We start from the raw sequence: 72,089 nt of genomic DNA, 5'->3' as shown, positions 1-72,089 counted from the left end.
GTTGAAATTTTGTTTTTTGTAGGCATCATACGTGGTAACACCGTCATCCCACAGTACTTTTAATTCATCAATCAATGGCCTTAGATATACATCAAGATTTTGGCCAGGTGAGGTCGGACCAGGGATCAACAGAGACAAGAAAAGATTTGGACGTTTCATACGCAAGCTTGGTGGAAGGTTGTATGGAGTTACAAATACTGGCCAGCATGAGTATGGAGTTGATCTACCCCCAAATGGATTAAATCCATCTGTACATAGACCGAGTCTAACATTTCGCACTTCCATTGCGAAGTTCTGATGAGTACGATCAAAGTGCTTCCAAGCTTCAGCGTCAACAGGATGCGTGATCTTGTTTTCATCGTGTCGAACTTTATTTGCATGCCATCTCATGTGTTTAGCTGTCTTTGAAGACATATACAATCGCTGCAATCTAGGAGTGATAGGAAAGTAGCGGAGCGACTTGTATGAAACTTCCTTTGATCTCGTCCTACCATTGCCTCTTGTCTTTGGCTTGAACCGAGGATGCCCACATGACGAGCATGATATGTCGTTTTCCTGCTCCTTGAAATACATGCAGTGATTTGGACAAGCATCAATCTTTTTGTAACCCATACTTAGAGCGTTGACCATAACTTTCGCACGATAGAAATTTTGTGGCAATTTCTCATCTTTAGGCAATATACTCTTCACAATCATGCACAAACGGTCAAAACATGATTGACTCAAATTATACTCGGACTTCAAATTCATTAGTTGAAGAACTGCAGACAAGATAGTGTGACTCTCACAACCGTTCCAAAGTGGCTCATCAGCATCTTTAAGTAAATCATAAAATCTACTAGCTGCATCGTTTGGTGATTCTTCATCTACGACAGTTCTTACATCACTAGAACTCATAGCAGAACCCAGTTCTGTTCCTGCAGCATCAAATATCAAATTCGTATATGGATTATCGTGCACCACATTCACCCGTGCATCAAAATCGTTTCTAAATTCTTCTCCATGAAACGCCCAGTTCTGATAATCACTCACAAAACCCTTCTTGTATAGGTGATGTCTAACGCCATGAGGTTCTACAAATCGATTATTTTTACAAATCTTGCAGGGACACCTAATCCGACCTGTGGGATCTACCGTACTGACACTCGCCGTTGCAAATTCAATAAAACTATCAACATCATCCATATATTCATGCGATAACTCATTGTCCACTATCCTACGGTACATCCATTCACGGTTTGCAGTCATTCTGTCGTATGATGTTACGAATAGTATCCTAACGAATTAAGAAAAAAACAATCAGAATGCGACGATGAAGAAAATATCAAATTTATCATGCAATATACTATGTCAAACAATAACAAGAATTTTGATGCATGCATTGATAACTTAATATTTTCATGTGCAAACTATTAATGACATGATACAATCATTTGAAGCATGCTTTTATTATAAAATTTCACATGGAAGTCAAAATCAAATTGAAAGTAACTACATGTAAGCATGGATACAATTACATCAAACATTGCAATACATCATAATCATTCATATCAAATAAATGGCAAACATGTACCTGCAGCAAACACACTTCAATATCTCACTAACTACTACCATGCTTAGCATGGACTCCGTACTCCAAAAATAAGAACACTTCCATATTTCTACATTAAAATCATGCTCAGCATGATCTCCGAACTCCAACAAAGCAGTCCTAGATATCAACAACTAAGTGAGTGTGTGAACAATAAAGTGTTGCATTCAATAAATTAAATAACATGTGATACGTTTGCATCACTTACTCACCACGGGTATTTACCCGATTTGCATTGTTTTTGTCATTTACTTACCACAGGTGGCCGAGCACGAGTTGGTTCCGTTGAAAAATCTGCACAAAAACAAAACAAATTAAGTAACAAACTAACTAATCATGAAACAAGATGAAACACTAACTAAAAAAATTAAAACAAATTAAAACAACTCTAACTAATTGAAAGAAGAGAAAAGAAAAATAGTATATATGTTAAGCCAAATCTAACTAGAAGATGCTAATTTAACAAACCAGCTATAACATGTTGAACCAGTCGACTAACATAAAGTCATAGACAATTTCTAATCTGAACTACTTAGCAAAGGAATAGTAAATCAATCAATTAGTTTACTAGAAAAGATGTGAACTCCGTTTAACCACCACTATCATAAAGAATTCAAATAGCCCTAATCTAACTAACTGATTGTTAGAACATTAAATACCAATCTATCTAAGAAAAATATAATTATAAAAGACTAATAGATTGAAATACTCTAACTAACCAGATTTCAAGAAAACAAATTGAAGTAAAACTAACTACCAGTAGACATTAACAAACTAACAAATTGATAAAAATTTATGAACTACTCTAACTAGAACAAACTAACAAATTGATAAAAAATTATGAAATACTCTAACTAACCACAGTTGATTAAATCTCAACCTAGCCAGTTGATTTCGATTTGAATTTTTTTTATATAATTAAATTTTTTTTTGAATTTTAAATCTCAACCTAGCCAGTTAAACCACCTGCCTTTCCGGCAGGGAAGGAGGTTAAACCCCCTGCCGGAAAGGCAGTTCCGGCATGGGGGGTTGACCCCCTGCCGTGCCTTTACGGCAGGGGGGGTCGACCCCATGCCTTTCCGGCAGGGGGTCGACACCCCCTGCCGGAAACGCAGGGGGTCGACCCCCCTGCCGGAAAGCACGGGGAGCGGCGGCTGGCGAGGTCGCCGGTGGCCGGCGCAGTCGACAGCAGAGAGGGGGAGACCTGGAGCGAAGCTCGGGGGCCACTGGGTCGCCGGAACTCAGAGCGGAGGCGAAGAGGTGGCTGCAGGGAGGATCGTCGGTCGTCGGCGGCTGAGGACGCCGGTTGCGAGTCGCCGGCGAAGGGGAGACAACACCTCCCGGCAGCAGCCACAAAGGAACAGCAGGGAGGAGGAAGAGGTCGGCGGCGGGTCGCCGGTGCTCGGAGTCCCTGGCGCAGCCGCTAGCCAAGCAGGGAGGTCGGCAGCGAGGATCGTCGGCGAGGCGGCGGCGGCCGGACGGTGGCGAGAGCCGACGGGCGGCGGGAGGGAGAGGGCGGCGGGCGGGAGCAATACAGCGAAACAGGAAAAAGAGAAAGAGGGATGGGATTAGGGATTTACGCGATATTTAGCGACGGCTTAGCGACGGAAACATTCCGTCGCTAAGCCGTCGCTAAATCAAAATACAAAAACCGCGACGAAATATATACTGTCGCTAATCCGTCGCTAATTAGCGACGGATTAGCGACGACAGAGTTCCCTCTCTAAATCCATCGCTAAAATGGTGTTCTTGTAATAAAAAGTAGCGACAAAAAATTTAGTCGCTAATCCGTCGCTAAGTAGCGACAGATTAGCGATAAAATTTGTTTCTTCGCTAATCCGTCGCGAATTAGCGACAGATTCTATCTCTAGCTAATCTGTCGCTAATTAGCGATGGAAAAAATCCGTCGCTAATTTCCGTCGCTAATTAACAATTTTCTTGTAGTGTATGTAAAAGTATGATAATGCATAGAAATAGGTACACACCCAAATAGATGTGCACGTAATCATAAAATAAATATGACAGTGTATGAAAAATGCATGCATGCCCAAATAAATGCATAAATGTATGGCCTAGGTGTGGAACGGCGTGCCAAGCTAAATAAATTATGTAAGCACATGACCTAGGCACAGAACAACACACCAAACTAAATAAATTATAGAAAAAAATTATAGTATATGTATTATATACACGAGAACGTAGTCACAAAGATATGTGAGTGAACATTTGGCACAAGCGCACATGATAGCCTAGATGGTGTACACTGAGGAGTAAAACCCTATATCATACATGCGGAAACGTAGTCACAAGGATACACAAGTAGGCACCTAGCACAAGTGCACATGATGGCCTAAATGGTGTAAACCAAGGACTAAGATCGGATAATATAAATTTCAACATATTAATACTGATGTCATCAGCATACAAACTTACCTTATATTTGTAGACGAGGCTAAGTGTAAGGTCGCTCATAGGTCATGGACGGCATGTACTTTCGTTCGGTACAGTCATGACAAGACCAATTTGTGTGAGAACAAGGATATAAAGTTATAGATGTGACACCGACTCGCGATGTGCACCTTTACGTACTTGGCTCACAAAAAAGAGTAAGAAATGAGGGATATTAGCCAAGAACGGGTCTGACCTAGCTTAGGTCAAAGTAGGTTTGACCCACTAGGTTGAGCCTAGTACTGGTTAGGGAGACCCAGACCTAGGTTTAGTCTGGTCCAACTAGGTTAGAAAAAGAGAGAGAACTAACCTGCCAAGGTCAAGTGGTTTTGACCCAAGTAGGCTCGGTTTAGGTCAAGTAGGTTCGAGCTCACCCAAAGTGGTTTGGTTTAGGTCAAGTGGGTTTGACCTAAAAAAGTTCATCAAAAAAACCAAAGAAAAGAGATAACTAACCTAGCTAAGTCAATTGGGTTTGACTCAGGTAGGCTTGGTCTAGGTCAAGCAGGTTCAAGCTCACTTCAAGTGGGCTTGACCCAAGCAAGAACCAAAAGAAAAAAGAGATAGAGGAAATAACTCAAAAGCAAATGTGTTTTTTCATGGGAGTTCACCTCTATTTATAGGCAAAAATATGGGTCTTAGATTTAAATATGGGTCTCATCCGATCCAAATACAAATTCAAAAAGTGATTACTTAGAAAAGAAGTAATAAAATGACATATATGTTTTTGTGGAACCCACTAGTTGTTTTTATAAAATATTTTATGTGGGGCCCATAAATATTTTATGGACCCACATATTTCGGGAGCTCGCTAATTTTTTTTTGGAAAAACCAAAATTGATCAAAAGATTCATCTCGTCGAGACTAAGTGGTTTGGCTCGTTAAAAACCTTTTGTTTCACTTAACAAAACCTGTATGGCTCTTTAAACTTTTTTTGGTGAAAATCATCAAAGATATATATAGCTCATGCAAATTTCTTCATTTTGTATCCTCAGGTCAATGTGATGAATATACATAAAATATCTCACATATTTAACTCAAAAGACTACAAAATTTTTTGCAGATCTTAACGAGACGCTCTCCAAAATAACTGGTCTGATGAAACTTATACATTACTCTATATATAAAAATTTTGCACCGTCAATTTTCAAACCTCATAAAAACTTATGTGTCGAAACCAGATCTTGCAAGTGGCAATTTATATAAAATCAAGCTAGTAAATTGCATCTGTAATGTAAGATTTAAGAAAAACATGAAAAAACACCCCTTCAACTGCCGTAAACAAGGATCGGTGTAGATAAGTACCACCTCATTCATATATATATATATATATATATATATATATACCCTCCTACCATCCGTCACTGTGAATTTTTGAACTCTTCTCTTCCTCTCTCTTAATTATATATATTGTTGTTTTCACACCTCATCCAGAGTACCAAGGTATTCGGTGCAATCTAATAGGTAGTATCAAAATCATTAGTAAAGTATTTTTTGGCCGTATGTACATTAGGTGGACCTAAGGATGGTAACTTCTACAGTGGACTATAATTGTGGGCCCCATGGTTTGGGTATTAGTGTCACATCTATTGTCATGGCATGATGTTGATATGGACGGCATTCTTGTCGACTGAAGCTTCCAGAATTCACATCTAATAAAACCGTCAAAAGTTTAACAAGGCAGTATGTCAACCCGGCACACCATGAATAGCGTGCCTTAAGAACAATACATTTCATATAACATACAAACAGCATGCCACCGTGGGGTCGCCCGCGTGGCCAGCAGGATGGTTATGTGGGTGACCCGTGTCAACATGATTGATTTGCTAAAAATAGATACTGGGATCATACATTTTGGATAAAAATATACATCCATACTTAGATCATACATTTTGAATAAAAAAATAGTATTTGAAACCTTAAAAACATATCAATATATTAGCCCGTTGATTTTTGAAACCTTATAAAAATATATTCATGCTTGGAAATCAAATGCTCAAAAAACTGATTTCTGTAAAAATAAGGATATAGATCACATTTGTTTTATTTAGCATCGTGCTCATTTAACACAGATGTTATATATATATATATAGATAGATAGATAGATAACACTCAACCTTGAAATATGGCTTATAAATTTCTCATTTAATGAAAATTGGCATATTTAAGCTAGTTGCATGTATATTTAAGATGCATCATAGTCATTGGATGGCTATTGAAAGGAAGTAGGTATTATGAAAACATTGTATCGTTTTATATATACATATATATACACACGCACGCACACAAAGTGGCAACTGCCTACCGTCCAGCTGGTCTACTGCCAGCAGACAAGTATTAACCATCTATCACGCGCATGCACAAAAGTGTCGCTAAAGAAAAAGAGTCTTTAGCAATGCTTTTTGAGTGCCACTAAAGGCTTTTAGGTGATAAAAAGCATCGCTAAAAGCCTTGTGACCTTCGGGCAGCGCTTTCACGGACCTATATATATATATATATATATATATATATATATAGTTGATTGTAAGTATAATTTTTTATTATTTTAATAAAATTAACCTTATAGATGTGATCTGCACGTTTTTCTTAATAAAAATTAGCTCTTAAATTGTGTTGTTACACATGTAGGCAGGCTCTTATAAGGCTTTAAAAATCAAAGTATGCAATGTGTGAAATTTTTTTGGGTAATAAAATCATATTTTTCATTGAAAAAACACTATTCGCAAGTCAATGTCTACTATTTTGAATATGCTAAATCCATCTATGATGCTTGATCGGATCAAGACAACTTATCTCTCTCACTCAAGAGATACATTTCCCTCTGTTTTCTGCTCTCAAGTTTGTCAGGCACTTATACCAATCACCCAACTTTCTTTCCATGAAGGATGAGGAAACCACTCTCGGAATCGGAGACCTGGTCACGCTGGCTAAGCCTACTGTACTTATGGTCGCTGTCCCGACAACTAATAATATTGTAGGACTCAAGCAAGTTCAATACCCTATAAGACAACCTGTTGAATCTTTTTGCTTAAATCGGACATACTCAGCTGTTGTAAACTGTAAACTAAATGGTCAAAATGAATGCAAAATAAAATCACACTGACTTGTGAGATGTCAATTGACATTCAAACATTTTAGCGAACATGTGGGGCACACCCACTTAGGATTTCTTGTTTTCAAGTTTTTTTTTTTTCTGTTTCCATAAATCCAGGTATCCATTGCATTTACATATTTTTGGGTTTTTTTAAATAATCTGATTTTTATTTATCTATTTTTTTTTCAAAAAATAGTTTTTTTCAAAAGCCAGAATTTTATTTAGCTTATTTTGGTAGTCAAACACCAGAAAATAAAATATCTTAGTTTTTAATTATCCAATAACCAATTTTATCTTAGATAATTTTGATCTAACCAAATAGGCGCTTGCAGTGTTCGGGAACAAGGGCCAGAATTTGTACCCATGATATTCTCGTTCCCTAAAGTTCCTTGATCAAATATCAAAAATGGCATGCCCTGTTAAAACCAACTTCACATTGACCTACTTGTTTTTATCTTCCTTTTAACGGGGAACGTGGCTCACCAATATTTCTCATTACCATCGTCACATTGTAGAGATTCACAACTAACCGGCTCGGGCTCGACTCGGTTAAGCTCGGCTTGAATCTCATTCGGCTTTAAATGAGCCAAGCTTGAACATAGTTTTAAGGCTCGGACGAGCAAACGAGCCGAGCTTGATCAGCCTACCAAGCCTGATAAAGCTTGGTAAGCTCGGATACAAGTATATATATATAATATATTTGCAATTCTATTGAATGAGTTGTTGTTAGTGTAATGGGTAGGTCGTTGGGTTTTTATCAAAAGGCTCAGTTTGATTCCCGTTTTCTCACTTTTTTTTGTTGTTAATATAGAGTATTTTTATCATGTATGCATTCTTTTAGGTGTTAATGACTAAAATGTATGCTCTGGCTTAGTGGTGGGTCACTTGAAAAACTTGAGAGAGAGGTTTGGGTTTGAAACACCTTCAATAATATATATATTTAGAATGCCTTGAAGCTCGGCTCGAGCTCGGAACCGAGCCGAGTTCGAATATCCCAAGCTCGCCTCATGTTCATCCCTACATGATCAATGCTCCAAAGGGGTTTGGCTTAGTGGGATGGGACCTAGGTCACTAGGCAGGTGGTCTAGGTTCAATGCCATGTGTGTCGCTCCTTGCACAAGCCGAAGTGTTGGTAACTCTCTTGGGGCATGGGGTAAGCCCCAGAGTTTTATACTGCTAGGACAACGATCGTAAACTGATCCTGGAGGTAGTTTCTCCATGTAAATATCAAGAAAAAAATCATCACATAGAAAATCACTACGCTGTTACAATTTTCTGTATTTTGTGTTTTGCACAGAAAATCGTTGTTTTGCGATGACCTACAAACATCCTTTTTTTTATCTTTTTTTTGTTATTTTTCATAAAACCAACCTTACAGATGTGATCTACATGTTTCGTTTAGTGGGGATCGGATTTTGAATCATCCGATTAAGATGAGTAGGTAGGATTTTAGTGTTATACTTTCCAGGTCATAAAATCATGTTTTTTCATTGAAAAAATATGATCCAAAAACTGGTTCCCACTATTTTGAATATGCTGAATCCATCCATAGGGTCGGTTTGGATCAAAATAACTGAAACATAGAAGATCCCAACCCGTTTGTACGTAATGGCGCCATGACCCCTGCATATGTATTTATGCGTTGTACATTTTTTAGAAATCACACTTTTGACTGAGTGGTTTCAATGTAGGAGGTGTTTGACCACATAAGAGAGAGGCCTGGACATGGTGGTGGGTGGAAGGAAGATGAAGATGAAGTTATTCTTGTAGCAGTCGATGGGATGAGATGTGTTGTGGGTGAATGATTGCCCTAATAATAAAAAAAATTGATAGAAAAAAATAACTTCATCCCTTCTCCTAGGAAGTGAAATTTTTTCTATCAAAAATTACCCTTTTTTAACAAAAACTTTATTTTAAAAACATTCGCTTGTTTGAAACGGTTGAAAAAGTTGTCATTTTTTTCCTACTTGAATTTTTTCTACTATTTTCTTGCTTCCAAGCATGCCCAACTTTCCTTTTAAAAATTTTCTCTTGTTAGGAACGGTTGGAAAAGTTGTAATTTTTTCTTTACAACTTTTACTTTTTCTACTGTTTTCTCACTTTCAAACATGAGAGAAAAAACTCTAGTAGGAAAAGAAAGTTTTGCCTATGAGAGTGTTTTTATATAAGTATTTCAAAAGAAAGTTTTTCGCTTGTTTGTGTAGCGTGAGAAAATCAGAGTGAAAAAATATGAAAAAATGAGAGAGAAGAGGAAGAATGTGGTGGTGATGGTGGATAGTGGTGGTAATGGTGAGATGGTGGGTGGTGGTGGTGGTAAGATGTGGTGAGACGAGTGGTGGGAAGTGTAAAAATAAATTTTTTTTTGGTAGGAGACATGTCTCCACCTCTCCCACGAAGGAACGGAGGAATGTTTCTTATCAAAAAATGTACTTTTTAGAAAAACTCTCAATGAAAAAGTGTTTCTCATTTAGAAGGGTAAGAAAATCCATATGGATTTTCTATTTCGCGTTACTTTTCTTACATCTTTCTTGCTTTCAAATGTGCTCTAAGGGCACCTTTGGAAGAGAGAGAAATTAACTCATAGAAAAAGAAAGTTTTGCCCATGAGAGTTTTTGATATGAGAAGTTTTTCAAAAGAAAGTTTTTCACTCATTTGTGTAGCATGAGAAAAACAGATTGGGAAAATGTGAAAAAAATGAGAGAGAGGGGGAGGAGGTTGGTGGTGATGGTGAGATGGCGGGTGGTGGGGAGTGTAAAAATAAATTTTCTCTTGTTTGGAAACATTCTTCCACCTCTCCCATGGAGGAATGTTTCTTATCAAAAAAGTGTAATTTTTAAAAAAACTCTCAGCTAAAAAGTTTAGCTTGTTTGGAAAGGTTGCAAATTCCTTAAGAATTTTCCATTTTGCATCGCTTTTTATACATCTTTCTCTCTTCCAAACGTGCCCTGAGTATGACAATAAGACCGTGTTGAAGAAGGATCGCTTGAATAACATGTAGCCACTTTAAAAAAATGCATCAAGCATTTAAGAGAATCCTAACTGATTACTGTGAACGGTACTTCTCCCTTGATCCACTCTCAAATGAATGGTCTTTTGTAATTCCACGTGAACCAGACTACCATGGGTTCTTTTCTATCAAGTGTTCACATTTGCCAGCCACCCATCTTGGCATTTCTTGAGATGGGTGTGGTCTTCATCTCAAGAAATGTTGAGATGGGTGGCTCTCAGCAGCCGCAGAGGCGCTGCATCATGCAGTGTCGCAGCATGAAAACTGCCTTCTTCTATTAATTGTTAATATTTCACTTCTTTTTGTATGGTTGAACTGGCTGTCAATGAATCGGTTTGTATTAGCTACCTAAACCTGAATTTTTGGGTATGGACATAAAATTTGTTCAACCGCTTAGCCTATCATCACCAAATGACATATCTATTAGGACCCATCATTTAAGCAGTTCATCCATGGTGTAGACGAGGAGCAACAGGCCCGGTCACTCAAGTTGGGCATAGTTTTGGATAAAGTTTTAGTTTGAACCAATGTTGTGAGTATGTACCCATCGTATCGGCAGGGATCGATCCGCTGCAAGCCTGAATCGGTTATTTTTAATAAATGTAAAAAAAAATGCTAAAAAAAATTAAAATGATTTTAATGATTTTAACATGTGCTACGTTATGATTGACACATGTAATAAATTTATTTATTTTTGGGCTGATACAGCTAAATCAGTGGCCAAACGATTCAGAGCCGATACCGATACTGACAACATTGGTTTGAACCCATGTCACGCTGTTCAAGATCCCCCGTGTCTAGAGGACACGACACCTTTACGTGACATGCTATGACATGTTCCGCCATAATAATATTTTATAATCTTTGCGTAGCTTTTAATAATATTCTCAGCAATAAATAACTTTTTGCATCAAAATATCAGATATATTTTTATTTAATCAAATAATAAAGAATTTGTGTCCTCAGCTCCTTGTATCCTAGTTTTTTTTTTTAATTTGCATATGCATGTTCTCATATTTGTATTGTATCCGGTCCATGTGGCATACATATGAATTTTATCTGAATTTATTTTTTATTTGGATATTCTTAAATTTATTTTGGACCTTGATTATTTTAGGAAATGTGTATATTTAGAATTAGGGTTTACTTGGGAGGGCATTGAATTAATGAAATTTAATCTTTGCATATATATCAACTTTCTTTGGATTTGGATAGAATTTTAGTTTAATCTTTATATTAGCATACAATAATCATTCTTTATTTTTATATCAATTTTCTTTGGTTTTGGATAGAATTTTAGTTTAATCTTTGGATTAGCATACAGTAATTAGTGGTCTAGATTCATGGTCCATCCTTGATCTGCATCAATTCCACAAAAGGAACTGCCCATTCATTGTAGAGCATATGATTGAACTATTTAATTTGCAAAAAAAGGTTTACATATCACTAGTTCTGAAATAATATATTTTTTTCTAATCCTACTTCCTTCTACAAAACATTTTTTTTTTGTAAATGAGACAGCTCAAGCTCGGCTCATTTAACTAGGGCTCATTACGAGCTCCAATTCGGCTTGGCTCGCCACAAGGATGAGCAAAGGTTGAACACTTCAAGCCCGGCTCATTTACCAGCCCGATCAATATGTAAAGAAAACCAAGATTCAGTGGTTGTTTCCCAATAACTGTGGTATATATGACATCCAAATTCGGGTATTCGGGCTTAAAACCAACAAATTCAATGGTTTTGTCTTTCATTCTGTCATACAAACCAGAAAATCTAGCCTGTATAAAGAATCGGATCTGGCATATTCTACCACAAAAAATTAAATAAATCTCACTTATGGATTTTTTTGTTGATTTTTCGATGTGTTGTTAGACATCTTCTAGATACCGTAAAAAATAAGAAAGAAAATTGTAACTTTTGTCGTTAGTACCATAACTTCATCCAACTTGATGAAATTATGTTATTTACAAAAAATGAGGACCTGTGAAATTTTTTGGCCGGTAGAATATGTTTAAAAATAATGGCATAGAGTTTAACAACAAGAGTAGACTCTATTGAAAAGTAACATATAAGGCTTTTACCAACTATATATATATATATATATATATATATATATATATATATATATATATATATATATATATATATATATATATATATATATATATATATATATATATATATATATATATAAGCCTTCGAAAAAGATGTTGAATCATTGTTGTTTCATGGAACAAAGTTCTGCATCTGTAACTCTTGACAAAAAACCCAGTTTCAATCTGATAATTACTACCTTAAAAATATAAGTGGTTTTTTTGGATATGTAAATTGAAGATGTTAGGGACACATGTAGGTGTTACTCAAATTTTTTAATTGACTGTGGGTGCTCTGTATGAGCCGTGGCAGAGCCTATAATAGTAGCATAATTTCTGTAATTTATTGTAAGTATGTTTTGTGAACCTATGTGATTCAATGCCTATCATGCTCACATGCACATAGTCAATGTATGAATTCATGTATAGTCTATAAAATATATAAAATTGATATGTGAAAGCATTATAAGTATATGCATGATGATTATGATAAATGTTATGTTTCTTGATGTGATGAATCATAATAAGATAAGTCATGTATGATGATAAATTACATAAATGGTTTATGTTATAGACATGGGCATCATGCATTGTGTTAAAAGCAGTGTGACGAATATCGCGAGATTTATGAAAATCTTGCGATAATATTACAAGAAATTGCCTGAAAGTTTAAAACAGCAATTTCTCATGAGATTTACAAAATATCGCGAGATTTATGAAAAAACATAAATACCATGATTTAAACATGATATTTATGTTTTAAATGGCTATTTATCGCAAAAAAATCATGTAATTTTATTTTTAAATAAATTTTATTAATGTTTTCTTATAAAATTACTTTTTATATTTTTAAATTAATTTTTTTATTGCCAAGATTTTGCCAAAAAATGCAAGATTTCTGGATTTTTTTCGATTTCTCATGAGTTTTTGAAAAACGAGAAATGGGCGATAAAAATGTTTGTCACTATGGTTAAAAGATTGATGTCTTATGTCAAGGGTCTAACCCATTTTATATAAGATCCAATTACTCTGACCCATAATAGCCCCTTATACAAACATGAAATGTCGTGCACCTTATTTTTGCATCACATGCTTAATGTTTTTTCTTGCACCATTGATTCTTCCAAAATAGCAGTTGATGACTCTCTTTAATTAGCTCAACTTGTCAAAAGCTGCAGGGGTTGCTCTTGAAGATTAGAGGTGGATATTGGGCCAATGTCCGATAGGCTTATTGGTAACCGATGTAACCGACCTGAGACAGGTCCAGCTCAAGCTACTTTTGCAGCTTGGGAGAGTTCAAAGAATTCGGCTTGAGCTCGGCCAAAACCTGATTATAAGTGGGCCAAGCTTATGTTAGACCGATATTTGGGTTGGACTTCTATAGGACTCTATTCAAGCAAACTTAGGCCAGCCCACTGTCCACCCCCAACGAAGGTTTCTCAAGCCGTGCAGAAACACCATGTGTTCAGCTTGGCTTCCCATGCTTACCATAGTGTAAAGCAGTTCCTTGGGATGGGTGGTAAGTGGGCATGTCAACAAACCTGATTTTATCATATATGTGACCGAATTCAATTCTGTTTTACCATATCCAAATATAATCGGATGCAGATATGGTTTTGATTTTTTGCTATCAAGTCTGACAAATATTCGAATTCGACAGAATATGTTTACATGTAAAAAAGTGGATCTGGTATGAGATTTTCACTATCCGAATTTGAATTTGTTTAGCCAACATTTGATTAGTCGAATATGGTATTGGCCACATCCAATCCAAATCCAAATCGTTTACATCCCTAATGGTATAAGAAAAAGATCAGGCATTTAAATGCATATCATATTTTAGAAAAAGGAAGGTGATTTCTTCAAAGAAGAGAGCATGAACATACTTACCTTGCTTGATCATTAAAAGGTGAAGTTTGAGTTCTCTTTCAGCCATAACTAGCATAGATCAAATAGGTTAATCAGCTCATTTGTCTTATTTACCAGCTTTAATTTAGTTTATTCTTTAGTTTGCTCTGCAAGATCAAACAAATTCTATGGGTTTAGCAATAACTAATGAAGAAATTATTTGTCCACAAGCAGTGGATCTTGTTTGCTAATGTAACCTCTTTCTCAGAACATGTACTTGTTATTCCAAGAACCAATCTTCCACCTCTTCAGACTTAGACATCTCTTGGGTAAGTCCAATATCTAGTTTGGGTTGGAATCCGCCAAGGCTCTCTCTCCATTCAAAGGAAAGAGAGAGAGAGAGAGAGATGTCTAAAATGGTAGTTTACATCTTACCATCAAGTTAAAAACAATGGCTCACTCACAACATCAGCCTTATTACCAATGTGGGGGGTTTGGGGGCTCCGCTTGTCTGGTAGGAACAGCTAGTGCACGTCACCTTGTCTTAGAACATTGCAAGTTCAAAACCCAATGGTATAATTGTATAACTGGTAGGGGTCTGTCTAAAAGAAGCTTGCCTTTCAAAAAAAAAATTTGTGTCCTATTTTTTCGTTCCTTTCCATATAAAATTACTGCCTACTTTGGTCATCTTACAATCTTTTATAGCACATTACCTTCTTTTTCAAGTTTTTGATGGTCTTCTCTTTAAAAAAATGGCTTGCCCACAGGATCGTTCATGTAGTTATATGTAGTTATGTTGAACTAAGCTCCCCCCATTCGATTCTCGCTAGAATTAATGTGGTATGTTTTGGGGAGCCAATGGCCTCTCTCATGAACCCTCTTCACAATGTCTTTTTTATTAAAAATAATATCTAAAGAAAACATATAGGGTAGTTATGTACCATGATACCTTTGGGTGGTAGACACTCTTGTTTATAGTATCCAGTAAATCAAGGTTTTATCGTGTCTAATACTTTCATTTTTTAGATGATAAAAAATAATGGCTCATAATTCATGAACATGAGCGTGGTTTAGAAATGGTATAAAATATCATAATTAAGTAAACTTGAACACATTAAATTAGTAAATGGAACAAGAAAAACATTATCCAAAGGTTAGATTTTGCGTTTAGAGCTTAGATATGTAAATCAAGTGTGTATTACAACCACATGAGCACCAAGTCTAAAATAGTGGCTATAGGCAGAGAGAGGGAGAGAGAGATCCAAAAGGTAGTTTGAAGAGAGAGACTAAGGTTAAAATCAAAACCTGTGCGAGCATGGAGGCGGGGATGGACTTACGCTTTCTCTCACCCTGCCCCATTGCCGTCCTCAATCCCCGCCTTGTCCCGCCCCATCCCTGATCCTTCTTTAGAGATGGCAGAAGACCGAGGGAAAATGAAGCCCTGCCTCAAGTCGCCCCGTTTGGACCGGGATGGATGACATGAGACGGGGATGAAAGTTAAAATCAAAACCCATGTAGGGATGGAGAATAGGATTTTGAGACGGGCGAAGGGGGAGACCTTGTCTCCCTCGAGGTCCACTGTCATCCCTAAGAGAGATGTGACGTAAGTTTAAAAGGTAGTTTGCATCTTATAAATAAGTATAAAATAATGGTTATGGTTGTAACCTGCTAATAACTCCTTGATGTCACGCACTTCGCATTCTCCGCTTACTCTCCCTCATTGCCAACAGCATCTCCCCTGTGTTTTTTTTAGGCTTGAAGAACAACTTTGAGGGGACTCCTCCCTTTTGCTCCTTATGGATTCTAAGAAAGTCCAGAGTGTGAAGCCCAAAAAAACATAGAAAGAATACAGGGAGCAATGGCTGCCAACTCCATCAACTTCTCGACCATTTCTTTCTCGACAATTGTCTTCAACCGGGTATATCCCTGAGTGTCTGATGGACATTCCTTTTTTTCTTTTATTTCTCCTATTGGGATCAACATGCATGCTTTCATGTAGGTATATGCCTATGATTTCTTTTGATATTCATCAGCACATTTTCAAAAAACTAGCATTCATGGATTTGCTCATGCACCTGCATTGCATGCATTGGCCCTCATGGATCTCATGCATTATCAGATTCATTGGCTGATGGGATGCTTAATTATGTGCCCATTAGCATCCAATCATCTATGGGCATGAAAACATGCAGGCACTTAATAGTACATGAAACATCTTGCACGAACATAATTCAGTTACATGTGGAATGCAAAAAGTAATCCCAGTGTGCCTTTTATCTTGTAAAGCTGTCTAAATATTCTTGCATATATTTGCACAAGCATATAAGATGAAAGACCTATGACAATATTTTCTGGAGTTTAGTCAGTGCAAGATATGTGCCATGCATGGAAAGCGCAAGCAAAATGCATTTTTACTGTGAATGAGGTCATTCATAGGATTGGTTGTTCATGTCCAGCATACGAAAATTATGATTATTTTTTTTTATATTTACACCAAAAAACTACCCCTTGAATCAGACACCTAACTACACTCGTACGATCATGGCCGCGTAATATTCGGTGGAAGAATCAATGAAATCAGTTTCAACTTTTTATAGGTAATGATAATGCCGAAGAAAGTTTCATAGTGGGTGAGGAGATTGAAATGGAAGGATCTAAGTTATGTTGTGCATGGCAGGTTTGATCTAAGTTTTTTTTTTATATTTACACCAAAAACGCACCCCAGAGACCTAGCCAGCTTTGCCAGCAGTACTTACGATCACTGTCCTAGCAGCATAAAACTCCATGAAAGAATCAATGGAATCAGTTTCTACTTTTTAAAGGTAATGATGTCGATATGGGTCATAATGTTGAAGAATGATTTCTAGTGGGTGAGGAGATTAAAATGGAAGGATCTAAGTTATGGTATGCATAGCAGGTTTGATGAGAATGATGTTTCTCCTGCTCCCTTGCTTCAGGTGGTTGTAGAGTGCTAGAGTTAGAGGTGTCAATGGGTCCGGTTTGGTTGGGACTTATGTAGAACCAGACCTAAACCTGACTTGAGATGTGGTATCAGGTTCTTACTCGGGTCTAATCAGACTCACCATAAGAGAAACCATATCTGGATCCTATAAGGATTACATGAACCAAACCCGGTAAAATTAATATTTTTTAACATTTCTACATTGAAAAATTATGGATTTTAATCAAAACCATACTCAGCTCCATATATTAATCGGACCCCTTGGGGTCCAACCCGGATTCTAATTGGGCCTTCTTATTTATCATCAAACCTTGATCTTATAAGGTTTGGTACAGGTCGAGTCTGAGTCGAACCCAACCAATTGACACCCCTAGCTAGACCCATAAGGACGAAGACAAGGAAAACACAATAAGTTGGACATTCAGTGACCACAATGGCAAAGATAAGTGTATCTGTTGGAATTTGGGACTGGTGGTGTGCACAGTGTGTGGAGAGAATAGATAGAAGACGATGAAAGAATGCAAGATTGGGGAATAACGAGAAATGACCTGCGTCAAGGGGGGATATCCTTGCATTGGATTCCTAAGATGTCTTTCCTATGCACAGGTGTTGGGTCATAAAGCCTCTCTTAATGTTGTTGTTCTCAACTAGGGGTGGCAAAACCTGACCCGACCCGCCAACCCGCCTCTTAGGTGGGTTCGGGTTTGGCAAAAACGAACCCGTTTAATAAACGGGTCGACCCACCTAACCCGTTTATTAAACGGGTCGGGTTCGTGTTAGGGGTATGTCAACCCGCCAACCCGGCTGACCCGTTTAATAAACGGGTTAGTCGGGCGGGTCAACCCGTCAACCCGCAACCCATTTATAACTTTATATATATATATATATGATTCTAACCCTAAAGTTAGAATTTCCAGTCCTTGCTCCTTCTTACCTAGCCGCAGTCGATAGTGAGTTGCGAGACGCCGAGACCCCTTTCTCACTCGACAACATCCACCGCTCTCCCTCCTTCTGTTTTGGGTGTCTCTCTCTCTATTTCTTGCAGCATCCACCGCTCTCCCTCCTTCCGTTGTGGGTTGCTGAGTTGCGTTTACAGGTCCACAAGCAAGTGGAATACCAACAACAGGCTGCTACGAGTGCCTCTGCATCTTTTACTGTGGAGGATGCACTTCCATGGAGTTCCTCTCAAATTGGGTTGAGGCTTTTGTAGGGTTTTAGTTTTTCCTCCTAAAATTCCATTTTTTCTTTTGTTGGTGTTGTTTTGGCTGGAATTTGAGGGTTTCTTTTATGGTTTTTTAGTGTTTGCTGTGATCTTTTATAACTAGATTTTCATGAAAACTTTGGTGTCTTGTTGATTATCATTATGTTGGTCTGATCGTGCAGAAAATTTTGCTCATAACTATATTATTCTTTGCACAGACTGTGATGAAACCCTGTACACTTTTGGTGCTTGTGGGAATTAGTTCTACATTTGTATAATTTCTTTTCTAACTATACATTTGCATATATTTTTTTGTGTATTCTGTTTTCTTGTTCTCTTTAGATGTTGGCATTTAAGCGGATTTAGGTCGACATTATTCTTTTCCTGGAAAATTTGGGCTTGATCGTCGCATAGATTTGTGTGGTGTGTTTGTTGGCTTATACTATGGACTTGCATACCACAGTGTCACAGCTTGAAGAGGAGAATATGCAGCTGGTTAGAGGGCAGATGTGTGTGTTTATTCTTCTTTGGTTACGTAATTGCTTAATTTCAGTTTCCTGTCACCAGAATGGTTCTAATTGTAGTAGTTTGTAGGAATATCAGTGATCGCCAAGTTCAAATGACCATCTCTACAAATAGACCCTGTGTACAACGAGTTTTCTAGTGGACATGGTTGCAATATATTTCTTATGGTAAAGGAAAACTGTAAGTACATTAGTTGAAAGGTTGTCGCTCTCTTGCTAGTTATTTTTTTATGGGTCAGTTGAACATCAAATAAGTCAATGCATTAATCAATGTAATCATCAGTAAGGTGCTTGCAAATACAAAAACATTCACAACAGCAACTATTAAATGCAAAACTTAAGCTTTATGGTTTTGATCACACATTTATTATGTATGATCATATGTATGATACCTCTGACTCAACTATTAATTTTTTCCTATGTTCTTTTACTCTATTCAGGCAGTATTAAATATTACTTTCAATTAGTAATGGATAACGTTGTGGATACATCTGCTGAAGGTCCAGAAGAAATTAATTTTGAGGATGTTCATGTTACGCCATCTACAGTATTAGGTGGAGAGAGTTCTAGTACTAGACGGAAAAGAAAACTAACCTCTAATGTTTGGGAAGCATTTAAGCAACTTCCAATTGGAGAAGATGGGATAAAGAGAGTTGTATGTAAATTATGTAACAAACCTTACCTAGCAGATAGCAAGAATGGGACCAAAAATTTAAAGCGTCATATGCTTGCATGTCCAAAATTAAAAACTAAAGACATAGGTCAATTATTCCTTGCAAAATCAGAGGGAACTATGTCTTTACAAGTTTCTAAGTTTGATCAACAAAAGTATCGAGAATTGGTAACAACGATGATTCTTAAGCATGAATTGCCTTTCCAATTTGTTGATTATGATGGATTTCGTTCATTGATTACATATGTATGTGATGAGGCCAAACACATTAGCAGAAACATAGCTAAGGCAGATGTTTTAAAGATGTATAAAAAAAAGAAAGACAAACTCAAAGATTTGTTGAAATCTATTCCAGGAAGGATATGTTTAACATCTGATTTGTGGACATCTATAACTACTGATGGGTATATATGTCTCACTGCACACTTTGTTGATGAAAATTCAATATTGCAAAAGAAAATTCTAAATTTTTCTGCAATGCCAACTCCACACACTGGAATTGCTATATCTGAGAAAATTTATACATTGTTGACTGAATGGGGTATAGAGAAAAAAATATTTTCGATTACACTAGACAATGATTCTGCAAATGATGTATTTGTTGAGTTGTTGAAGAGTCAGCTTGCATTGAAGGATGTATTATTATGTGATGGTGAATTCTTCCATATTCGTTGTTGTGCTCATATCGTGAATTTGATAGTTCAAAAAGGACTGAAAGAGATGGATGATTCTGTTAAAAAAGTCTGAGAGAGCATAAAATATGTGAAAGGGTCACAAGGTAGAAAACAAAAGTTTTTGGAGTGTGTTAAGCAAGTTTCTTTGAATAATAGTAAAGGATTGAGACAAGATGTCCCTACAAGATGGAATTCAACTTATTTAATGCTTGAAGGTGCTATTATATATCGTCGTGCTTTTCTGCATTTACAATTGAGTGATTCAAATTACAAGCATTGTCCATCGTTAGAAGAATGGGACAAAGTTGAAAAGATTTGTGACTTCTTGAAGTTGTTTTATCGTGTGACATGCTTATTTTCTGGATCTACATATTCTACATCAAATTTATATTTTCAAGAAGTGTTTCTAATCCACTTAAGCATAGTCAAGGGTATGCAAAGCTCGGATAGTTTTATTAAATGCATGGCAACACAGATGAATCTCAAATTTGAGAAGTATTGGAAACATCACAGTCTGATCTTAGCTATGGCTACTGTTTTGGATCCACAATACAAGCTACAGTTTGTGGAGTTCTTATATGATAAAGCAGAAGGCTCTTGTGAGGTGATACAAGTCCGTGAGAAGATATTTGCTCTTTTTGATATTTATATGCAGAACAATCCTAAAGCTTCAAATGTCGAATCTTCAATTCCTCTGGCTAATGGTTTAGAACGTGGTTCAAATGATAACTCACTTTTTATGGTAATTACTTCTAATATATATTTCCATTACTATATTTGTCAATGTTTTTTTTTAATAAAATTTCTTTTTTTGTGTAGGAGTTTACTTTATTTGAGAACTCTAGGAGTGTGAATAAGGCACAAAAGTCACAATTAGAATTATATCTAGAAGAGCCTTGAATTGATTGGAATTCACAATTGAATGTTCTTAATTATTGGAGAACAAATAAATTTTGATATCCAGATCTTGCTCTCATGGTGTGTGACGTATTGAGTATTCCTATCTCCACAGTTGCTTCAGAATCTGCTTTTAGCATTGGTGGTAGAGTACTTGATCAATATAGAAGCTCTTTGAAACCTGATACAATAGAAGCGTTAATTTGCACTCGAGATTGGTTGTTTCATGATAATGGTAATCCATAATCTTGTGTTTTTTTTCTTATACAAAGTATCGAATAATTTGTGGAGTTTGATTAGTGAGTTCTATGTTACTAACTATTTTATGATATGTTACTAACTATTTTATGGTATAACAGAAAATTTAGTATTATTGGAAGAGTTGACGGAGGATATTATTGATTTGAACTCAACTGTGACCACAAGTGAAGTTGTAGAATCTGTTGAATGCTCAAATTAAAAACCAATATGTTGTAAGGTACTTGTAAAAATCTTGATACTTATGTTTTTTTTTTGTTTCATATGTTGTATCTTAATAATTTAACTTACTCTTTTAATTTTTTTGTGTAGGGTCATGATCTTTGAAGGATTGAAACAATTGATAAATTGATCTTAATGTTGATTGTTGACACAATGTATCTGATGATTAATGTTTAATTGTTATTGTGATGTAGAAGTTTAATTATTTATGTTTATCTTGATGACTGTAAGACAACTTGGTGGATATGTTAGTAGTATGGTTGTAACTTGTAAGACATTGTGTTTATGTTGAGTAAGGATGTGCCGTGCTTGGTCTAGTGGAATGCTGTTATTGCTGGTAGTGTGAGGCTTAAGGAGAATTGGATTGTTGTTGATCTCTTCAATAGTATGCTATATGATTCTCACTGTATGCCAAATTCCTTTAAGTTTTCAAGTGCCTTAACAGCTTGTGTTGGATTGGAAGAATTGGACTTGGGTCAGGAAATTCATGGTTGGGTAATCAAATGCAATCTGGAAGATGATGTGTTCATTGCAACTGCAAAATGTGAAAAGATTGAGGATGCACTCGTGGAGTTTCACAGAATGTCAGATAGGAATGTTGTGTCCTGAACAAATAATTTCGGTTCATGTTAGGCAGGAGGATGTTGTTTCTGCTATTGAGTTCTTCCGAAGCATGAGAACTTCTGGATGTTGTTTCTGCTTTTGAGTTCTTCCAAAAAAATATGCATAGACTGTTGATTATGTGGAAACAAATACATTTCGTTTCTGTTAAGGCTGCATTAACTATTGATGTTTCTGTTGCTAGATCAATTTTCACAATGTACTCCAAATGTGGAAGCCTCAATGAAGCTTTCTAATTGTTTAAACGAATGGTTGAAAGAGATGTTGTTTTCTGGACTTTCATGATTGCTGGATTTGCATAACATGGCCAGTTAGAGAAAGCATTTGAATTGTTCAGAAAGATGCAGCTTGAAGAGCTGAACCCTGACGCATTCACTCTATCACCTTATTGGCGAAAGGTGTGATTTTATGATTTATGTACCAGATGAAGTGATGATGCATATCGATGATATATATATGCTTGTGCCCATATTGGTGGCTACCGACCTTGAGAGCAGTCATTGGTAGTATCACTATTTTGGCACCTATTGAGGACCTTTTCAGTAAAGGATTATCTGTGAAGGTGTGTATGACCAAGATCAGGTAATCCAGCTAGAGCGGTAGATCTCCGTGAGGTAATACATTGTCCAAGAACAGGCAGTCGTAAAGACGGTAAATTCCTGTGAGGAAGTGTATTGTCCAAGACCGGGTATACCATCTAGGGCGGTAATTCTGTGTGAGGTGGTGCATTGTTAAAATATGATGTATATTTATATATATATATATATATATATCTATATATATCGATTACGACACATATACATATATATGATATATATATATGTCTACGTGTCTATCTATATATATAAATATATATATATATATATTGTAAAACCCCACAGGGGTATTTCTGTCATTTCACCTGTACACGCATATCCTTGATATGCTTTTTCCTTTCTTTCTTTTTCCTTTTTTCTTTTTCCTTTTTGTATTTTTTACTTTTTCCTTTTTTACATTAGAGAGGGGTCCACATAGAGTCGTTGGACCCCTCCAACGGTCATAAATATGACCGTTGGAGGGGCTCCAACGACTCTATGGGAGCCCCTCCTTGGGTCCCTTGCTGTGTATAAATAAGGGGCTCAGCCCCATGTATTCCTTAAGCTTCTTTTGAAGCATTCTATGAAGTGAGATATATTTTTTTATCTTCTTTTTGTGCTTGACCACTTTTGTGGTTTATTTTGCCCTTTAGTGGCATCTTGTGTATGTGTGTGCTTCCGTGCTTTCACTTGGAGACATTGCTCTTTTCATTTGGCACTTCATTACATGGTATTAGAGCCTTGGCTAAGAAGGCTTCATTGGATCCTCCATTGACAAGTAATACCTCTCCTCTCTCTTGTCTTATAAATTTTTCTTCTAATGGCCAACAAAGATGCAAAAATCGATCTCTCATTCAAATTGGATGGGACCAATTATCGTATGTGGGCGGCCGCTATGGAGAATAATCTCAAAGGTAAAAGGCTTTGGGGTTATGTATGTGGAACCATTCCGGAACCACAACTTAAGTTAACTAAATTTGAAGGAGGTGAAGAAAAGGCCTTAAATGAAGAAGAAAAAGAAAAGGCTATTCTTGATTACTCTTCTAAAATGGAAGATTGGGAAAGTGAACATGCTAAAATCTTAGCGTGGTTCATGAATAACGTCGAATTGAAGATTTGTGCAAATCTTGCTAAATTCAAGAAGGCTAATGAAGCATGGTTTTTCATGAAAGGTATGTACACTCAAAGAGACCTTGCTAGGCATTTTTTTCTTCAAGAAAAGGTAAGAGCTACCAAGCAAGGTGATATGAGCATTAGAGACTACTATAGTGCTCTATCCTCTTTATGGGATGAACTTGTCCTTCTCGAACCTCAATGGGAAGGAAGTGCTATTGCTATGAGACAAGAGCAAATGGAAAAAGAGAGGTTCTTTCAATTTATTCATGGGCTTCGTCCCGAATTTGAACAACTTAGAGGATCTCTACTTCATAGAGCCTCTACTCCTCTAAGTGATATTTTGGCCGATTTATGTCAAGAAGAAACCCGTTTGGCCTTAAAAAGGGATGTTGATGAAGTACATGCCGTGTCTAGACCCGGCAACAATGTAAGATCATATAAACCACCACATTTTTGGAAGAACAATGGTGGAGGAAGGAAAATCATTTGTCATAATTGTAATGAACCGGGCCATATTCGTCCCGATTGCCCTAAATTCAAGAAGAAGGTAGCTTCTGTGGGAGAAACTCCTTCAAACATCAATGAAGATTCAAAGAAGGATGGTGACATAAAGGATTCCATCGCTCATCTAACCGAAACTCTCCAACAATTTATGAAGATGAACGCCTCTACATCATCATCCTCACCTTCCACTTCCGGTGCCGCCATCTCTTCTTTCCCAGGTATGTCTTCTTGGATTCTTGATTCGGGTGCCTCTTTCCATATGACTCCAAATGCATCACTTTTGTCAAAACCAAGTCTCAATAAGTTTAAATCATATGTATCCACCGCCGATGGAACTTCTTTAAATGTTGAGGGTATTGGAAACCTTGAGAAAATTTATGACCAAAACAAAGAATTTTTTGTTCCCAAAATCCGAATCATCCCAAAACTTAATCTAAATCTTTTCTCCGTCTCTCAAATCACCGATTTTGAGTGTAATGTCTCTTTTTCACCAACCCATTGCTATGTGCAGGATCTCCGGTCCGGGAAGCGGATTGGGCAAGGCCATAGAAGAGGGGACCTTTACTATATGGATTTTTTGTCTTTGCCATCCAAATCATTTTGTAATCATGTTCAATCCAAAGATATTGAGACTTGGCATAAGAGACTTGGGCACCCTAGTATTTCCAAATTGTACCTTTTTCCATTTTTGGAAAAATTTTGTAATACAAATACATTTACATGCAATGATTGTATTCTTGGGAAAATTCACTCTCTTCCATATTCTCATAGCAATTTTGTGTCAAAAAGGCCTTTTGAACTTGTGCATTCCGATGTATGGGGACCGGCACCCATTATGTCCAAAGGAGGCTTCTCTTATTATGTTTCTTTTATTGATGATTTTACTAGATACACATGGGTTTATATTATCAAGAATAAATCTGATGTCTTCACTAATTTTAAAGAGTTTCACGCTCTTGTTCAAAATCAATTCCAACACAATATAGCCATTTTTAGATCCGACTCAGGAGGATAATACATGTCTAAAGACTTCCAAAATTATTTTAAAACAAATGGAATTTTGCACCAAAGATCTTGTCCTAAAACTCCGCAACAAAATGGTCTTGCGGAAAGGAAACATAGGCATTTAATTGAAACCACAAGAACTCTTCTTGTGTCTAAATGTGTTCCTAAAAACTTTTGGGCCGAAGCTCTTCTTACCGCAACATATCTTGTGAATCGTATGCCCTCTTCCTCTTTGAAAAATGTTTCGCCCTTTGAAAAATTATTTAAAATTACTCCCGATTTTAATAGATTAAGAATCTTTGGATGCAAATGTTTTGTACTTAGTTTAGGACAAGATAAGTTGTCACCTAAAGCTATTGAATGTGTATTCATTGGCTATGGTGAGAATCAAAAAGGCTATAGATGTTTTGATATTCGAAACAATAAATTATATGTGTCGAGAAATGTAAACTTTATTGAAGAACAAAATGGTTTCGATATCCACACATCTAAGGAAGACATCGATTATTCTTTTCTATTTGACTTAGCTCCTAGATTTGAGTCTCCTGAGGCTATTTCTTGTGATACTAGTTGTGATGGAATTTCACATTATAATATACAACAACATGACAATACCTCCCAAAATGAAAACCTTAATGATATAAATGTTTATACCCGACGGATAGGAAATGAACATCAACCTGCTATTGACAGATACTCTCAAGACTTCTCTTTAGAAGAATCTACTAACAACAATCTACCTAGGAGATCTTCTCGTACCAGTAGGCCACCACAAAAGTTTGTGTCCTATGAATCTTTTTCTCCAAATTATAGGGCCTGTCTTATGTTAATACATTCGTATCACGAACCTACATCTTTCAAGGAAGCTAAAGATCACCCACATTGGATTGAAGCCATGAAAATTGAATTAGAGGCTCTTAACAAGGCCCAAACCTGGAGCATTATTCCTCAACCTTTAGGGAAGAAGGCAATTGGGTGTAGATGGGTATATAAAGTCAAAACTAAAAGTGATGGGTCTCTTGAAAGATACAAAGCTCGTTTGGTAGCAAAAGGCTATGCCCAAGAATATGGGATTGATTATGAAGAAACTTTTGCTCCCGTGGCCAGAATGACTAGTGTACGAACCTTAATTGCTTTAGCATCCATCAAACAATGGCCTATATACCAACTTGATGTTAAAAATGCTTTCTTAAATGGAACTTTATGTGAAGAAGTTCTTATGGATCCTCCGCCGGGTCTTGAAATTGGGAAAGGCAATATTCTAAAATTAAACAAAGCTCTTTATGGGTTAAAACAAGCGCCAAAAGCGTGGTATGATCTCTTTAGCAAAGTAGTTCTTGATAATGGTTTTTCCTCATGTTACACTGATACTGCTTTGTTTGTTAAATCCTCTAATGAATACATAACCATTTTGTTATTATATGTTGATGATATGATTATCACAGGTAATGATAAGAAAGGTATTGATCTTATTAAAAATATTCTTAAGAAAAATTTTGATATGTCTGATCTGGGTTTTTTGAGGTATTTCTTAGGAATTGAAGTTGCATACTCACCCAAGGGGTATGTCCTATCTCAGATGAAGCTTGCCTCTGATATTATTGCTAGGTCTGGGCTAACAGATGACAAAAGGGTGGAGACTCCAGAAGTGATCAATGCCAAGATGAGAGCCAATGATGGCACTCCTTTAGCAGATCCCACGCCTTATCATCAATTGATTGGATCATTAACATATTTATCTATTACCAGGCCTGACATTTCCCATGCAGTTCATAGTGCAAGCCAATTTCAGACTGCTCCTACCACCACTCACATGGCAGCAGTGATGAGGATTATCAGATATCTAAAAGATTCCATAACTAAGGGAGTATTCTTATCCTCTTCTTCACCTCTTACTTTACTTGCGTATACTGACTCTGATTGGGGGGGTAACCCCGATGATCGTATTTCTACCACAGGTTATTGTGTGTTTCTTGGGGAGTCACTTATCTCCTGGAGGTGTAAAAAGCAGCGTAAAGTTTCTCTCTCATCTACTGAAGCTGAATATCGTGCGATGGCCACCACCACAACTGAGATTATATGGTTAAGAAGCTTACTTAAAGATATGGGTGTCTCATTCTCAACTCCCTCAAAGCTATGCTGTGACAACAAGAGCTCCATTTATATCGCTAGCAATCACACTTTTCACGAACGAACGAAGCATATTGAGATGGACTGTCATTATGTTCGAGATGAGTTCCTACGTGGCACCATTCAACTCCCATATGTTCCTACCGAATATCAGTTGGCGGACTTCTTCACCAAAGCCTTGCCTTCGCCTCGCTTCTATTTCCTCCTTAGCAAACTCTCGGTGATTTCACCGTGTGTTTGAGGGGGGGTGTTAAAATATGATGTATATTTATATATATATATCTATATATATCGATTACGACACATATACATATATATGATATATATATATGTCTACGTGTCTATCTATATATATAAATATATATATATATTGTAAAACCCCACAGGGGTATTTCTGTCATTTCACCTGTACACGCATATCCTTGATATGCTTTTTCCTTTCTTTCTTTTTCCTTTTTTCTTTTTCCTTTTTGTATTTTTTACTTTTTCCTTTTTTACATTAGAGAGGGGTCCACATAGAGTCGTTGGACCCCTCCAACGGTCATAAATATGACCGTTGGAGGGGCTCCAACGACTCTATGGGAGCCCCTCCTTGGGTCCCTTGCTGTGTATAAATAAGGGGCTCAGCCCCATGTATTCCTTAAGCTTCTTTTGAAGCATTCTATGAAGTGAGATATATTTTTTTATCTTCTTTTTGTGCTTGACCACTTTTGTGGTTTATTTTGCCCTTTAGTGGCATCTTGTGTATGTGTGTGCTTCCGTGCTTTCACTTGGAGACATTGCTCTTTTCATTTGGCACTTCATTACATGCATTTCCTAGACCAGATGATCCGACGTGGATCTTGTTAAACTTTAATTAATAAAGAGTCATGTCAAATTGGGAGAATTTGTTGAGATTGATTGATATAGCCAGTTAGAGATCAATAGATTTGGCTTTAGTCATAGTAGAATTTGATCTTTATTGATTTTAGATCTTGATACAATGTTATGATTATGTCTTTCGTGGATATATGAGCCATTCTGTGAGAGAATAACATCTTGAGCGAAGTTATGACATGTGACAACTAGCGACGCAAAACCTTGAGAATTAGGAATAAGTGGAGGATATTCAGGACAAAAAGTCTGTTAGAATTAGTGAGGACAACAAACAACGTCGCGATTATGATAAAGTAAAGAAAACTCCATCCAATAATCAAGAACAAGCTAAAGGAATAACACATCGTGTCTATCATTTGTGACTAAACAAGTATGAAGTACTGAACATACACTCTAATTGTCTTAGGTTAAGACTTTTCGTGATTTAGTACGGATTTTGCCATCAATGAAATCAGGTAGGAATTTTGTCGAGACCGACGTTTAGCTCCAAACTTCTCTTAGAAACTCATTGTGTGTTATCCTGATCCTTATATGTTGGGAGCTCGCACACATACGTGCAACCTTGTCGATACCAATCCCCTCAGACTACGATCTCTACGGGAATCTTGTAACGAAATTTCGAGGATGAAATCCTTTTAAGGGAGAAAGGATGTAATACCCGTGAATTTTATGAGATAAATAAACTTGAAATTTAGGTCGTTAGGCTGGTACAAGGTCATTTTATTGTTTCAATTGTTTATTCATAAATGGATCTCAGATATTCTATTTGGATCTTCAATGTTGGAACCTTAATACCCTGTTCAGAACTTCGATTTTTCCATTTGGATCTTAGTTCATAGATCTCAAACATTTTAATTTGGATAACCAATATGGGATTTTAAGCAAATGGATTGGATCTCTGATATTGGGTCCTCCATATCAGGGTCATATTGGATATTGGATCCAGGAGGAATGGAGTTGATCCATGATGTTGAAACCGGTTTTTTCATGAGGAAAATTTTTACATCGGATCTATAAAACTTTCATGGGATCCGTAGTAGCTTATGCGAAGTTTAGACCCACAATATTTCTTTTGGATCCGGGACATCGAAGAGGTAAAAAGGGTAGGGAACCAATTAAAATTTACTTGGATCTATTATAAGTCACGTGGAAACCACGATAGTGCAATTTGGATCCATAGTTCCAAATCATATGATCAAAACTTTGGATCCCTGGATCCAGATTTAGTAAGGGGACTTACAAAGCCGAATGGACTTTGGATCCATAATAAGTTAGTAGGGATCCATAATAATATAACTGAATCCACTGAATTTTTTTAGAGTTACATTTTAAAAACTTAAATATCTAATAAGTTAAACATTTTAAAATGGGTTTGGATCCTCTGGTGGACCCGGACATGCCCAAACCTGGACCTCGTTGTGATGGGTCGCCAGTCACGAGTTCGGTCAAACCAAACCCGCAACAGTGGTGCGTCAAAAAGGTAAACATGAAAAAAAAGGGGGCTTTAAGTTAAAAATGGTTGGGGTTGCTACAAGCCCTGCCCGATAAGAAGGGGCGTTAGGGTTCTCTCAGAACCCTAACGCAGGTTGTATCATGTAGAGGAGAGGGCTGAGATAGTGCGCAACCGCCGGTGTCGTGGGTAACAGCCCTTCCATTTCGCAGGCCACCCTCTTATAAATCCCTCTTCTCTTGCTCTCCCACCCACTCATATCTTCCTTCTCCTCCTGCACTCTCTACCTCCCTATTTCTTTCTTTTCTCTCTGTCTACCTGCGTGCAGCAACCTCGACCATCGCCGACGTCGGTCAATGCTACCGGCGACCTTGCACGATAGCCGAACCTGCCTCTCCTCTCGTCTCCCTGTTCCTCTCCATCGTGCTCAGTAGTGGAGCCGTAAACGCCGGCGAAACCTCCCTCTCGCAGCATCAACCACCATCACGCTGGAAAAAGGTAGGTCTTACTGATATTTTTACTTGTTTTGGGTATTGGGTGTGTTGGAGCAGTCGATGTGGGTTTGCCAAAAATCCCAGACCTTCAATTTGGGGATTTCAGACTTCGATTAGTAGGGTTTTTACAGTTTGCAGGGTACCTTGTGTGAAGCTTGCAGTATGCACTCTGTCCAACTTTTCCTTCTCCCTTTTTGATTGCTCTGGGATTCGTTCATTGCTTATGTTGTTTACTGGGATGTAGGGAGGACAAATCAGCTGAACTGGCCTATCTAGGACACAACCATATTCTTCAGGTTTAGCCTGGGTATCCAAAAATATAGATCCAATTAAGTTTTGCGTTGTTATTGGACGTAGCAGTTCTATTCCATTCCAAAAATCAATTGACCTTGTCGAGGGTTGTGGTAATGCAGCTACTTAATGTGTCAATTCTGAAAACTGAAAAAAAAAATATGTATGTTAGGGTTAACTTGTGAAATAGCTGGCGATAATGATGTTTGAAAAAAAAAAAGAAAAAAAAAAAAGAAAAGCTTACTAGACACCTATTGTGTCAGAAATGGCAAGGCAAAATACGAGGCACCTAGTAGGCATTTGTTAAATAGATTTTCTCATAGCTTTTGTGCCTAGATACACAGAGAACCATATTGCCTCCCATGTTGACATGGGTACAGATCTGGGTGGTACCATGGAGAATTTTTTTTAAGACAGCAACCAAATGGATACATGCACATAGGGTGCAGAGTGCAAATCAACTACTTATGTTATATTATTATCATAGGATTGTCAATCACTAGTTCATACTTTTCAGGTGGCAATACAAGATTATATTTATGAGCTTTGAGATATGAACTTTATTCATAAATATTTCTTTACACTGCTCTTTTACATGTACACGTTCAGTTATGTCAACATGCTCTAGTTGAACAAAGTTTCCATGCGTAACTCATACTGGTGTGTATCTCCATGTCCACATGCCAGATGTTTTCTCCAATAACCTGAAATTTTGTGTTGCTGACCAACTTTTTGACAAGATCTGTGGAGATTGTTTTCCAAGTATGTTTCATGAGTTGTGTCTGCAAAGATGCCCCACTTGCATTTACTGTCTATGGCATTTATTTAACGGATCTCTTGGATGTCATGAACTAATGATGGTATCTTATACAAAAAAGGGGGTTTGGGTGAGCTAATCCTACCTTGTAAAGCCTCTAGGGCTTCCGTTGCAACCAAATTTGAAAGACGATTAGTCTTAATGATATTGGTGTTAACATCGCTTGTAATACGGTGGTTAACTCTCATTTAATTTCCTTTAGAATTATAGCAGTCGTTCTGTTTTGTTAACCCTGGTGGTCATACACTGAAGTCAGGAATCTGTTTACTGCTTTCAAAATGTTTTGCTATTATTTGATGTGCACTAGAAACCGTTGTATTCTATTTATTAACCTGGTTAGCAATTGACATTGTATCCAATTGGATGGTAGAACGTTGATAACAATAGTTACTTGCTCTAGAATGCATCAAAATTTGTGTCCAATCTTCATTTGTATCCATATTGTATTGCTGTAGTACACTCTCAGTTGGTATGCATGTTGTTGCACACATTACTGTACACCCACAGAAATATGTATACATTTTCTGTTTTGACATTAGTAAAGAATGAACTCCGCCTTGGATATGTTCTGTTGCATACACATAGAAAATTTAATGTGTGATTCTCATTGCTGTCATGACTATACATGTGCCCATACCCTACACATGAGAGCCGAACCCTTTCTCAGGAAGTTGACCCTTAGTGCATCATGTCATACCTGGAAGACCAGAGAGTCGACCCTAACATAACATGAGTCAGTCCTTGGTTGCCGTGTTCGGGCATTATGCTTATAGCAAAAAAAAATCGAGTGATATTATACATCAGTGAAAAATTGTGTCTAGATCTTTACTGCCATTAAGAATTGTGATTCACTTTGAAAATGGCATATGAGCATTCTACTAGTAGTTGGAAATATATGATGCTACCTATTTGTGAAACACTATGTTTTATTTGTAACTTGATATACAACTGGGATGATGTGCAATTTGTTTATATATGAAATTCTGTCATGTAAACTGCTGACATTTAAATCTAGAAAATGTCTGAGTTTTGACTGCCTTCAGTCAAGTTATGTGAATTGCTTTCCTTTGTCCACTGTATAAATGATAGGGAGTTTGGGAATCTTGCCTAATTGGGCAATATGGTTTGGGTACCTGATGTTGAGTTTGCACTCAATGTCAATCACACTGGTGAGAAAATTAAAGGTTAAATTTTGTGAGCCTGACTGGTTTAAAGGTACCGGGGCATCGGTGCTTGACGGTTTAAAGGTACCGAAGCACTTTGAGTAATAACCATAACATTGATGAGAAACTTAAATTTAATTTCTATGGCCTGGCTGGTTTAAAGGTACCGAGGCTTGTGTGCTTGACTAGTTTAAAGGCACCGGAGCACTCTGAGTGGGTTTAAACAGTCAATATGGAAAAAGGATTTGGATGGTTTATACACCTTGGTAAAATGACTAAGGTTGGGAATTCTACTGCTATGATAGCAGAAGGAAGTTGGGGAAATGCCCCATACTTTGGGAAAATAACTAAATGAAAAGATTTACTCACTCAGATTCGGGCTTACCTTGGAGAGGGTAGGTGGTACAAAACTCCGGGGACATGTTTATTTGTTTCGAGCTAAAGTGACTTGTTGGTCCCCAGTCCTCGGAGTTGGGTGGGGACCCAGACTACCAATATGTCCTAGGTGGTAGCTCTTTGTTCTTCTGCAGAAGTTAGGGATACATCATGTTTTGGTTTTGACCTTTGGGAGGTTCTCTCGGTCACTAGCCACTCCCTTGGGATTTCAGTCTCAGTTAAAATGTTCGGGTTAATAAAACAACTTTGAATAATATACCCCCGAACGTTCTCTTTTGTGATGGTTGCCTCGGCCTGTGTGTACCCGCAGGATAAAAAAAGATAAACATCAATTAGAACATTTTAGGTATCACAGTGAGTGGTGTACTAGGGAGACATGTTTATATTCTTCCAGCATGTTCTGAGCTTGTGATGAAATGACATTCTGAAATGTGTAGATATGAGATAATTAAATTCATATTGGGATTGCTACATGAATGTTATGCATGACTGTTATTGTTGTTGCAGAATATGCTTTAATTGCTTAATGCCTTACTTGCTTAATTGTTGTCTTTGCATAAAATATTGTAATTGCTTAATTATAATTGCTGCATAATCTGTATGCTTGCTTAGATATATGTATGTTACTGTTGTTACATAGCCTTCTTTGTGTGAGTCTTAATAGGCTAAAAACTCACACACGACACCCACATCACATACTTGACACATGATATACCTGCAAGAAAAATTACAGTTTTTCCTACTTAGACGTGGTAGTCTAATTCCAATCAATTTACTATTTTTCAAGTAAAGAATAGGGTTTATGAGCGGCTGCGGGATGAGGCATCGGATCAAGATTTTTGGATTTATTGTTCCAGGGATAGTTTGAGTTCCTTTTATGATTTTAACTCTGATGATTTTCATTGATAAATGGAATAAAATAAATGTGTTGGGTTTTCTCTCCACCGTAATGTCTCGAAATACTTAACCCTATATTATTTCTTGTTTCTGCTGTTATAAAAAAAATCCTCTTAAATTTGGGTTAAAATTTTGGGGCATTACATTAGATATGTGAATTCAATTGTTTCTTGTGTCTAATATTCTGGAATATACTTAGACCCAAGGGGTTTGGCTTAGTGGGATGGCCTAGACCGTTTGGCGGGCAGACTAGGCCCAAATCCCATGGGTGTCACCCCCTGCGTAAGCCGAAGCTTGGCGACTCCCTGGGGTCGAAGGGTGAGCCCTTAGATTTTTTATGTCTACACAGACAACAACCATAAGTACGGCAGACTGAGCCAATGTGTCTAGGTCTCTGCGCCTGGGGTGGTTTCTCCAAGTTATATATATATATATATATATATATATATATATATATATATATATATATATATATATATATATATATATATATATATATATATATATATATATATATATATATATATATATATATATATATATATGTGTGTGTGTGTGTGTGTGTGTATTGGAAAACTTTTTACAGAATCTTTAGGTTCTTTTGGCTTGGTTACGAGTTTCTGGTAACATGGAGGTTGTGTGATGTAAAACCTCCCCCAACAAAATCGTCAGTGAGAGAGATTTAAAAAAAATGGGGGGAGACGGTTCCCCAAATCGCATAGAGAGGGGAGGGGGGCTCACCCCCCAAGGATCAACGAGAGCGAGGTGAATTTATCCTCACCCACCGTGAGGGCTATAAAAAGCCCTCTCGCAATCCCCTCCACCATCGCTCGAGCGAGAGAGAGAGAGAGAGAGATGAGAAAAAAAATAGAAGAAAAACAGGTTGTAAAGAGAGGACTTATCGGACGGCCGACAACGCAGGTAAGATGTTTTTTCTTCTCCTTCTTTCTTTGTCTGATCGAACCGAGGGTCGGCAGCCATGGTTGTCGACAGGTTACAGGTGAAGAAAAAAAAACTTGGCTCTACACTGAGAGAGAGAGAGAGGGGGTCAGTCGGCTGACGCCAATGGCCGGCCCCTTTGCCTCAGAGAGAAAAGAGAGAGAGGGTCGGCCCCTCTACACCTGAGAAGATGGAAGGGGTTCCGCCACTTTCATTTTTTTTCTTATTTATTGGGACTAGATCGATCGGTTTGGGTGCAGCTCAGACCGAACTAGGTATGTTTTAAAAAAAAAGAGGGTTCTTGGTCAAACCGGTTCAGATCGAATCGGCTCAGACCAAACCAGTCTGGATCAAACTAAATTTGGATCAGACTAAATCAGGATTCAGTCTGATCTAGTCAGTCTGGACCGATCCAAATAGAACTGGATCTGGTTCAGATCAGTGCTGAATCTAAATCAAAACTGAATCTAGATCCAACTAAATGGATCAGTTCTAGATCTAGATCAAAATTAGGTCGGGATCCACTCTGACAGTTCTGGGTCCATATTTGAGCTGAATTAGGATCCAACTCATAACTAGATAGACCAGTTCTGAATCCAGTTTGACTATTTTGGATCCAGATCATAAATGAATTTGGATTCAATTTATGATTAATTTTTAAATTTTGAGAATAATTATCAAAATGACCAAAGTACCCTTGTGTGTACCCAAGATTCATCTTGGTAAAATAGGCATAACTTTGCACTCTGAACTTAGAATTGAGTTAAGTTTGGGGCGTTGGACTCATATCTTAGAGAAGAATCCTTGTCCTACAGCTTTGATCAAATCAGGGGCACAAAATTGAGGTCTGACTAATCAACTTGGGAGGGGTAGTTTAGTAATTTTGTTAAAATATAAAAGATTATGTGTATTAATATGAATATGCTTGTGTAATGATCAGATCCTACTCTTAGATCATCTTGAAACTTAATTTCGATCAGAGACCAATATTCTCAAAATTTTTAGTTATGAATAAACCATATTGTGTTGCATGTTATTGTAATATTGTGAATTAGCATGATTAGAAAGATAAATCTTGAGTGTCAGTATGATATGCATAAAATAATCATGCATCAAAGTATTGCAATGAAATGATTACATACACATGTCAGTCGTGATATGTCATACATAACAGAAAGATATTATTTCTGTAATAGTATATATGTGTTATAACTTCTAAATAATATGCATCATGATGAGATTGTGATTAGACTTGAGTCTTTTTATTCTATTCATGTCATATAGATGTTTATATTGAGATTAGCATGCATAACCCCATAAATCTCGAAAGTAGCGACTAGTGAAAAGGGCTACCTAGTTCACGACCAAAGTACAACTACCATAAAGTGTGGGCTATCAGTGATTTAACGATGTAGAAACTTGATATTGCTATGTGCTTAGTATGAGATAAGTGTGAACCCTAATGTCATTCTAAGAATGAGAGTGAGATACATCGTGATCATTTCATGATATTACTCATAAGAGAACGAGTGAAATACGAGCTTAAGAATGTGGTTCAATGTGATGAACTTAATATATGACTTAGGGTTATACTCACATAGTGTTTGGGACTCTAGACAATCATGGATGGTTAAAAGCCATCATGGTTAGGATATAGCATGAACCATGTCGAGATTGAGATTAAGCCTGACCTCCCGGCTAGCTACCGGTGGGGTCTCCTTTTTGTTTTACTGCAGTGCCTGGTGGTCCGAGGATCACTGAGAGTGTATGATTCATAGTCTAGCCAACATGTAGAATTGAGATATTCTACACGGGTTGCTACGCCCATAGACGACTATGATCGATATAGTCGATCTAGTGTTAGTTTGGTTTGACAGAATAATAATTAAAATATACAAACTTGTGTGGTGTGTCAAAAACTAAACTCAGACTAGGAGCTCAGAGTCTACTACAGCTATAAGTTAAAGTTTTATTTGCTTATAATTATTCCTTACTAGGTTGTAGACTCACCTCCTATATAATTACAATTATAGGTTTCAGACATACTAGCACAGACAGGACGTGACCGGCTACTTCTACTTAAGCAAATCATTTGGTAGTTTTTAATTTTCTTGTCATTAAACATCTATGTACTTGTTATTTCTTATGTTATAAATGATCAACTATGTAAAAGAAAGTAAATTATTAGAAAAAGAATGAAAAAATATTTTAGACATGTTTTCTTTGTGTGAACTTTGTATGCTTAATATCTAGAAAGTAATACCAACCGGACTCGGACTCTCAAGGTCCCAGATCGGGGCATTACAAAATGGTATCAGAGCTAGTTTCTTCATTCATAACAAGTTCAATGACTAGAATATGATATAAGTATATGCCTGATAAGAACACGTTAGTGATTAGGTTATTTTGTAATTAGTAATGGCTAGCGAGCATGATAATCACAGAGACCCTATGACGCAAGACACTTTTAACATGGATGACGGGATAGCAACCATGTGCTTTTCTTTACTTTCATTTTTTTTTAGCTAAACAGCAGATGCTAACAACATTTCCCATTCAAATGAAGAGAGAAAGAGACTGGCTCAAAATAAGAGGGAGAGAGAGAAAGAGCGACAGAGAATTGCATTAGTCTTTATGCACAAAGTCAAGCAAGGTAGTTCACAATTAATGCTTTTAACACGGATGACTAGATAGCGCCAATGTGCTTTCCTTCTTCACTCTCATTTTTTTTTAGCTAAACAGGATATGCTAACAATGTTTCTCATTCAAATGAAGAGAGAAAGAGACAGACTCAAAATGAGAGGGAGAGAGAGATAGAGATAGAGACAGAGATAGAGACAGTAAATAGCATTAGTCTTTATGGGCAAAGTCAAGCGAGGCAGCTTGCAATTAATGCTTTTAACATAGATGATTGGATAACACCCATGTGCTTTCCTTCTTTACTTTTGTTTTTTCTTATCTAAACAGGAGATGCTAACAATGTTTTTCATTCAAATGAAGAGAGAAAGCGAGGCTCAAAAAGAGAGGGAGTGAGAGAGAGAGAGCGGCAAAGAATAGCATTAGTCTTTATGGATAAAGTCAAGCGGGGTGGCTCACAATTAATGCTTTTAACATGGATGACTGGATAGCACCCATGTGCTTTCCTTCTTCACTTTCATTTTTTTAAGCTAAATAGGAGATGCTAACAACATTTATCATCCAAATAAAGAGAAAGAGATTGGCGCAAAATGAGAGGGAGAGAGAGAGAGAGACAAAGAATAGCATTAGCCTTTATGAACATAGTCAAGTGAGGCGTATCACAATTAATGCTTTTAACACGGATGACTGAATAGCACCCATGTGCTTTCCTTCTTCACTTTCATTTTTTTTTAGCTAAACAGAAGATGCTAACAATGTTTCCCATTCAAATGATGAGACAAAGAGACTGGCTCAAAATGAGAGCTGAGAGAAAGAGCAACAAAGAATAGCATTAGTCTTTATGGACAAAGTCAAGCGGGGTGGCTCACAATTAATTCTTTTAACACGGATGACTTATTTCTTGTTCTGCTTTGTTTTCTTCTTGCTTGCCCAGTAATATTTCTTTTATGTGTACTAGAATGATTAATGAAATAAAAATATTTTTGACTAAATGAGTGTCATAATTGCACACAAGTGATGGAATTTTGTACAAATATAACCTAACTGATTCAAATAATGATAAATCAATTACGAGATAATTTTTAATGTAGGACATGTATTGTTTGACTCTAGCGCTACACATAGTTTCATTACCTCAACCTTTGAAAAATGGTTACCAGTTGCACATTCACGATTGGTTGTTTCTTACTTGATAAAAACACATATAAGTGAATTTAGCATAGTAGACACTGGGTATAATAATTGTATAGTAAAAATAGAGAACCGTGAGTTGCGTATAAATTTGTTGTAACTCAATTTCAAGGATATAAATGTTGTCCTAGGTATGGACTGTTTGTCAGACCACCATACCACTATTGATTGCAGAAAGATGTGTGTTAGTTTTCAAAAACCCCATACTTCAACTTTCACATATCAGGGCATTAGGAAACTACCTAGGCCAACGATCATATCACGCCTGAAGGCCAATAAATACATTCAAGAAGGATGCTTTGGATTTTTGGCCTATATAAAGATCGACGGGAGAGAAAACCTCACCACATCAGATGTGGACATAGTTCAAGAATATGCGAATGTTTTTCCGGAAGAACTACCAGGTCTCTCTCCTGATCGAGAGATTGAGTTTCAGATTGATCTTGTTTCGAGAATAACACTCATTTCAAAAGCTCCATATCGGATGGGACCTGCAAAACTTAAGAAACTGAAGGAGCAAATGCAAGAATTATTGGAGAAAGATTTTATACGACTGTCAGTATCTCCTTGGGGTGCTCCAATTTTGTTCGTCAAGAAGAAGGATGAATCACTGCGAATGTATATAGATTATCGGCAATTGAATGCAGTGACCATCAAGAATAAATATCCTTTGCCGCGGATTGATGACTTATTCGATCAACTTCAAGAAGCTGCATATTTTTCAAAGTTTGATCTAAGATCGGGTTATCATCAACTGAAAATTAAGAAAGACAATGTAACTAAGACGGCTTTCATATCAAGATACAGCTATTATGAATTTTTTGTTATGCCTTTTGGTCTGACTAATGCACTAGCAACCTTCATGGATATGATGAACAGAGTTTTCAGACCATATTTAGATAAGTTTGTGGTAGTATTTGTTGATAACATCCTTATTTATTCAACCACGAGAGAACAATATGAGGAACACCTGAGGATTGTTCTGTACACACTCAGAGAACATCAGCTCTACGACAAATTCTCTAATTATGTATTTTGATTGAAGCAGGTGCCCTTCCTTAGTCATATTGTATCCAAATAGAGAATTATGGTAGACCATGCGAAGATTGGAAGAGTCACAAATTGGGCTAGACCCAAGAATCCTACAGAGATATGTAGTTTTTTGGGATTGGCTGGGTACTACCAGCGATTCATAGAAGGATTTTCTACGTTAGCAGCTCCAATGACAAAACTCACTAAGAAAGATGTAAAGTTTGAGTAAATAGACAAGTATGAGCGGAGTTTTCAGAAGATAAAGAAGCATTTGACCACTGCTTCAGTTTTGGTCTTACCTTCTGGATCTAGAGGCTTCACTATTTATATTAATGATTCTCATATGAGATTAGGTTGTGTTTTGATGCAACAGAATAAGGTGATAGCTTATGCATCTTGCCAACTTGAAACACATGAAGTCAACTATTCGACGCATGACTTGAAGCTAGCAGCAGTGGTATTCACTCTTAAGATATGAAAACACAACCTATACGATGAACAGTTTTAAGTTTTTATTCGTTTTAGGACTTTCAAATACCAAGAATGGAATGGATTTAGTATGGGTGATTGTAGATAGGATAACTAAGTTAGTTCACTTCTTAGCCTGTAAGACGATTCATACTTGTGAACAGTTGGCCCAACTTTCCATCAGAGAGATAGTCAGACTTCATAGAGTACCTGATTCGATTGTTTTGGATAGAGACTTTAATTTTACGTCTTGATTTTAGTAGAGTTTCCAAGTGACAATAGGGACAGTTAAAAATGAGCATGATATTTCACCTTCAGACAGTCAGAGCGAACCATTCAGACCCTAGAAGACATGTTATGAGCATGTACTTTAGTGTATAGTAACTCGTGGTGACATCCTACCTCTGATGGAGTTTGACTACAATAATAGTTTTCAGCTGAGCAGAAGCATGGCTCTATTTGAGGCATTGTATAGTCGACGGTACTGAACACCTGTGTATTGGGATAAGGTCGGAGAAAGAAGATTGTTAGGGCTTGATTTGATGCAGCGTATGACAGATCAAATGTGATTTATTCGAGAACGTCTTCTAATAGCATAAAATCGACAGAAAAGTTATGCAGACCAAAGATATCGTGAGTTAGAATTTTAACAAGGTGATTATATATTTTTGAAGATATCTTTCTTTAAGAGAGTGATGAGTTTTGGTCAAAGAGAAAAATTGAATGCAAAAATAATTATCAAAATAACCAAAGTATCCTTGTATATACCCAAGATTCGTCTTGGTAAAATAGGCATAACTTTACACTCCAAACTTGAAATGGATTGAGGTTTGGTGCCTTCGACTTGTATCGTAGAGGAAAATCTCTATGTCCTCTAGTTTTGATCAAATCAAAGATACAAAAAATCAAGGTCTGATGAGTCAACTCAGGAGGGGTATTTTGGTAATTTTATTAAAATATAAGAGGTTATGTGTATTAATATGAATATTCTTATGTAATGATCATATCCTACTGTTAGAGTATCTTGAGACTAGATTTTGATCTGCGACCAGTGTTCGTATTCGAGGTAACAGATATTATAAGTAATTTTAGTTGTGAATAAATCATACTGTGTTGCATGTTATTATAATATTATGAATCAACATTATTAGAAAGATAGATCTTGAGTATGAGTATGATATGCATAAAATAACCATGCATGAAAGGATTGCAATGAATTGATTGCATACACATGTCAGTCGTGATATGTCATGCATAATAAAAAGAGATTAGTTTTGTGATAGCATATTTGTGTTATAACTTGCAAATAACATGCATCATGATGAGATTGTGATTAGACTTGAGTCCCTTTATTCTATTCATATCATGTGGATATTTATATTGAGATTAGCATGCATAACCCCTTAAATTTCAGAAGTGACGATCTATGGAAAGGGCTACCTGGTTTGCGGCTAGAATGTAACCATCATGGAGAGTGGGCCATCATAGATTTAATAATGTAAAAACTCTATATCGTTGTGTGCTTAGTAATGTCGTTATAAGATTAAGAGTAAGATCTGTCTTGATCATTTCACGATACCAGTCGTGAGAGAATGAGTGAAACACGAGCTTGAAAATGTGGTTCAATGTGATGAACTTAATATATGACTTAGGGTTGTACTCATATAGTGTTTAAGACTCTAGACAACTATGGATGGTTGAAAGTCATCTTTGTTAGGATGCAGCATGAACCATGCCGAGATTGGGATTGAGTCTGACCTTCCAGCTAGCTACCGGTGGGGTCTTTTTTTTTCACTGCAGTGCCTAGTAGTCCTGCGATCATTAGGAGTGTATGGTTTATAGTCTGACCAACATGTAGAATTGGGGTGTTCTAGGGGGTTGCTACGCTTATAGGCAGCTACAACTGGTATAGCCGACCTAGTGTTAGTTTCGTGTGATAGAGTGTTTGAAAGAGTTAAAAGGGTATAATTAAAGCATACAAACTTGTTTGGTGTGTCAAAAATTAAACTCAGTCTAAGGGCTTAGAGTTCACTACAGTTGTAGGCTAAAGTTTAATTTGCTTATAATTATTTGTTATTGGGTTGTACACTCACCTTCTGTATAATTACAGTTGTAGGTTTCAGGCGTACTAGCACAGGAAGGACGTGATCGACTACTTCTACTTCAGCAGAATACTTGGTAGTTTTTAATTTTCATGTCATTGAATATTTATGTACTTGTTATTTCTTTTGTTATGAATGATGAACTGTGTAAAAGAAAGTGAATTATTGAAAAAATAATGAAAAAAATTTTAGCCATGGTTTCTCTGTGTAAACTTTGTAGGACTCTCGAGGTCTTAGATCGGGGTGTTACATGTGATTAGTAGGTGACATTGGCAGGGAATCTGGGGTGTCCTTTTGAGCCATTCTTTCATCTTTGCTCAAACTCTTGCCCCGGAGGATTTATGCTAGTAGGTTGATGCAGTCTAGCATTGGAGAAAGTGTGTAGACTGTTTGACTGATATGCTTTGTGCTACTCTGGTATTGTTTTTTGGGTGGGTGGTTGGCAGAAGCTAATTATGTTTGTAGATCACTTGGAAAGAGCAAGTTCTTGGAAAATAATAGATGAACTATATCTGTAAGATGGACGGGAGCAGGAAAATGGACAACCATGGTAGGATGTCACCTTAATGTGCTACGGTATGTGTCCAGTTTCATTGTCCTCTGCAACATAGTTGGCAATTTTATAACATGAGTTGGGAGTACAAGATATGAAACAAGATGTATCACAAGGTATTTGGAGAGCCTTTTTTAACCTGACATTGATTTTTATCAATGTTGGATTATTCACTTATATGTTTCCCATAATCAATGATTCGAACATACCTAATGATCCGAGAGGCATTATTACATCATGAACTAAATAGCTCATGGAATGAATATTTGTTGAGAGATGTGAATAGAACTCCTAGGGTGGGATCAAATTACTATCCTTTAGATGGTAACTCTCATTAATGGAGGAATCCCAACTGCCATCTCATTCATCAGAGAAACTTTACTCGTTATACACTTTGACATCTGAACTGTGGAACTGTATATTATTGTCGAGAATGTGTAAGAAAGTATTGCATGTGAGATAGATCCTTATCCTTCATCCTAAAAACCTCGATCAAATTTGCACATATATTATATATTAGCTAGAAGGATAGAACCATTTTATTGGCAATATTGTCTACGTACAAACATATCTGTTGTTTGCTCATGAGCTGATAACACCATTTCTCAAAGGATCCTTCAAGCTAGGAACGAAACATCTAATAGAGTGAGTCACAGATATGTTATTTATGAAAGATGCCAACTCACCAGTACGAGCAAACAAAGCCTACTTAATAGATACCTATTCTCATTGAAAGTCTAATAGGCAGCATTCAGGCTAATAGTCAATCAGGCACGTGCACAGAACTAAAAGCAGGTGATTTGAAATAACTGAATGTTTTAAAGTAATAGGTATCAAGCATTTTTCATCAACAATTTGAACAACAGATTGGATAAATAAGGGAAACTAATTATTATTAATATATATTATTACGTGAGGTAAAATTTTGAAATTAGGAAGATAAGCAGTGGCGAGGTGTTTTTGTTGGTTTTAATGGTGCTGGTAATATAGATGCATTTACTGAGATCAGGATCTGAAGAGTCCAACTTAGCAGTTAATATTATTTGCTTAACTTTTCTGGTTTTTAATTCTGAAGTTAACTGGAGCCTGAAGTGATTTTATGCATTTTGGTAACTATAGGCAGCAAGCAAGCATTACGGAAGCAGATCTGTCTCTCTTTGCTGCCCAAAGAAGCAATTTCAATCCCTGCAGATAACACGGAGGCCTTTGCACTTTCAAGTTAACTGTGCTGCATGTCTTTTTCATAGATTCGTTATTGTTACTGCAGCTTCTCTTATGTTGCATCTAGTGACTATAGTAGTTGCTTTTTGTTATAAGCAATCCTTTAGATTGCCTAAAATTTCCTTAATGTTTGCATTGGGAATGGTTGCTGACTATAATTGGTAATTTAAAGCATACAGTAAAAGAAGATGATCCATTACTGAGGAGTTTTCCAAAGACTCCTTTTTCATTAATTCCCTACTAGATTTCTAGACATTATTTGCTGTCACCATAACATTACTATATAATGAACTACAACCAACAATTGGTTATCCAATTTTTGAAAATTATGGTGTACCCTGCACATCTATACTATCAATCCTTATCCCAACTACATGGGGTCAGCAATACGCAACAAAAATGATGCCGATTATTTTGGATTAAATCATAAATAGTTGGAGATCTCCACTCCAGTAGGCAAAAATTATCCCTCTGTGCAGGCAAAACCAGAGACAGTAGAAAAGGTCTGTCAACTAGTGCAAAAGCAGTTGGCACTACCGGACGCCTCTGTCATAACTCCTGAGTCAACGTTTTCTGCACTCGGTGCTGATTCTCTTGATACGGTGACATCTCAAAACCTTGATTACAATGTCTAAAATACTGAAATATGTTTACCAACCAAATATGTTTAGTGGCATGAATCAATATTTTCATAGGGTTTTTTTACTTTTTTTTCGAAAATTTCACCATAGGGATGTGATCTAGACGCTTGGTTTTATAGAAACAGATTCTTGGATCATCGAATTAGGATGTATAAGAAGAATCTTTTAAGGGTTGAAAATCAATGACTTAGAATTTTCATAAATATTCAAACATAAAAAAAATCACATTTCTTAATCCGATTACGATGTTCCAACAGTCGATTCCTAGCAAATGGACCACCCGAATTAGATTTGCAAAATAAACTATTCATATATTGGTTCATACCAGTAATCATATTTGGTTGGTAAACAATATTCCAGTCTCTCTCTCTCTCTCTCTCTATCTATATATATATATATATATATATATATATATATATATAGAGAGAGAGAGAGAGAGAGTAATGCTATGGTGATTTAGAGCACCTACAATCACGTACTAGGAATCATAGTTGTATGTTGTATCTTCCCAATCAGACCTTAGGGATGTACTCAACATAGTTTATTTTAAAGGAATCATGCTTTGGATCATGTTTTTTGGACATAAAAATAGGATTTTTCAAGTCATGAAATTTTGTTATATTGTGAGCCATTGATTTTTAAAGGTCTTAAAAAACATACATGTATGCTATAATCGCATTATCAAAACCTTGTTTTCTACCAAATGATGTTTATAGATCATGTCTATACGTTTGATCAACAAATAAAGTTCAAGAAATTTGAAAATCTAAAACTTCTATTAGGTAGGAATAGGTACTCTGGAGCACCCTATCATTACTAATATATATTTATATAATATACATAGAGAGAGAGAGAGAGGAGTTGGTAGCTGCCTACTCTAATCCATGCCTACCACCAGTCTACTAGACTTTTGAAGGGTTTTTTTGCATGTTTGTCTCAAATGGGACCGTACAGATGTGTTTTAAATGCTTGATTTTATAGGAATGGATTATTGAATAGCCTGATTCCGACATGAGAGTAGGCTTTTATAAGGTTTGAAATTTTAAGGTCTATAATTTTTATAAATATTCAAGCTAAAAAATCACGTTTTTCATAAAAAAAACAATATTCAAGTGTAATTTTCTAGCAAATAGACCATTCCGACGTGAATCTGCAGTGTCACGGTTCGCTCTCAGTAGGCTCCTAAATATAGGGTGTCAACGGGTTGGACCTTCAGCAGACTAAGTGGGTCTGAATCTAAATGCTAGTCTGAGGTCTGATTCTAGGTCTGGGCTTAGTTCCATTCAGACCTACCATAGGAAAAACTATGCCCAGATCATATAAGAATTATATAATCAAGACCCGGCCCATACTCAATAAAGTAATATTTTTCATTGCTTTTACGTTGAAAATTTTCAGATCCTGTTTGAAACTCGGGTCAGACTGGGGTCTGGTATGGAATTTTGTAAACCAAACCTGGCTCCATATACGAATTAAACCCAGATCCTATTGGACTCAATATAGTTAGCGATCTACAGTGCAAATCCGATACCTTGTTCCCAAAAACAAATCATTATAATAAAATCAGAAAGGCACTTTCAGATTGAATCGAATTTACTAATTTGGATCGATTTGTATTCCAGTGAGCTTCAAATCAATGTTTTATATCACATCTATGTTCGGATCAATCTGATCCAATCTGTTTGCAGGTGTTACATGCAAAAACCTTGATTGCAATCTTGCATAGGCTGATCTGATTCATATTTATACTCGGATTTGGATCAAGTGCACAAAATTTGATTTCAGATTTGAATCGGTATACAAACCATATTGCAAATGGGTGGGACCAGGGGCGTAGCTAGGATTCATGTGAGGAGGGGGCAAACAGGGGTGTAGAAAAGAAAAAATTATTTGTGTGATAGTCGGGGGTTCGGGGGCAGCGCCCCCGAAAATTTTTTTTTTTGAGATAAAATAAAAAATGGCTACAATTATTAATAAAAATTTATTTCATATGGACAAATCAAACTATTTGCTGCAGTCAGGGCTGGGCTAAACAATGGATAAAAATCTATTTCATATGGAATCAGGGCAGGGCTAGGACTGGGCTTTAAAAAAAAAAAAAAAAAAATTACTGTTTGGGGAGGCAGGACTGGGCTACAGCCCAGTCCTGCCCCCCCCTAGCTACGCCCCTGGGTGGGACCTCGCTTTCACATGGCTGTTAGTGCAGACTGGTGCTTTCATCAAAAGGACATTAAACTAACCATAGTCAGACATTGACCATTCATGGTTAGAAGACCATTATAATTTATACCTTCACTAAGTGCCTAACCTTAAGTCCCTAATCCGTGATCCAAATCCAACACTTTTATAACCCAATCCAAATAAAACTGACCAAATCTGTTTGAGCAATAACTCAATCCAAATAGATCAACTGGTTTTTAACCCTAATCAAATAAACCAAACCATCTCCATCAAAGCAACCTTAGGTTTGGCAAGTATAAGTCCAGTGCGGCTAAGCCTCTTACTCCGGGGGTGGTTTATCTGCCCTTCATAGAAAAAAATATTCATCAACACATATCCATTTTTTGCAAAACCATTCTTGCCTTTGCCTTGTTGATTTTTTTCAAAATGATCCTTCAATGAGGGTAGGATTATAATTTTGCTTGTCCTTAAGGACTATGATCAGCTAGGCTCATAGAATATTTTGAAAATTGTCATATTTTTATTGTGAAAGAATCGCTCATAAATGAAATATGAAGAATTGATCAAGATATATCTGATCCATGTGTAATATCATAAAAAAAAACATACAAATTTGTGATTGCTACTTAGTATCGACAATGGGTTTGAAAAAGTATCTAAAAATGATGAAATTTATATATTTGCACTATGCCGAAGTAAGTTAGAAATGGATTTCGTTTTGAAAGATTTGAAAAAGCACTATCTCATTGAAAGACTTTATACATCTGCCCAAATAAATAAGAAAAGGAGAGTAAGAAAGAAGAGTCAATGATTAAGGCTAAAAATAAAAAAATGACATTAAAAACAAAATATGTTTTCCTAATCAAACTAGAGGTTACCAAGGAACCATGCATAGCACTGAATAGAGAACCACCAAATACACTAACCATGACTAACATGTGAAATGGATACATAAGGATGTTGTGTTTGGCCTGAAATACAATCATGAAGTTCAAAGTACCTGAAACTTTGTCTTTGCCGTATGTCGATGACTCTAACCCTCCTCAATGTGTCTTGAACCATTCGATTGATTGGTCCAAGGTTATCGACATCAATGAATAGATCTATTTACTGGTAAGAATTAGATGTCTTGTATTTCTCAAAAAAGTGATTGGATTGATGGGATTTGGTATGATACTCATGAGACAGCTAGTTAATTAGCTTTTGTTTTCATATTATTAACAAAATTAATTAGGTAGTTTAAGCCCATTTGGTCAACAACCATTTGAGTGGCTCGCCGGGCCAAGCCAACCCACCATGGGCCAAGTATGGGTCAAGGTTTTTTAGGCTTTAACACGTTAAATACCAGGCCAAAATCCAACTTATTCTATAAATGGACCAGGCCTGGATCAGCTCACAAGCTACCGGGCTGACCAAATGGACTTAAACTACCTAATTAATTTTGTTAGTAATATGGAAACAAAAGCTAATTAACTAGCTGCACAGTAAGTTGGTAATTGTTACCATCTACCTAATTAGTTGCATTAATTTCAGGAAAGCTAATGTGAAATTGTTATATTTATGATTTTTCATTAATTCATTGCTATTGATTTTATAAGAGTTAATTTGTTAAACTTAATTTTTAAAATAACTTGCAAATGAGTTTGGGTCGGGTTAGACCTTTCCGCTGAACATTGGTCCATCAGGTCAATGAACCGAGCCATGAGTTACCTTTAAAACTAGAGCCCATTAAGAACTAGGCCAAAACTCAGCCTATTAATAAATGGGCCTGGCCATTTGGGTGCTAGATCATGCAAAAGACAAGTTAGATTGAGCTCCAAATGGGCTTGGTCCGGCCCGATGCCCACCCATATTTGAAAAACTTGAACAAAAAATAGACGTATGTACAGAAAACATATAAGACAAAGACCAAATTGCAAAATAGCCCATAAGTTCATAACATTGGGACTAGTTAAATTTTAAAAAAAACTAAAGAAAACATCTATCATGCCATTGGTTTGCATGAGCATGTCATATAAATTAGTTGAATAAATAAATATGACAAATTCAATTGAACTTGAACAAATAAGACAAATTTAATAAAACATCCACCATAATTGAAATGGAGAAAAACTTGAAAAAAATAAATAAAAAGAAAAGAAAAACATAAAAAAGATAAATGGAGAAAAACATCTCTCTCTGCCTTCTCCAGTGCTCTCCTCCGTCAAGCAATAAAAAAAATGGTGGCATTTCCGTTATTTAATTAAAGTACTAGGCCATAAAACCATGACAAAGACTAGTACGGTCAAAAATTCAAACTCCGAGCGTGGAATACCGACGTGTCAAGTTTCCGTTGTGTTTGGAGTGGCCCTCCGCACCAAAAAATATTTCAAAAAATGTCGAAACTACAAAACTATCCTCATCCTTCCCTCCAGAGACAACGGTAGACAAGAAAATCTCCGCCGTACGGATATAGGCATTATGGTCATAATGAGGGGCATACAGATCAATATTTGAAAAGGCAAGCCCATTTCTGACAAATCAACTCCAGCTCCGAGCAGAGCTTTGAACTTTTGTGAAAGTCCTTGGCTTGAGCAAACCATACGATTCTTACCGCGCTAAGGTCTCTACTCTCTTCAGGAGAAGCGCTCGGGGCGTTCTACCGCGAAGCCGCCAGGTACCCACCTTCTTTTTCTGACGACCAACCTCTTTTCTCGTCGGAATCTGGCTGCCTGACGCACTTTCCGGCGGTTCGGACGGTGCCCACAACCCCATTGTGGGTTCTCTTCCATTGGGGCCACTCTGTTTTGAGTTTTTCAGAGGACCTCATCTTATTTATGTTACGGTGATCGAGAGTCATGGCTTCAAGTTCCGGCGAGAACAGATTTTTGAATGGTGAAAATGCCCCTCTAGTTGGTAGTTCAGATCAGTTACGGAAGCTTCTTAGGTAGGTGAGACGCTTCTCACAAACTTATTTAGGAAACGCGATACTTTCGGCTTTAGAAACTTTATGGGAGTCTTGATTCTTCCACGCTTCTGGTATGTTTACTACACACATCATCTAAGCTTTCCATACGATTTTCTTCCATTTTTTTCGTGCCTTTCTCCTATGTTTTCTTTAAATTGGTAACCATTATTGTTGGATTTTAACAAACAAATAATTTTTATACTAAAAATCATGAAATATAAGAATAATCAGTATTTTTTTGAGTTTTAGTTCGCTTCTTGTTTCATTACTATTCAGTTCTTGTATTACTTCATTTTGTATTCATGCTTAGCTTTCAAATTGGTACGTAGCTTCTCTTTCAATAAATTTTAAAATGCTTTGCTTCTGACTTTGATTTCTCTTATGTTTCCCGCTTCCGCTACTTAGTTTGGCAACTTTTGGTTCAGATCTTGAAAGCTTCTTTGTTTTTTGGTTTTTTTTGGGGGGGTGGATGGTTTCTCGTCAAAACGTCCCGAATCTGACGGAGTTTTCGGCATTGGTGTTTTCCCTGTTCAGTGTGATTCGTTCCTCACCGTCACTGTGGCGTCAGATTCCGGCCCCCGGAAACTTGGTGAAGCCCTTCTGGTGTTTGGTCAAGGACGGATAACTAGCTGTACCTTGTAGAGACGAAATTGTCCCAAGGTGGCACTTTTTGCTGAGATGTCATGCTCTGTGATGGCCGTCTTGCTCGAACTTTCTGATGAATTATGATTTATGTCTTTTTTGAAAACAGATGGTTGGAAATGGTATTTCCTGAATTTTAGGCTCTTTTCCGTCTTTGACCAAGATTCCAGCATAGCATTCATGTGAACATGAATTCTGTGTATACAAAATTACCAAAATGCGCTTGTGATTATCATACCCAAATGACAGATTGTTCGCGTATCTGTAAAAAATGGGATTAGAATTAATACAAAGACGGTTGCTTGCGTGGTGATTGCGGAAAAAACTAACCGTTGGAGAGAAATGAAATCAAAGTGGCCTACCAAAATTGCCGACATACTCAATATAAAAGGGATGTCACTGCATTGTAACGTAAAAGCACCAGTAGTTTATTGTGGTTTTATGAATGAAGTTAATTATTTTGTATCCTTTTAGGAGGTTTGTTGAGTCCATGATGATTTGGCACTGAGAATGTTTCCCAGTTCTCTCTCTCTCTCTCTCTCTCTCTCTCTCTCTCTCTCTCTGTTTGAAACCATACGGTCCATACCCCCCTCAATTTTAGTAGGATCAACGGTCATGGTTAGCTGGAACCAAACTGATGGTTCAGTTGTCCTCTTTTAAATTGTTGGTCATGTCTGTAGTGTGGTATCTGAGTAGGGTCCCTATAGTTGGAAGGATTTTGGGCATTCTTTGATGTTGAGGCTGAAGACATTGTTTCATAAGTAGGATTTTTCTACTTACATTGCCTCTCTCTCTCTCTCTCTCTCTCTCTCTCTCTCTCTCTCTCTCTCTCTCTCTGAATTAGCTGAAGTTCAAAAAGTGTAATAATTTTGTTTTCTTTGTTGTTCCTGGTTCGTAATCAAAACTTGTGCAAGTCTTTTCCTTTTTTACTTTTTTGGTTTGCAGGTAAGTAAAGCGTTGAGGTAATGATGTTGCCGAAGAATCCCTCGTACTCTTGGTGGTGGGAGAGTCACAATAGTCCAAGGCAATCTGGATGGCTTCAATCTACACTTTCAGGTAAGCCACATGGTACAAGACCCTAAGGAATTCCTATTTATTCTTTATGGTGGAACCAATTTGCATTTAGTCTTTTGCTTTAACTATTGTCCATATATCTTTTCCACCGTGTTCCATATGTTTCTATAACGGGTTTACAAGTCTTACAAGTCCACCGTATTCCCTTCTATCAAGTCTTACACAGGAAACTACTCTTTCTGATGTACTTTTGTCCACAAAGGAATTCTTTTCTCTCCAAGTTTTGGAATAATTCGTGTCTTGATAGAAGGGAAATAAAGCATACCGCAATTACAATCCAGCTCCATTTTCTTTCCTTTAAATTATTGATGAACACGTTAAAAATGCAAATGTGACCGTATATGACAAGAAATGAATTAGTATTGTAGTAATTTGAATTACAAAACTTAAGATCACATACAGGGAATGCTAAAATCATAGCGGGTCTGTCCTGTTGTTTTGCATATGCAGAACTTATAGTGGCCATGTACCTCAAAGGCATCATTTCTACTGATGACTCAGAAAATTAAACTGTTTGGTAATGATATTGCATGGTGATCACAGACGAATGAGTTCAACATATGAGCTCGATCATGCTGTCCTAGAAATATCAGGCATCAAATTGTTTTTGGTATGTCTGATTTGGTTTTGGGATTCAAAGATTAGAGAGATAAACGTCTCTGATACGTGAATTTCAAACAAAAATGGGAATCTCCATCTTGAATTTCAATGGGATCTGAGATTCAGTGTTTGCTAACCTCCTTCCTTGACATGGGCCCCATGTCAGATTCAATATTCGAATCTGAGATCCAACGTAATCAAATGCACCCTTAAGCTCACAAACATTAAACTTCTTGATCAAATGACTCCTCTACAGAACTCGACGAGAAGACCAAAGCAATGCTGAAGCTCATAGAAGAGGATGCCGATTCATTTGCGCAACGCGCAGAGATGTACTACAGGAAAAGGCCGGAGCTTGTGAACATAGTCGAGGACTTCTACCGTTCCCACCGATCACTGGCCGAGCGCTACGATCAGCTTAAATCCGATATGGGAAACAGGGCATTGATACCTTCCGGATGGTTATTTTCTTCAAAGACCAACAGTACCGACAAATCCTCTGAACAATGTCATTCTTTTGATTTAGAAGACTCTGAGGTGGATGACCCAGAACCAGAAGAAACTCTGATTGATTGCTTCAGGGACAATGAAAATGGCCAAGAAGTTGAATGTCAAAGAACTCTAAAAATCTACAACTGTGATGGTGGAGTTGAGGATGACAGTGAACTGTTGAAGTTGAGAGAGGAAGTCGCAAAGCTCAGGGAGGAAAATAGGAACCAGAAGGCTGAGCTGTTGGAGATGAGTGAGAGGAAGAGGGAAGTGATCAGGCAATTGTCCATGTCAATTGAGATCATGAAGGAAGAGAATGCTGCAATCAGGAAATGCATGAAGGAATCAAGGAAGTGGGGTTTCTTGGAATTCTCAACATGGAAATGGGCTTTCCCTGGAAACTTCTTTAGTGGGCATTTTGCTTCTCAGCCTAACCTTGTAGCCCTATAATTGATGATTGGTTTTGAAGGCATTAGGAACTGCATTTAGATTATACATAACCGTTGGTCTTATACCGATAGAGTATATATTCAATTTGTGTGTGCAGTAGCTATTCTTTTGAATAATTATGGATCTCTTTGGTATATGTTTTAGCCGAAAAAAATGGCAAAAATTTTCTCATTATTGATTTCTTCAATGAAAGAACAAGCTGAGTTATTTCATCAGCAAACAACAAGGTTCAGGCGGGTATTTGAAATGCATTCAGATAAAGCAGGACTTTAAAATGTAAAATTGAAATTTGGTGCTGTAAATGTAATAATTAAAAAATTTGGTCCTCTTTTTTTAAATAGTTAAATACTTTCTTTTTTTTTATTTTGTCTTTGAGCCAAAGGCCACGTACTTGCTAATCCGGAATTTATCAGTAGGTTGCAAATGGGTGGGATACATGATCTGAATCAGAATCCAAAATGTAAACAATAGATCTGAATTTATATCTGAAAATAAATCAGATCCAAGGAGTTAAAGTTGAATTCGAATCCGAAATGCATGTGGTAATATTGGATCTGAAAAAAAAATAGAATATGCTGCAGAGTTTTGGCACTTTCGGGTGCGGATCCCACCTCTCAATTGGGGCAATCACTTGTAATGCTGTGGGACCCACACTCAGTTTCAGCATTCAAAGCACATGGAATTGTCAATGCGTCTGAACACGGGCCCGATTTGTTCCCCCCTCCACCCGAGTAGTACGTGCAATTAGGGGGGGGTGTCAACGGGTCAGGTTTGGTTTGGATCCAGGTGAAACCAGACCTAGCCCTAATTTTCAGGTATGGTACCCACTATAAGAGAAATCATACCCTGACCCGATAAGAACTACATAAACTTTCCCAGGCTCATACCCAGTAAAACAATATTTTTTATCATTTTTACATTAAAAATTGCGGGTCTTAATCGAAACTTGGGTCGGGCCCAAGTTTGGTATAAAATTTTACAAACTATACCTGAGTCCATGTATTAATCGGACCTTCAGGTCCAGACTCAGGTCTTAATCGGGTCTTATTATTTATCATCATGCCCAGAACCTATAGGGTTTGGTTAAGGTCGGGTCTGGGTAAACCCGACCCGTTGACACCACTACGTGCAATAAAAGAATGGTCTTATTGGATATGGATCCGGATCCATGTCTGAAAAGATCTATCTCACACAGCCCACAAATACATGTGGCCCTCCTGATACAAGATCCCATCTCTCAAGGAATCAATCGATTTGTGAAAGTGCAAGGACAAATTTGAAAATAAGAAAGAGAAATATAAGCGTAAATGAGAAAAGGGAAAAAGATAAAAAAAAAAAAAAAAAATTTAAGGCCCCATTTGGTAAGATTAGAACGGGTCCGAAACACTATTTAAACAAATTGTAGGATCCAAATTAAGAATTTGGGTCCGATCAGGTCCAAATAAATATTCAACCAAAATTGTGACACCCGAGTAAAGGTTTTGGGTCCAATCTGGGCCACATTAATACTCAACCAGAAATGGAATAGCAACTTAATATTTTTGGACCAAACTGGTTTCCCCAGATCCGATGCTATTCTAGGGATGCCAAAATGGGACACAAACCTAAGATCCTTCTGCTAAGTTATATCCCAAAATGCAAAAGTACCACCCCATACAGCATAAATTAAAGTTGTTAAGTCGGGTTTGTATATGGTACCCGACCCAACGTGAACCTGAATTATCGAGTATGGACATAAAAATGCTGACCTAAATATTATTCGGGTTGACCCGAACCCCACACGAGCAATATGTGGGTGGGGTTCGAATTATGATTTTTGCTGGATATTCGACCCAATCCGAGTGTTTTATTTGTATTTTTAGTAAAAGAAATAAACTTCTGAAAATTATATTGATTCATGTTTCGGATTTTATTTTGTTGACCTGGTAAAACCCAAACCCGAGCTCAAACCGGACAACTTGTTATTTGAACAGGTTCGAGTCACTTTGATGTGTCGAATACCCGATTTGTTGACATTTGGATTCGGAATCTGATGGTGAAAAGCTCATATCAGATCCACTTTTTTACATATAAACGGATTCGGATATCCATCAAATTCGGATATTTAAACAATGTACATATTACCCAAAAGAAGTACATGCAAATCAGACCCCACCTACACATTGGATACTCCACACACAAATTACCACACCAATCATATTGCCCAAAATAAAATAATAATCCAACCAAAAATTCAGAGGGAAGGAATAGAAGAAGAAGGAGAGCGACTTCTCACACTAACCGAACCGGGAACAGCAATGCAATGCAGCACAGGACCACCCAATGCATGTAAGTGGGACCCACCAGCTGCACTGCCCGGGACGACATCTTGGCCGGAGAAGACGCCGGATTTCCGGACTGGTTGAGCTCCGGCGCGCCCACTGCGTCTGGATTGGGAGGGCTCAGGGTGGAAGGAATCGTGGGTAGGTCGCTGGAGGAAGGAGCACCACCGCCACCACCGCCGCCGCCACCTCCGGGGGCGGGGGAAGGGAGTTGCGGGGTGATAGCTGGGGAGAGTCTCGGCGGCGGCCCGGCGACCGGGGAGATCTCCAGCGAAGTCGGAAGGGAAGAAGGCGCCGCCGAGATGGCGGAGATCGCCGTCGGTGCCGACAGCGAGAGACTAGCCGTTGAGATAACGGCTAGAAAGACGGCCACCGCCCCTCTCCTCCACGCCATTGCCCGAATCTTTTTCTTTTTTTTTCTTTTTTTAAAAAGGTGAGGATGATGATGAAGAGTGAAGAGTGAATGATGAGGTGATGATGGATTTAGATCGTGGATGGTGTTGCCGTATAAAACGGGAGGGAGTCTTGATCTTACTGGTGTGAATTTGCCACGTGGCGCTGTGGATGGGGAGAACGTGGGGCCTTACAGTTGGCATGTACAGCTAGAGGGACAAATTGGTCTTTTTGTTTTTTTCAGGTTTAGCCTTGGTCTGGTTGTCACTGATCAACATCCATGAGCCTTTTTATTTTGGAAGTTCCCAAACTGCCCTTTAACTCTGTTTAAATCGGATTTGGTGAAGATCCATATTCATATCCATGTATTTTTATTTATTTATTTTTAAAGGCAAGCTGAGGTTAGGGAGACCCCTAACAGAACAACAGCCACCCCCATGTGGCAGTGGGATTCGATCCTGGGCCTTCAGCTATGAGTTGGTTATTGCGATGTCCATGTGACCTACTGCTGTTTGTGCAGATTCATTAAAGTAGATCCAATTAACTAAACAAGTTGAATCCATTCTTAAGCCTGAATGGGGCACTTCAAGAGTGAAGCGTATCAATTTTCTGTTAAGAATTTTGAGACAGGATGGAAGTAGAGACCCTGGTCCACTGCCATCCCTAAGTTTTGATCACGGGTAGAACGGTCATTCAAATGAGAAAAAAAAAAAGGAGCAAATTGGTGCATGATTTAAGATGGATTATTGGGGAGGCCATACACATCCTTTTTCAACAACAGCACGTGAACTGTGCTTGACCAACGACAAGAGTTGGTAACAATAGGACCACCCTTTTAAACGACTAATTCAAATATCTTATTTTCACCTGTTTCAGAAACGAAAATAACGGCAGCTTCAAGGGAAATGGACAGGAGGCTTTTGCTCATAATATAACGTTATTATTGGACGAGGAAAATAACGGGTTAAAATCATTCTGGTCATATTGATTACCAGACTCGGGCTAGAAATGGCCGTACTTCGCGCCTAAAATGCTGGGAGTTTTTGAATTTTCTGCCGTTTGGTGAAGATAGAACCACCGGACTTGACCTGACAAGTGATCTTCATCAGAGAGTGGTGTGCAATGCCAATGTGGGGGGAGGACCTCTCCGAGTAAAAATCAAAAAAAAAAATGTGGGGGGAGGGCCCACCATCAGCATGGCTGGCAGAGGCGGCTATGTTTGGTGAGTGCACTCAAAACATGATTCTGAGACACCCAAACTCAAATAGGAAAATTGGGATTTCACAGATGGGGCACTGCATGGCCTGATTGGAACCACACTGAACAAAGTTTACAGTAACAATTTATTCACCGAGAAATTCTCAGGAGATTTTCAAGGTTTCCACTTTTCTCCAGCTTCTTTTGGGGAAAATCCGAGTAAAGATAAACAGCAAGCAAATTTTAAAGTTTTTAAAAAATAAAAATTGAAATAAAATAGAAGTTAGAAAATATGTAGTGTAACTTAACACAGGGCAGTGATTCCAAGGAAAACAACTTATATCTATGAAGCAGATTATTAAGTAGTAAAGAAACTTCAACAGACAATAATAATGTGAATACCACAAATTATGGTTTATGTATCTTGCTCATCAGATAATTCTATTAGTAATATGAGCACAAAAATTGATTTGTCAGGCTCCAAATGCTTGATAAGTTGCTACTTATCTGCAGGTGCATATCTGCATGTAATTTGCCTAAGAACATGCATGCATAAATGACTAAGCAACAACGAGTAAGGATTGAAATGTGAGTACCAGTCTCTAGGCACCCACAAGGGCTCTGCACACTTGGTTAGGTGGATCGGCTTAAGGCATTCAAGCTTAAGGATGTCAAGAGTTCCGTACCTGCAGTGTGCATCCCTTGCCACAAGACAGAGCAGCAGGCTCCCTAGTGGGCAGGAGGCAGCCTTGGGGTTCTAGGTCACCAAGCGTGTTGATCATCCCTTGACAGGATTTTCCAATGCAGCAGGTTTCTTGATCTGGTGTGGATCTCTCCATGCAATTTAAAAAATAAAAGGTAACACCCTCAGGGAACAAGCACATCAAGGAGCCATGTCTTGCACTCCTAACTCTCAAATTTAATCAGTACTTTTTTTGCCTTATGGATCAAAAGTGAGTTTGGTGAATATCTCACAAATTAGCTTAGCTTAGACAAACTGACACAACAGATTAAACATACATAGCTGTACTGAAGCATGTCTGAGATTGGCATGAGGGTATTAGTTGTCAATTTTTGCACCAGGAAAATACAAAAAGAGGGGGATCATGATTCAACAAATAATCCTGCTACTATGGTTTAAGCAACTGACTTTAAAATTTGTCTATCTGAATAGGAATTTAGGCAGCAGGAAACCAAGTAATGTTTTATGATGACATAGGTATCAGATGCAGAATCAACAAATGAATGCCTACCACATCAAGAAAAATCAGAATTCTCAACCCATGTTGACCTAAGTTCACACCAGCACGGGTTGATGAAATATATTTTTGAACATGTAATGGATGCCACAAACATGCGCACATCCACAACCCATGAATGAGAAAAGTAACTTGAACCTGAGTTTTTGCCTTCCACATACTGAAAATATCAGAAGTCTCAAGTCAGACTGAGACTCCTCCCAGCATGCAGCTGTCCATAGAATGTTGGCTCCAAATCTTATTCTATAAAGGGTGTCGACAGAAATAATGTCAACCAGGTGATATTGTCTTAACAAGTGTCTTTGACTTTAGACTGAGCAAATCAGCATAGGAAGAAGCTAAATCCATGCATAATCTCTATTAAGAATTGCTACAAATCAAGCATTTAAACTATGAAATGGACAAGTTGCAGCATAATGAAAGTTTAAACAAGCCATCTAATAATGAGCCATACATTTGGTTGATATGCAGATTTACTTCGCTAATTTGAAAGGAGAATTATCACGGATATAACTAGATAATGTTTTTATCTTTTGTGGTCCATATTGGCCTATGGATGACTAATGATCCTGCAAACATCCAGGATATGATTTGGATGACTAATGATCCTGCAAACATCCAGGATATGATGCTACTGATTCTTGCAGTATGGATTATGCAACAATATTACATTCTCAACTAGCAGAATATCAAAGTCCATCACCAAACTCTTTAAGTGCACAATTATTGCTATACATAACTGAATAGGCAGACCAATAACTATTCTGAATGATTACCCATGAACAACAATAATACATTGGATACCAGCATCTTACTGGAGTAGGCGGATTGCACTGGGTGAAACAGCTCTCACAATTTCGGTCATCAACCTGCATGCCAGAGTAACGCTCTCTGGAACTTATATGCACCCTATAGTCCTGTAACTAATACACCCAACAGCAACAGAGTTGTGCAAAAACAAATTGTATGAAATCATCGAATTGAAGTGAGGCACATTTAGCCAGTGGAACTAAATGCTGTCAAACAACAACATACAGAATTCATGCACAGCGAGGAAGGCGGTGTAGCTCTAAACAAGCACTTGAAGCAGCATCAGCAACACGCGGTATAGTTGAGCATTTAAGATTAGACGCTAGAGTTTCAATTCTCATAATCTCTGTTCCCGATATTGAGAGTATCATTGCTTGAGACAGGTATTCCTGGCATGCCAAACTGATTGCATGCAGTAGGCGCAGCAGTACAGAACCATATACATCCATGTCTGAGCCATGGCAACGGAGGCGGCAAGATTCAAGGACATTAATGACAGTTGATGTGTTGGTAAGCAGCCCAGTGGTGGCTTCCCGAACTGCCACCTTTAGCAGCAGGATTACGCATTCTGATGCCAAATCTGCAATACACGCTTCAGGGTTTCCACTCAGATCTAAAAAGGCACTCATATTGCAACCAAAGTCGGATATATCCCCGATGCACTGACATTGATCAGATGCACGACCAATAGCTGTAGTTGTATCACTTAAGAGAGAGAGTTCTTTTATTTGGCAAGTTATCCAGTCACCAAGCCCTCGCATAATGAAGGCTTTGCAGAGACCAAGTGTTGGTTCAAGGAAGTCTTCCATTTGCTTTGCATTAACAAACTCCAGCAAATTTCCTATTCTCCTGACAACTCTCAACTCGGAGAGAATCTTAGTTTCCATTTCAGGACCAGATGCCAGAGACAGACAGAGTTTTACGTTGTTCACATTTGCACAAGAAAGGTCACCAAGTAAAAATTCAAAGCACTGGGAGACCATCTTCAAATGTAATATATCTGAAACTTGTGCAAAATTAAATTCCAAAAGCATGACCAAGAGCTTCTGTGCATAAGCAGGAATTGGGTCTTCATCCTCAAACAAAATGGGGTAGAGGGGAAGAAAATGAATCTCACAAATTGACTTCAGGTCCTTCCATCTTTGGTCATTATGAGGTTCTGATAAACTTGGCATATCACTCAGAAAAACAACCATCAAATCAAATATGATTTTCAAACATAAGAACCTAGCATCGCCATCTTTGTTTCCTTTGTATAAAACAGCAAGGCTTGGAAAAATTTTGCTGATGAAAACATCAGAATGTTCAAGAACGGTGGGAGCCTCCATTGTTACTGACTCCAGAATTCTCAGCAATGTTATTTGGAAATCATCTTTTCCCTGTAATTTGACACGTAATATGTGAAATAAATCAACGGAAGATTTACTTATATAAAGGAAAAATTAAACAAAAAAAAAATTGAAATACACCATAGACACCAGCTGTACAGGCTGCCATAAATCAATCATTACTTCATTTGGTAGGTTGATTCAAATCAATCAAAGAGGCCAAGTTGCATAATTCTGTAACAGGCTGTTGGCAAGTTACAATAACATTTTCAAAGATTCAAATTGTCAAACTCCAATAGATTTGGAGAAAATACTGACATGATCTTTTCAGAGTTCTACTAAGGACTTTGAACACTAAGTTGGGTCATGCACTCTTCACAAGCTTGTTTGCAAAATAATCCAATAGAGATAAAAATTAAAAGGATAATGGTAGGAATTCTCTAACAAAAGAAATGCAAGAGCTTTTCCATGGTGATGTCATGATCTAGGGACAAGATTTGATTCACAAGGAGACAGTGGCTTTGACAATTAATTGGAATTAGCAACTTGTGCAGAGACACAGTTTGCCAAACAGACATTTTCTGCCTCAAGATGTTAGCTATCTCAATTCAACAAAAATAGTCATATTGAGGCTCAAGTTAAGCAACTTATTCTACGTATACCAGTGGCAATGTTACCAACAAAAGCAAAGACAAGGCTAGAAAAGAAAAGAGCAAACAGAAACACAATCTCTTTATACCTGGAAAGCAGATGATTCTAAGAGCTTCAAAAAGACAACCAGCTGCTCTAAAACCCGATTATTTGCAACTATGTTTTTAAAAGCAAAACTTCCAAGAAGATGGAGAATGACAGAGAATAAATGGATGTTGATTTTTGGATGAACACGACTGGCTACAGTACCAGCTTGTCCATGCCTTTTACCACCTTGCTGTTGCTGAATGTCACTAGCCACAGTTTCAAATATCCCAGGCACAGTACTGGCCACTACTTGCACAAAAGCCTCTATACATAGCTGCAGATAGCTACCCTTTTCTTTAGCTAATCTGTCCACAACTGACAGTAACTTTCCACTGCAGAAAACTGGCAGCCACCTACGGCCACTTCTGCACAGAAGAGCCACAAGGATGAATGCTTTACCACGTAAAACTTCACTACCTTGCTCAATAAGTGAAACAAGGAAAGGAACTAGAAATTTATCCTCTGAAAGAGATATGAGGTGTCTGCCCATATTAGAGAACATGTGGCTCCCAAGCATAGCCATGTTCAGAAGATTTATGCTGATTTGCCGCTCTCGAGGATTCTCCTTAGCAAGGCTTGCTGTAATATCTTTGAAGGATAGTTTGTCTACAACTGATTGAATACTTTGAGGACTGAAACGAACCAGACGTACCAGACAAGATCCAGCAGTTAAACGAATACTCTCCTGCTTTCCTGTTGCCTTAAAGATGTAACAGAGGTTGCCAATCACTTCCTGGCTGGTGAAACGAGCAGCCCAATCTGCACCTTGACTGCAAACATTTTCAATTGTTCTCAAAGCATAAAGCTGTGTAACATCATCTTCTCCTTTACGCAATATAGATGAAATCAATGCAATAACTGGACCAGGAACCTGTACAGGAGACCAAAAAGGAAATGATAAATAGAAAGTGAATAAACAATCACACATCTGGAACTAAAGATGATCACAAAGAGCTTTTGTTATCATACACAGGAATTATCGTAACAGTGGGGGGAAAAGAAAAAGAAAAGAAACATGAATCAAGGTTAAATTTCCAGATGTAATACCTGCCAACTAGGTGCAGAACGACAGTCCTTTGCTGGAGATGCAAGGACACCACAATCCCTTGAACAATTTTCGTTTTGTGTAGAGGTGTAAAACACCAGCTCACCTAAAGCAGCCATAGCATATCTCCTCACCTTTTCCTGCTTATCTCTAAGACCATCTGCTAGTGCTCCAATGATTCCAGAAGCTGCCAAATCAGTTTCTATTGAAGTCGAGTGGCGGATCAGCAAGCCAATTACAGAAACTAGCTGAGCACGAAGACCAGAAGCTTTTGAAAGTTTTAGCATCTTTACAAGCATCGACATTATTTGGCTATTAGTTAAGATGTTTGCAGCATCTGCATGTCCACTCAAAATTTCAAGGTACTTGATTGTGTTCTGTTTTTCTGCAGGAGAGGCATTTCCACTCAAGCAGGCTGAGATCCGACTCAAGAGTTCATCCAATTGCTCTGGAGATAGTTTCACAAACTCAGTTGCAGATAGAACAGCAAAAGGAATGACAGGCATTGCTTCTTGACCTTTATCACATTTCCTGCTAGGCATTATTGGCCTGACTGAAAGATCAGAAGGATGCCAAAGCACTTGGGAAAGATTATTAATTGACTTGGATGAATCTGAGCCAGCTGTGGTTCCTGAATCCATTTTAAGCATCTCTGTACCATTCCGAGCAGTTCTCTTTTGAAGATTTATGCCTGGTGTGGTAGTAGCAACTTCAGCAAGCAATGAACATGACTCTTCTTCAAAGACATCTACATTGTCTGATGGAAAATCTGCCTTGTGAGGACTTTTACCTATCTCTTCAGCTTTGTCACTATCTCTAGAATGCAAAGGAGGTTTAGCATCAAGAAGAGGAGAACCAGGTACAGATATATCATTTGCATTAGAGTCATCATGTGCATCCCCCTCATTGTGCTCACCAAAATCAAGCTCCATATCATTGTTTTCTATTTTTACCTCGTTGTCACATTCAGACCCTTTAGGTAAAGGGCGTCTGTAGTTCTCATTTTCATTCTCCCTTTGCAAATTTTTCTTTGCTATTCTTGAAAGCCTGAGAATATTTGCTCCCTTTGCTGCAGTTGAGGGCTTCTCACCAACTCTGTTGGAACTTTTTGTCTGCAACTTTTTGGAGCTCGGCGGAGTCTTAGAGGAAGTTTCAAAGGCCTTTGTAGCAGATACCGAGTTTTCATCATGTTTAAGAATTCCATTAGGATGCTTTGGCCCATGATTATGGGATGCCTTTTGAGAAGGAGATCTGTCAATATTCCTTTCAGAAAGACAGGATCTCCTGGACTGGTCAACCATATTGCTGAAAGCAGGCTGAGGAGGAAGAGTCAAAGGCTTAAATTCTGTTCTCCAGAAACCATGCCCACATAGTTCAGACCACTGAACTCTTTCAGCTGGATCCTTTACCAGCAGATGATTGAGTAAATTGAGAAAGGGTTTAGACGGGTCGTCTGGTAGAGGTGGCACTGGGTCAGATAAAATGGATTCCACCAACACAGTGAATCCATCTGCCACAAATGGTGGTCTTCCAGCATAGCATTCATACAGAACACAACCAAGTGCCCAAAGATCTGAAGCATAAGAATGCACCCCGCCTTCTTGAAATAATTCAGGTGCCATATAACAAGGAGTACCACGTTTGGCTTGGGGCAGCTAACAGGAGTACAAGATTGAAAATACTGTTAATGATTTTCAAGATGACTAACAATCAAAATCAAAGCAATTTCATTATAACAAGAAATGGAAAATAATATAAAAGGAGGTGTTTTGGGAGTACTAACTTGGGAAAGGGAACATTTTGATATATCACCGAGTCTTCTAGCCAGTCCAAAGTCACAAAGCTGAAAACAATGCCACACTTTTGGTATTAATCAAATCCAAATAATTCTTGGTCACACTCATGTACTGGTTTTGATGTCAATAAGCAGAGATTAAAGCAAGTGAATTGGGCATTTAACATAATATGGATTACCCTGACTCGCCCATTCTCGTCTAGTAGGATATTTGATGGTTTCAGGTCACAGTAAATGATACCTTCTGAGTGCAAGAACCTGAAAAGAAATCCATAAAGTAAAAAGCTATCAAGTACAAGAAGTTTTAGTGCCAGTGAACATTACTGCAGCGCATGGACAAGGTCACGACCAATGTCATGTATAGATTCTTCTGGAAGCCGGCAATCCTACATCCCAGACAGTAAATTGGATCAGATTTTTATCTGTTCGGCAGACAAGCAAAAGGAAAACCTAAGTCATCACTAGCTATGAAAATGTTAGAAAAGGATATATGAAAACAGCCAAGCAACTGAAAAAGATGCCCTTTGCACAAGACAAGGGCACTTGACCACATCTGCCAACAGAACTACAGCAGTTTCCCATTGCCATTAATGGAACTTATATGTGCCATCTATGTCACATGGATACTCCATTTTGGCTCCTGTTCCATATCCCCTTATATACTAATCATACTGAAAACTCCAGAAAAATGACCACATCCCAGTATCTGCAGCCCTATCCATGTGACATAGATTTTTCCACGTTTGAATTGGATGTAAGAAAATTGTATTTTTTCTTGCAAATTCTCAGGGCTTGATTTATAAACAATTGTAAATTAAAAATTTTTATTTTTAATTTTCAAAAAACTGAATTTCTCAAACTATCATGATAACATCACAATAATGACATGTTTTATTTTCACAAACTTCAAAAATATGAAACTTCAAACTATCACAAGATTTGGTGGCTAAGGTTTGGCACAAATCAGAAGTCTTAGTAAAGAAGGAGATGGAAGAGAAAATGGGATCTCTTTAAAGTGGTTATAATCAAATAATGATGAACATTGTGGAAGTTCATGATGAGTTGAAAAGTGGTTTTGATTAACCTTTCTGCTATTGATGCTTAGAAAATTCTAGAGGGATGAATGGAGAAGATGGGTTTTGGTAAACGTGGTTTAAAAAAAGACTTGGTCCCAAGTTTGAACTGTAGACAGCTTAACCAAGGCCCATTAACTTGTAACACTATTAAGTATGAATTACATAAATAGGTATTATCTTTGACATTCCCATCCCAACCATTCAAATTATGAAATCAAATTCTTGTTGACAGGCTTTTATTTTGAAAACCAAATAAGTTACCCCGTGGCATATGTTTGAAAATTGAAATAGCTCCTGTTTACACAAACTGCTGAGACAATGAGATTACATTTATCTCAATGTCACATGGATATGGTCATATATAGGGTAAATAAACATTTTATGCATTTAGTCAAAATTAATATTCACAATGCTGTACAATATTATAGTCTGGCTGCCACACCGAGTTTCACTTGGCCAAAATTGGAGTCAAGATTAACTATATAATTTCCATTACAAAATGTAAAACTACATTAAATATTCTTGTTATCAGTTACATGAAATAAAAAGGACAAGAGAGAAGGGGGAATCTTCTGAGAATGTTAGCAATAAAAATTAACTAAAATGGCATGATTTTCCTGTCCAAAATGAGGAGCAATATAAATCATGTCTGTGTGTCTTGTTACCTATTCCAACAAAAAAAATGACCATTAAAAGGTCATGAGCAAAATATGAAGCATGACATGGACCTAGGAAGTATAATAAAAAAAACTTTGCTGATGGAATATTTAATTATGTGGAATTCTGTGGTGATAATAGGAATAGGAGAAGAAAACTACCTGTCTTAACAGGGTCATAAGATCTCCACCAACACAATATTCTAATACCAGCCATAAATGTGCCGAAGTTTCATACCTGTTAAACAGACAACCACAGAACCATTTACACAAATAAAAGCATTTGAAGAAACAAAGATGACCAGATATGTGATGGTTCTGCAACTTTGTAATGATTGTACGGGAAAATTTTAACAGTATAGCTGAAACGGACCTGGAAGTCTCAGTTTTGAACATACCATTCATAAAATTTCAGAACATTTGCATGATCCAGTGAATGAAGAACCCTTACCTGCATTTTTAAAAGCATGAACAGTTTCACAAAAGGCTACTTATTACATAATGAACAAAATACAAAGTCACTTTCTAATCACAACAAACAATAGTTGATGGTGCATAATCTACTTGGCTTGGCATCACAACTATCAAGAGTTGTATGATGTGCAGATTTCAATCAAACTAGAAGTGAAACCATAACCATTTCAGGTGGATAACCAACCTATGACATCAAGGAGTTGTCCCATACTTTACAGTCAAACTATGCCATCATTAGGTAAAGTTAATGGCAAAATGATAACCATTAACACCTAGGATCTGCTATTGTTCTCAACAGCTTATTGTATTATCATAGGATTAAAAAGAGGATCTGAAATTTTAAAATATATATATATATAATCTCAAACTTGTATTAACAAGAAATTAAAATATAGAAAAACAAAAGAACATATTCAACAGTTCAATGCAAGGGAAATATTATAATTATTAAGAAATTTAATGTATATAAGCAAATATATATTTGTAAAAAATTGAAACTCAATCTTGGTTCCTATAACTTATAAGTTCATTATCCAGGATGATATAAAAGAGAATAAACAATAAAGGATAATATTATGTAACATTCAATACAAAATATATAAAGCATCTAATTTACCAAACATCCAATGGTTCAGGCAGTAATTTTAGATTGTCCTATCAGAAATTGATAGAATGTAAACAGTTGGATCAGTCAACCAATGGTTCAGGCACCAATTTTAGATTGTCGCAGAGGGAATGAATATAATGTAAAGCACACGTTTATTCAATTGGAATTTGAAGGGCATGATGTTGCATCTGTACTCGTTCCCGGTCTCTAAGCATCCCCGATTATCATCATCCATCGGAATAACTCCTTATCAACTTAATTTCTTTTTGGTCTTCCAAACCTTAAAATTCTAAGCTCCAAACATCCTAAACCCTGATAAGAAATATCAGGATATCAGTATATCTTAATCGCTTCCGTATCCCCAAAAAAGATGCTTGGGAAATCCTTAATGAAGCATCGCAGATACCCAACTTAAGCAACACCGAAGATCGTCATATGTGAATAAACAGAAAGGAATTTCTACATAAACACTCTTAGATAAGCGATTATTCCTCTTTCTCATTACCAATACTTCAAACGCATCCATTGATATCCACTTCGTCATTTTCTCAAAACCAGCTAAAACTCAAAAGGAAAAAATATATACAGGAAATTAACTATGTGATCTGAACAATAATCCAAACCAACGCAGATACAGAAGGGGGGGAGGGCTTACTTCCTGGAGAACCTTGGCTCTCTGGGACTTATCGACGCTCTTGATGGCGTAATACTCGATTGATTTCTTCTTCCGGCCTTTGTAGACGGTCTGATCAAACGAGATGATCTGGGTAAGAAAAAGAAGCAAATGGGGAGAGGATCGATTTCCGGCAGGTGAAAAGAGAGGGGGTTTTACCGAATGCTTGCTGCGGCCGATTTCCTCGTAGATGTGATACTGATTCATCTGCGGCGGTGGTGTTTTCCGGCGACGGGGGAAGAGATGAAGGGAGCAGCGGATGGGGTTTTAGAGAGAGGCGGGAAATTTGAGATGAGAAGGGATGGACTCTACCACGAGTCCGGATCGGGTGCAATATGAATGCACAAATATTTGTGCATTAAGCACCTGATTGCCCTTCATCAGGCCTTGGGCCCCAAAATTGAAACGTTCTTTTGTTCTTTTTGTGTTTTTTTTAGACAGGGAAAGCTGGGGTTAGGCAGACCCCCTAACACATAACCAACCAAGGCATCCGTAGGCTCGGCCCGCCTATGGACCGAGCTGACACCCTTGATCGGGTGGTCCTTAACAGGCTCTGGTTTAAAGAGAAGCTCATGGCCCGTCCCAATGGCCTAACGGGACAATGAGAAGCAGGCCAGGTCCAGCCTGGCCCGGGCCAATCTTAAAATGCGTGATTGAAATTATGGATCATCTAACTAGTTTTTAATTAGTATAACTAATTAGGTAAATAATAATAACTAACAAATTGCAAGTTCTCATACAACTAATTAGGTAAATAATAATAGTTATCCAAGTTATTATGTAATAGTTAATTTTTAAAAATTTTATATATTAAAAAATTAATAAATAACTCAGGCCCATCGGGCCGGCACGAGCCCGACTGATGTATACAACGGTCCCGGGTCTAAAATCATGGCCCAAACCCAGCACATGGTGGGTCAGGTCGGCTTGGCCCATCAGGCTGCCGAGCTGGTGGCCCACCCCTACGAGCCATATACCATTGGGATTCGAAGTTGCAACGTCCCAACACAAGTTGACGTGCAAAGCCTCTATTGGTACTTTTTTTTTTGGAACAAGTGCAGTCCCTTCTATATTGTGTATCTCAGCAGAGTCCCTAGTTGACCAATGCAAATGAATGGGATACGGTTCGGATCTTGTTAGATCCAAGTCTCAAATCTGATATGCATTGTAGATCCGATTGTGAACCAAAATCCAAGTGAGATTTGATGTTCTAGGGTTGAATCCATATCTGAGTATATATAATGAGAATTGAACATATTAGGCTTCATGCTCCATTATGCCTCATAGGTTTTAAGTATTATGACAGGTCTGAACCGTTAGATGCGTTTAGCATGCTTGATTTAGTAAAAATAGACTCTTGGATCATGTTTTTTCAATGAAAAAATATTTTTTTATGAGCCAGAAAAAACTGGTACCTTTCACCATTGATTTTGGATCACCGAAAAAACCTGAATACAAGTCAGATTCAGGGGATCCAAAAACTGGTTTCCACTAAACAAAACCTATAGATCACGATAAAAAAAATACTTAAAATTTTTTATTTTTTAAGGAACCTAACAAGACCTAACAAAAATAAGGCCTAAGGAGGGCATAACTCTCTCTCTCTCTCTCTCTCTCTCTCTCTCTATATATATATATATATATATATATATATATATATATATATATGTGTGTGTGTGTGTGTGTGGTTATACAAAATAGATCTCTACATGTGAAAAAATGAAAATTGGACCAGATTTTGATCAGGATCTGAATTAGATCCTAAAATAATGATCCAAAGAAATTTGATTTAAGAAAACCAAACAGACCCTGATACACATTTGCATCTTATTGTAAGGATCTGAACCTGAAAAAAAACTGTCTGATTCATATGGATATCTTATTTGTTTTCAACCCTAGCTTGACAACCAACACATCTGCAGTCTTGAATTGAATAATATTGCATAGAATGTTGTCCTGTTTTCGGGGACCAGTGAGTACACCCAACTTAGACATTGCATCGAGGAACTATCCCGAGAGTATGTTTGATGGTGCATCACCCGAGACGAAAAGACTCAAAATCACATGTGTTTTAACAAATGTAGGGCACGCAACGCGAAATGCCATTCGCTGCGTCGTGATATTTTCGTTCAACCCACTCCCCCGTTACAAAAAGAATGAGAACAGGAGGAACGAAGTAAAAAAAGAACAATGCTTCGATGGGTGTGCCCCTCTCCCTCTCCCAATTACCTCTCTTTTTCTTTCTCACTTGTTTCCTTGTTTCTTTCACGCCCCGTTTGATTGGGTAGAGGGAAACGTTTCCTTGTTTCTTTCACGCCCCGTTTGATTGGGTAGAGGGAAACGTGAGAGGATTAAAGCGGAGGTATAGCATGTTCAAACTAGGGGTGGCAATCGGGTCGGGTTGGCGTGTCAGCATACCTCAACCCGAACCCGACCCGTTTATTAAATGGGTCAGCTGTGGCAAACACGAACCCGACCCGTTTAATAAACGGGTAACCCGACACGACCCGCCAACCCATTTAATAAATGGGTTGGGTCGGGTAAACGGGTTTTCAGGTTCGCGGGTCAGGTTGGCGGGTCGGGTTGGCGGGTTGACGGATCGGGTTGGCAGGTAGTCAGGTTGGCGGGTCGGGTTGACGGGTCGGTTGGCGGGTTGATGGGTTGGCGGGTCGGGTTGGCGGGTTGGCAGACGGGTTGGCGGGTCGGGTTGGCGGGTTGACCCACCCGGCTAACCCGTTTATTAAACGGGTCAGCCGGGTTGGCATACCCCCAACCCGAACCCGACCTGTTTAATAAACGGGTTACGCGGGTCGACCCGTTTATTAAACGGGTTGGCTTAAGCCCAACCCGAACCCGCCTAAGAGGCGGGTTGGCGGGTCGGGTTGGCGGGTCGTGTCAGAAATTGCCACCCCTAGTTCAAACCCATTATGGGTCTGGATCTCCATAAGGGATTCACTAGGATCAAAAACCTCATGTAACCCAGTTTCAACTATACGTTAGAAATACGGAGCATCCACCGAGTATCTTCTAAGTTAGACAGATTTTGATCCAATGTAGGATATGAAATATAAGAAATCTCATAACAAGGACTCGGATCCATTCGGTGGATCCGATTCAGGTTCAAAATAATTCAGATCCAGATCTCTAAAGAGATCCAAAACATGCAAAAACCTTAATGACATGAGATTGGATCCGTTAAAGATAAGATTCAATCCTAAAAATGATTTGGATCCAAATAAAGATCCATATCAATAAAGGTAACAAATCAAGAATTTGATTCAGAAAGATGGATCGATTCTCAAAACATACGAAACTTAGTTATATATATATCAAACTACGTACATGAATGCTTATGTTCGGATCCAAGATCCAAACAAGACAAATATGGGTCTCAAATAAAATAGTTGGGATTTGGGTCCATTCAGACCCAAACCAACTAAGATCATGAGCATTGATACATGAGTTGGAATCGGAATTTGAACTAGATTTGATTCAACTGCAATCCATTACTTAAGTCCTTGTTTTAAGGTCGTTTTTGGATTTGGACCTTTATAAGATTCAAATTGAAAACAACTCTTATATATATAATAGAATAAAGGATTGAGTTGGGTCCAAATGGACCAAACCCAATACAATCCAAATTTACAACTCCCGTTTTCTTTGGATGTTGGGTTTGGGATTGGATCCAAACGGATCCAACCCCAAAACCCAAGCCCTTGTTTTGGGTTGGATCCAATCAGATCTAACCAACCCACGAACCCTCTCCCGATTTCTTATAAACTGCCCCTTCACTCGACACTCCCTCATGCACCTCCTCTCTTCGTCTTTGTTCTCTCACCCTCCCTCACTGCTCTCCCTCTTTCGTGCGCCACCACCACTCCACACACCCCTATCTTCTTCCTCATCTTCTTCTTTTTCTTCCCGTGCTAAACCGTCGAAAACAAGAGCCACCAACAGGGGTAGCTCTGGCCCGCCGGACAGGGGCGTAGCTAGGATTCATGTGAGGGGGGGGGGGGGGAGCAAACAGGGGGTGTAAAAAAAATTTTTATTTGTGCGATAGTTGGTGGTTCGGGGGCAGCGCCCCCGAAAAAAAAAATTTAGATAAAATAAAAAATGGCTACAATTATTAATAAAAATCTATTTCATATGGACAAATCAAACTATTTGCTGGAGTCAAGGCTGGACTAGGACTGGACTGGGCTACAAAAATGGATAAAAAACTATTTCATATGGAATCAGGGCTGGGCTAGGAATGGGCTTTTAAAAAAAAAACAAAAAAAATTAACTGTTTCGGGAGGCAGGACTGGGCTACAGCCCAGTCCTGGCCCCCCCTTAGCTACGCCCTTGCCGCCGGACGAGAGGGTGCTTGGCACCCTCTTCGTTGTGTTTTAGCTAGGCGGAGGTGAGCACACCACTCACCTCTACCCCTCTCTTGTTCCTCTCCACCTTTGTTCCCATTGAAAAACAACAACTTTAAGTTGTTGTTGCTTTTGGTAGGTTGGTCAAGCAGGGTGATTGACGTCATTTCATCCTTGGTTGCAGCGGTGGTAGCGGCAAGGTTGCCGTCGTGCCGGCTTGGGCTCAAAGTGCCCTGGTGGGCTGGTTTGAGTTGAGCCCACTAGTCCAACCCCGTGGAGGTCTCGGGTGGGCTGGGTCGGGCTCAACTTAGTCGAGCCCACCATCCCATTTTGGGCCGCCAGCTCAGGTGAGCTGGGTCGGGTTCCAC

At 37.8% G+C, this 72,089-nt stretch overlaps 2 protein-coding genes and 1 long non-coding RNA gene across 3 annotated transcripts; 2 read left to right on the top strand and 1 right to left on the bottom strand.

Annotated features, from left to right (window-relative positions):
- Window positions 1-17,975: 17,975 nt before the first annotated feature.
- Window positions 17,976-44,163, top strand: LOC149839259 (uncharacterized). Its single transcript, XR_016431317.1, has 3 exons — window positions 17,976-18,246; window positions 42,202-42,269; window positions 43,866-44,163. It is a non-coding gene; the product is annotated as an uncharacterized LOC149839259 (long non-coding RNA).
- A 7,227-nt stretch (window positions 44,164-51,390) lies between these two features.
- LOC149839258 (protein NETWORKED 3A-like) lies at window positions 51,391-53,317 on the top strand. The gene is made up of 2 exons (XM_090004057.1): window positions 51,391-51,434; window positions 52,309-53,317. Exon 2 carries the CDS (start codon window positions 52,332-52,334, stop codon window positions 52,989-52,991), a length of 660 nt encoding a protein of 219 aa, XP_089860183.1. The 5' UTR covers window positions 51,391-51,434; window positions 52,309-52,331; the 3' UTR covers window positions 52,992-53,317.
- A 5,884-nt stretch (window positions 53,318-59,201) lies between these two features.
- Window positions 59,202-67,570, bottom strand: LOC149839257 (serine/threonine-protein kinase RUNKEL-like). The gene is made up of 10 exons (XM_090003958.1): window positions 67,523-67,570; window positions 67,346-67,435; window positions 66,008-66,060; window positions 65,772-65,847; window positions 64,202-64,263; window positions 64,057-64,135; window positions 63,866-63,925; window positions 62,085-63,737; window positions 61,039-61,908; window positions 59,202-60,350 (listed from the first exon to the last, which is right to left on the bottom strand). The coding sequence occupies exons 1-10, from the start codon at window positions 67,568-67,570 to the stop codon at window positions 59,202-59,204; spliced, it is 4,140 nt and encodes a 1,379-aa protein (XP_089860084.1).
- Window positions 67,571-72,089: the final 4,519 nt, after the last annotated feature.

Source organism: Nuphar pumila, chromosome 4 (genome assembly GCF_984573655.1).
Source record: "Nuphar pumila chromosome 4, dmNupPumi1.hap1.1, whole genome shotgun sequence".
Lineage (NCBI taxonomy): Eukaryota > Viridiplantae > Streptophyta > Magnoliopsida > Nymphaeales > Nymphaeaceae > Nuphar > Nuphar pumila.
Note: the sequence above shows the minus strand (reverse complement) of the source record. Positions and strands in the feature narration are given on the sequence as shown.

Coding starts and splice junctions, on each gene's coding strand:
- LOC149839258 (XM_090004057.1), top strand. CDS start 52,332: ATGCTGAAGCTCATAGAAGAGGATGCCGATTCATTTGCGCAACGCGCA.
- LOC149839257 (XM_090003958.1), bottom strand. CDS start 67,570: ATGAATCAGTATCACATCTACGAGGAAATCGGCCGCAGCAAGCATTCG. Junction 63,926..64,056: donor ACGAGAATGGGCGAGTCAGG/GTAATCCATATT, acceptor CATTGTTTTCAG/CTTTGTGACTTTGGACTGGC. Junction 60,351..61,038: donor TAGAATCATCTGCTTTCCAG/GTATAAAGAGAT, acceptor GTCAAATTACAG/GGAAAAGATGATTTCCAAAT.